General features: G+C 38.4%; 5 protein-coding genes and 1 long non-coding RNA gene across 8 annotated transcripts; 1 reads left to right on the top strand and 5 right to left on the bottom strand.

The window, feature by feature from the left end:
* Positions 1-3,241: 3,241 nt before the first annotated feature.
* LOC121743289 (nicalin-1-like) lies at positions 3,242-8,365 on the top strand. Of its 2 annotated transcripts, XM_042136549.1 has the most exons (14): positions 3,242-3,529; positions 3,915-4,081; positions 4,332-4,435; positions 4,512-4,578; positions 5,101-5,193; positions 5,265-5,429; positions 5,502-5,642; positions 5,706-5,783; positions 6,530-6,642; positions 6,744-6,804; positions 6,904-7,071; positions 7,410-7,511; positions 7,792-7,881; positions 8,050-8,365. In XM_042136549.1, the coding sequence occupies exons 1-14, from the start codon at positions 3,253-3,255 to the stop codon at positions 8,110-8,112; spliced, it is 1,689 nt and encodes a 562-aa protein (XP_041992483.1). In that variant the 5' UTR covers positions 3,242-3,252; the 3' UTR covers positions 8,113-8,365. The 2 variants fall into 2 exon arrangements, with proteins under 2 accessions (XP_041992483.1, XP_041992487.1); XM_042136553.1 differs by lacking the exon at positions 6,904-7,071.
* Positions 8,366-8,515: 150 nt separating this feature from the next.
* LOC121743301 (mRNA-decapping enzyme-like protein) lies at positions 8,516-11,893 on the bottom strand. 2 transcript variants are annotated; one of them, XM_042136573.1, is made up of 8 exons: positions 11,697-11,893; positions 11,558-11,598; positions 11,350-11,399; positions 10,911-11,055; positions 10,093-10,149; positions 9,809-9,896; positions 8,892-9,359; positions 8,516-8,773 (listed from the first exon to the last, which is right to left on the bottom strand). In XM_042136573.1, the coding sequence occupies exons 1-8, from the start codon at positions 11,853-11,855 to the stop codon at positions 8,714-8,716; spliced, it is 1,068 nt and encodes a 355-aa protein (XP_041992507.1). In that variant the 5' UTR covers positions 11,856-11,893; the 3' UTR covers positions 8,516-8,713. The 2 variants fall into 2 exon arrangements, with proteins under 2 accessions (XP_041992507.1, XP_041992500.1); XM_042136566.1 differs by having other exon boundaries at positions 9,773-9,896; positions 11,697-11,892.
* A 15,563-nt stretch (positions 11,894-27,456) lies between these two features.
* On the bottom strand, positions 27,457-29,681 carry LOC121796280. The gene is made up of 6 exons (XR_006049731.1): positions 29,338-29,681; positions 28,898-29,009; positions 28,702-28,748; positions 28,237-28,261; positions 28,070-28,162; positions 27,457-27,670 (listed from the first exon to the last, which is right to left on the bottom strand). It is a non-coding gene; the product is annotated as an uncharacterized LOC121796280 (long non-coding RNA).
* Positions 29,682-31,028: 1,347 nt separating this feature from the next.
* LOC121799226 (serine/threonine-protein phosphatase 7 long form homolog) lies at positions 31,029-31,963 on the bottom strand. The gene is made up of 4 exons (XM_042198580.1): positions 31,702-31,963; positions 31,317-31,590; positions 31,162-31,249; positions 31,029-31,061 (listed from the first exon to the last, which is right to left on the bottom strand). Exons 1-4 carry the CDS (start codon positions 31,961-31,963, stop codon positions 31,029-31,031), a joined length of 657 nt encoding a protein of 218 aa, XP_042054514.1.
* A 7,629-nt stretch (positions 31,964-39,592) lies between these two features.
* LOC121796275 (capsanthin/capsorubin synthase, chromoplastic-like) lies at positions 39,593-41,405 on the bottom strand. The gene has a single exon (XM_042195085.1). It carries the CDS (start codon positions 41,229-41,231, stop codon positions 39,747-39,749), a length of 1,485 nt encoding a protein of 494 aa, XP_042051019.1. The 5' UTR covers positions 41,232-41,405; the 3' UTR covers positions 39,593-39,746.
* A 4,052-nt stretch (positions 41,406-45,457) lies between these two features.
* Positions 45,458-49,560, bottom strand: LOC121743279 (vesicle-associated membrane protein 714-like). Its single transcript, XM_042136538.1, has 4 exons — positions 49,175-49,560; positions 48,647-48,837; positions 46,127-46,290; positions 45,458-45,965 (listed from the first exon to the last, which is right to left on the bottom strand). Exons 1-4 carry the CDS (start codon positions 49,395-49,397, stop codon positions 45,872-45,874), a joined length of 672 nt encoding a protein of 223 aa, XP_041992472.1. The 5' UTR covers positions 49,398-49,560; the 3' UTR covers positions 45,458-45,871.
* Between the last annotated feature and the right edge of the window lie 1,532 nt (positions 49,561-51,092).

The raw sequence follows: 51,092 nt of genomic DNA, 5'->3' as shown, positions 1-51,092 counted from the left end.
GATTAATTATTGACTATTAGATTGCCAAATCTCATGGTGAGGATTTTGTCTGGATTTTGTATCGAGATGATATTTGTATTGATCATTTTCCTCGTGCAGGAAGCGAAGAGAATGTGTATATTTAGTATTTACAGTGGAAAATCTTAATAAGGTCGCATAATAATAAATTAAATAATTAGCTTTCGGCCTTAATATATAAATTTATAACAGAATTAGTCGGATTTCTTATAAAGCAGGCAGGTTAGATAAACAAAAAAATAAATAAATATTGCTCTCTCACAAACACACCAGACATATATAGACTATTTAGGACTCGACTAAAGTCTCAATTTGATCCTTAACATATTGCGTTTTTTTTATTTTGGTCTAAAATATTACTCCCTCCGTCCCCTAATAGGAGTCGTTGTTTGACCGGACACGAGTTTTAAGAAATGTAAAGAAAAGTTGGTTGAAAAAGTTAGTGGAATGTGGGACCAACTTTTTTTATATTGGTTTTATAATAAAATGTGAGTGGAGTGAGTTAGTGGAATATGGAACCTACTACCATTTATGGTAAAAATAAAGAGTGACTCTTAATGGGGGACGGCCCAAAAAGGAAATTAGCGACTCTTATTCGGGGACGGAGGGAGTATCTTTTGAATTATTCGCTCCCTCACATTTGAAATCGGATCACATTTGGTCCATTTTGGAGGGTTCCGTCAAATTTTTTACGGTTTTAATTACCGGGTCACAAATCCGTCACTAACCGGGAGAAACTGATCCGTCAGTAATCCGTCACAAATTCGTCACTAATCCGTCACTAATCCATCACAAATCCATCACTAATCCCTCACTACGTACACATGCATAAAATTAGTATTTGTTAAGTATATAAATATAGGTATTTACTTTATTAGACTTTATAATTAAATGAAAGTGTAAGTAATTGTGTACTTATAGAAAAAGAGCCAAATTTTATTAGGCTACATATAGAAACATGTAAATACGTGTCCGTCGATTTTCAACAATAAAACGTAGAAGTACTACTTTTTGGTACCACTTAATATTCTATATTTTAGTTAGTTAATATATTACTATTTAATTATCATTATTCTAATAATAGTACTTTCATGCCTCAATTTCCTCCTAATTTAGGTAACTTACACGTAAATGACTAAAATGACAGATTAGTGACGGATTAGTGACGGATTTGTGACCCGATAAAAAATTTGACTAACCGTCCAAAATGGACCAAATGTGATCCGATTTCAAATGTGAGAGACCGAATAATTCAAAAGATAATGTTTTGGGCCAAAATCAAAAAAACGCAATAGGTTAAAATAGGTTAACGATCAAATTGAGACTTCAGTGTTTAGAGCATGAATAACGCTTGGGGCCGGGCCGCATCTCGCGAGTCCCGGCCCGTCCCGCGCGTTGGAGGAGGAGGCGGCACGGCCTGGGCCGGTCCCCGTGCAGCGATTGCGGCCTGGGACGGCGTTATTCGGGAGCCGGGCCGCATCCACGAGTCCCGGCCCAGCGTTACAAGCTTCTCGGGCAAGGCCGCAACCGATTTTTTTTTTAAATTCAAAATTTTTTTATAAATACTACTCCATTTTCATACACATTCAACTTCACATTCAACTTCAAATCTCTTCTTATAATTCCAAAAAATGCCTCATCGTCAAAGAATATTCGAAGATCAATTGACCCGGGTGTTAGGTGAGGCGTTGCCTGCAATCCAAGAAGAAATGAACAACGAAGTTGAACGCTTCCAAGCTTGGAACGAAGAACAAACCCGGGTACCACGTTCCCGGATGTATTTTCACCGGGACCGTGAAGCAGCTGCGTTGCGGCTTTTCACGGATTATTTCTCAAGAGATCCGCGATGGAGTGATCAGATGTTCCGTCGCCGGTTTCAGATGCGGAGGCCTTTGTTCCTACGCATTGTCAACGCAGTTGTATCTCGTGACATGTATTTCGGCCAAACTACCGATGCTGTGGGCCGGCAAAGTATATCGACGTTGCAGAAATGCAAGTCTGCCGTTCGTCAACTCGCTTACGGAACTACATCAGATATGTTCGATGAGTATCTCCATGTAAGCGAGCCTACTGGACGGGAGTGTCTCGTGAGATTCTGTCGGGCAGTCATCGAAGAATTCAAGGATACGTACTTGAGAAAGCCAACGACCGACGACGTTAGGAAGTTGGTCGACATGCACGAGCGGGTCCACGGCTTCTCGGGGATGCTTGGAAGCATCGACTGTATGCACTGGCAGTGGAAGAATTGTCCAACGGCTTGGAGAGGACAATACACTAGCGAGCACAAGGGCACACATCCGACGATTGTCTTGTAGGCCGTTGCCGACCAACGATTGTGGATCTGGCATGCCTACTTTGGTGTCGCGGGGTCCAACAACGACCTCAATGTGTTAAACGAGTCTCCATTGTTCAACGACTTGTGTGCCGGGCGAGCACCGAACATAGAGTTCACGGCCAACCAACGTCGGTATAGTATGAGGTACTATCTGGCAGACGGGATCTACCCTCGATGGCCCGTGTTCGTGAAGACTATCACAGCTCCGACAACCGATCGGAGGGCAATGTTTGCCCGAAGGCAAGAGGCGGCTCGGAAAGATGTCGAGCGTGCATTCGGAGTCCTCCAAGCGCGGTGGGCTATCGTGAAGGGAGCGGCCCGTGGTTGGCAGCGGTCACACATCGCCGACATCATGTATGCATGTATCATAATGCATAACATGATCGTTGAGGACGAGCAAGATAACGTCACATCGTGGAGCGACGATTCGCTCGCCAGCACCGGGAGTGACTACGTTGTCACCGAGCCGCCCGTGCAGGGCCTTCTTCCCGACATCCGCAATGTCATGGCCCGTTCAGCTGCGATGCGCCCAGAGGAACAACACACTCGCCTCCAAGCCGATCTAATCGAAGAAATTTGGACTCGCACCAACGTTTTCCAGCATTGACGTTATGTTTTTATGTATTTTATTTTCAGTTTTAAAATTTATATGTTGTAATTTTGCAGTATTCGGAGAAATTAAATTTTCCGTGTTATAAATTTCCGGCGTTTTTTTATTTTATGTTTAAAATAGGTTGGGGTTGTGAATAGTGTCATTTATTAGTTGCGGCCTGTAGGGTTAGAGGCTTCTCAGGCCAGGCCGCAACTGTAGAGGAATGATGACGTGGAGGGGACTTGGGGCCGGAACTTGGGACGGGTTATTTATGCTCTTAGGACTCCACGCTCCAAAACCTCTACCAATGGCGAAATCGGCGTGGGTGGACCCGGTATACTCGTCGACAATTACGCTACTGATTATAGTCATGACTTGCGTCGAGCTCTGTGACGCCGTCGCCGTCGTAGACGTCTACCGCCTCGTCCAGTACGATCTGGCCGGCGTGCCGTTTGGATCCAGACTAGCCGCCCTCAATCACCACGCCGCATCTTCTCTCTTCTCCTCATCCTCAGCAGCTTCCGATTTCTCCCGCACCGTCCTAATACTCCCCCTCCGCGATTTGAATCTCACTTTCATCAGAGGTCGCTAATTGCTTCATTTCCTGCTTTCTACTTGTTTTTTACTCGATGCTCCAAGTTATGGAATTCAGAGCTATTGTTATCGGTGAAGTTATGCGCTTGTCTGTTTTGGATAGTTAAGTTGACTGAATACTTGAACAATCAAGAGGGAAAGGCAGCTCGTTTCTTTGTGTTTTCCAGAAAATCTAGAGATTCTAGGCGTTATTTATGAATAAAGTCGTGGTTCAGTTGAATTCATTTTGTTTTCTGACTTTACTAAATCTACTTAAATTCTTCAATTCCTAAATGACAGTGTGCTTTAGTATTGGTTGTGATAAGCTCATCACAAATCCTCACCAACAATTTATATCATATTACCTATTCCTTTGTTGGTACCATATCATTGCAGAATATATAGAGGAGAAGAAGCCATTAGGTGGTTTATTGCTTCTACTCCCCCAGGTATTCAATCCACAGAGCATAGATGGCGAGGATGAAGCAGGTTATGATTCTTCAGCAGGCATCAACAAAGTGTTGCTTGAACTTGAACGGTTGCTTATACATGCAAACATCCCTGTGAGTGAAATAGATTATTTCCTTGAAAAGCTATGCTAAGCTATAAAAAGCTGATATTTAATGTACTTATGAACCCTGTGTTTATATGAAAAGGCGATGGACATTGTCTATCTTATGCTTAGCTTCTGGCTAACATGTTCATAGCTTATTCGTTACAGTACTTGATTCTATAATTGGATAAATTAATTTATAATTTTCAGCAATTAACTGTTAGTGTTTGTTACCGGATTATAATTTTCCTACTTTTCAGTATCCTGTGTACTTCGGTTTTGAGGATGACCATGTCAATGCTGTCCTAGCTGATGTCAAGAAGAATGATGCTACTGGTCAGCTGGCGACTGCCACAACTGGCGGGTTAGTTGATATATTTGTTTGGGAATCTTTTTCAACTAATCAATTTGTAGCTGATTCCATCATAAACATGTTTCAGATACAAGCTTGTTGTTGCTGCTCCTGAACCTAAGAAAATTGTGTCTCCAACTATATCAAATATTCAGGTTCTAGTTTTGGTTTCTATTTTCTACTGTGATATCTACGATATGTGAATTTGGTGGCTAGTTCGATGTATCTTTGAGCTCCACATCTATGACTTGATTAGCATATAAACTAGGGAACCCTAACTTAACCAAAACCATGGTCAAAGGTAAAATGTTGACTATCATTTATATGTCATTCCACACTTTCATGTGGAACCGATATGGGATTCATAAATCCCACCATTCATCTTTTGAACTGGACAGCACGCATTGGGTGGAAAACCCAAAGCAAGGCCCACCATTCATTTGTTTCCCCTTGGGCTCACATCCCCCGTGGTCACACCTTCGGGTAGGATTCACATCTATCCATCCAATGTTACATACCAAAATGGACAACCCATGCCAAAAGACTAGCTTATCAGGAGAGAGAGAGTTCATTTGGTCTATAAACCCTACATTTGTTTTCTTGCACAAGCGCTGTGGGACAGCACTGGAGTCCGTAACAGACTTCAACTTATTTGTAAGCTTTATTCATGTTTTCAGGGTTGGCTGCCAGGATTGAGAGCTGAGGGAGATTCAACTCAACTTCCTACCATAGCTGTAGTGGCATCATATGATGCATTTGGGGCTGCACCAGTAAATCTCTTTCCTACTTACATCTAATTATTGTTGGCCTGGCATCTTATTACGCATCTCATTGCTAACAGGGATTATCTGTGGGAAGTGATAGCAATGGAAGTGGTGTTGTGGCACTCCTAGAAATAGCTAGACTGTTCTCAATTTTATATTCAAATCCTAAGACAAGAGGAAGGTATAATTTACTCTTTGTGCTGACATCTGGAGGACCCTATAACTACAATGGGACTCATAAGGTGCTTATTCTTTCAAAGGACTTATACACTGGGATCATTGTTATATATTCTGACATTTTACCTCTGTTATAGTGGCTTCATAGTTTGGATCAACGCTTGCGTGAGACGATTGATTATTCCATTTGCTTGAATAGCATTGGTTCCATCCGCGATGAGTTATATATCCATGTGTCCAAGCCTCCAGAGAATGTCTACATTAAACAAATCTTTGAGGTAAATCCCTAAGAAAAAGACAGGATTGTCTTCAGACAGCTGTTTACAAATGGACTGTTGCAGGGTTTCTCTAGCGTGTCTAAAGAACTTGGGCTTAAAGTTGGGCTGAAGCACAAGAAGATTAATATTTCCAATCCTCGGGTAGGTAACATCAGATCCGAAATGCGAGATTTTAAATTTGCTTAATTCTTGTTCTTTTGTTGCACCATAGAATTTCATAAATGGTGTAGTTCCTCACCATTTCAAAGGTACTGAAAATGTTATAAGACTGTTATATGTGCATTATATTTTACTAGCCTTTCATTTATTAGGACAATGATCTAAAAATTACTACCTCCGTCCAAAAAAATAGATAAAGTTGTAGTAAATGACAAGGGTTTTAATGCACAATTGGTAAAGTAAGAGAGAGGGAGGGAAATGTGGTGGAAGTAATGTTAGTGGATTGTGGGGTCCACATTTAGAATGATGTGTAAAGTTAGTATTGGTTTAAAACTTTCCATTTTTAGAATTAGTCTAATTTTGGTGGATAACCCAATATAGTAAAATTGGTCTATTTTTTGTAGACGGAGGTAGTAGTTTATAGGAGTATTTTAATATAAAGTATGATTCTTCTTTTTGTCATGGCTGCTTGAGGATTCCTGAAATTGTGGTATGGCTGGTCATATCACTTGTGCCTTTAGAACTCTTTATGTTTTTAGGAATAGTGGGTCTATGTTAGTTATTTTGTGCTATCTTATGAGTTAAATTGATATGTTTCAGCCAGTAGTATTACACTAGAGGCTCGTCTTCATCTGTAAAAGACAGAAATATTTCTCTGATCTGTTTCATTGTTTTTCTCTATTCATCAATTTTGAGGTTTTATATGCTCAAGATGTATATGACTCTAGGTTGCATGGGAGCATGAACAATTTTCAAGACTGAGAGTAACTGCAGCAACACTGTCTGAGCTTTCTGTCGCACCTGATTTTTTAGAAAGTGTTGGAAGTCTGTCAGATAGCAGGTTGTAACTCAAGGAATGAGACACTTATTTTTCTTTTGAATTTGAAACTCTTTTCTTTCTTGTATGAATCATTCTTTAGTCAACCCTTGTCACCTCTGCAGGCAATTTGTTGATGAATATTCAATAACCAGAAGTGCAAAATTAGTTGCTGAAACTCTTGCTGTAAGACCTCAGGGCCAGTATTTTCTAAAATTTCATTTTAACATGGAGGTGATTATATTATATTATTAGTTTTCTAACAAAAGTTTCTCTCATAAAAAGAGGCATATTTATGGCCAAGAGGGAAAAAACATTGATATATTTGCAGATGATAGTAGCTTATCTGTAAATCCTTCTTATATACGTTCATGGTTACAATTCTTGTCAACAACACCTCGGGTGGCTCCATTTCTTTCCAAGAATGATCCTCTTATCATGGCACTGAAAAAGGTATCTCTATATAATCTAATTTAAGCCCACTCCTTGTCAAATATACAGGAGCTGTATTTTCTATTATTCCTGTACTATCTGGAATGAGATTCATATTCACGAGGTATTCAGGCCTAGTGATTAGCTAATGTTTCTAGTTAGATTTGTTTCAATAGGTAATCAGAACTAGTGGTATATAGTTCTTCTACTTCAAAGAGCAGTTCATTGTTACATTGTTCCTTCCCAGATTGTAGTTTGTACTTTGTTGGTATTGTGTCCTTTGTAATAGGAAATGATCTCACGTGATCAATATTTTGAGTTTCTCTCACTTCTTTACTGGTCAAAATTTTCACTGATAGGAACTGGAAGATCACACTGCTGATGTGAGAGTGCAAAATGAAGTACTTGATGGGATGTTTACTTTTTATGACTCAACAAGCGGCAGATTACACATCTATCAGGTGCAAATCTAAAATTCTGAATTCTGATTTGATCTGCCGTATTGAGCATCAATATTAAAAAAAAATCCTACGGCCAAGTTGGAAATTTGTTCTCTAGATTCTTTTTCTTCTATTCTCTTTAGGCTATGTCATCGATCCTAGATTGATTGTTAATGCCAGCAAAAGAACATTTGATGCCATCTATGTGTCCCTAATTTGATATAAGTCCATTGTATTTTTCCTTGCATAGAATTAATCCTTCAATGAAATCTACAGACCCTAACCACTCTCCTTGTTGCAGGTCGCAAGTGTGACATTTGACTTACTTCTGCTTCTGGTTCTCGGGTCTTATCTTATTACTCTATTCAGTTTTTTGGTTATAACTACAAGGGTAGGCCACCCTCTTCATTCTCCACCCAAATTTTATGAAATCTATATAGTGGAAGACATCTGATACAAAAAGGAAGGGCTCAAATCTGACATGACTTTAATAATAAGAAATATGAGGCTTCTGTGTCTTAAATTTGGAATCTTGATTTGATTTCATATATTTCCACAGGGTCTAGATGATCTGATAAGCCTATTTCGTCGCCCCACCTCCCGCAGAGTCAAGACAGCCTAACTCTCAGAGCACTTGGTTAGATTCATTAATGCTGCATCATATAGATCTCGGATGGGAGCTGCAGTGCTCAATCCCATGGTTGGCATCTTTGGTCAATTCAGCCCTCCCTTCATACCTTAAGAGGGGATAGACTAATGTAGAAAAAATTTTGTTTACAGCATCATACTTAACAGAGCTCACCACGTAATTGTATGCTGAGTATATTTTGTTTAGACTAGTTTGATGTTGATGGAGCTGATAATTTTCCTGCTTATTCTTCTTTTCAGAATTTTTAAGTGAATTGACTTTAACCCATTACAAGCACCAAATTATCTCTCTGTCTTACAAATATTCCAGTTTTATGGCTTCAACTCAACATAAGCGAAATTGATTTCCAGTGCTAAGAAAGGTAATAACCATAATGTGAAAATGAAACAATATACTATTGAGGAAGTGACGAAATATAAATCAACTATGAGTTAATGCAAACTCTATACAAGGATTGTATAGGAACATTTATGGTTCGTAGAAAACTACATAATGAACAATGACTTGTACAATTTCCACCTACTGAGGATTAAGGCAGGATATGGAAACTTGACCACCAACCTCTGATGACTTATCACGATTGTTGGTTTGCACTAAGCATTGCTCGGTAAACCATGTCAATGAATTGATTGTCCTACGAGTAAAATTATAAGACCATGAGCGTAAGAATAATACCAATGTTAATTTTATAACAATGCAAAAATCACATATTTTGATGCGCAGTTTAAGATTTTACGAATTGTAATGCATACCTGAACAAGCAATTGAAGTGCATCCCGAACTTTTTCTCTGCTGATAGGTGGCCCATAATTTGGCGTAGGAGCAGTTGGAGTGAGTGATGGTGGGGGTGTTGGTGGCGGAAATGGCTGAAGTAATGGTGCACCATATGGTCTCTGTAGATTTCCTGGAGTATTTAATGGAGGTGCCGTTGGAATTGCTGATGATACGGGTGGTAAAGCCAGTCCAGCAGAGGAAGGAGGAGGCCCAAAAAAAGTCGATGGTTTCACAAGATCAGCTGAACGCTGTGCTGTGGTACGTTCTGTGTTTTCAAGAATGGACATTTTAGGGGTAGAAGCAGATAAATTAGATGGTGGTTGAGCAGTTGTCAAAGTTGGCAGAGAAACAATCTGTGGATGGGATGCAGGAATAACAGTTGCAGAGGGGTTGAAAGGCTGTCCAGACATTGTTGTATTTGGAGCAGCTCCTATGTTCAAAGCATTCTGCAAATTTAATAATTCCCACATTCAAATTTATCCCAATATGTTTCACAACATGAATCAATTCAATAGCCATTGGATAAACAATTACTAAGACAGAAACAAATAAATAATTAGAGCATTAGTCTCTACATTAAATGCAGACTTAACTCTATTTTCATATCACTGCAGAGTGATTCTTGATCCTAAGTTAGGTTGACCAAAGAAAGCACAATATTCTAAAGTGAAATTGGAAATCCCAGCAGCAATGTATTTCACCTTTCCCTAACTCAACTACACCACATTGATAAGTTTATGGATACTAACAAAAGGAAAATATGTATAAAATGCTTACTCATCAAGCCTAACCTTCTATGTAATACTCAAAAGTCAAAACTCAGCAAACATCTCGAATTTAAAAGGACAAAAAAACGTACACTGAAGAAGTTCATAAAAGAAGGATCATCAGAAACCTCTGTTGCATTAGCAATGGAAGATGTTGGTTCTAGGGGCCCATCCATTACTGCCAGTGTTGGAACTGCTTCTAGTTCTTCAAATTCACTGAGAAGATAATAAGTAGAATTAAGGAGGGATTTTAAGCATAGAAATCCACTGTATTTGTTAGTTGAAATTAATAAGCTAAACCTAACAGCAGTCAGACTGATCATGATGTAGCCAAGGTATAACTCAAATCTCATAATATCAGCTTAGTGAACTTCACGTCAATGAGAATTAAATAGCTATAAACTAGAATTACCTTTTCACAGAAGATACTTTGGACTTTGTAGGCACCTTAGAATATGCATTAAGTATCCTAGAAAAAGGAAACAGGGCATTAACATGATGAAGCAGACATAGATAAGAAAAAGAAGTATCAAGCCTACGCTATAAATGATTACAAAAAGAGCACTGGACGGTCTGAAAAGGGAAAGATGTGAAGGAAAGGTTAATTAGTTGCTTTAGCAATGTTCATTTGATGCATGCTTTGTTTTATTATCAAATCTAAACGATGGAAAGGTCATCCTAAGCACTGGGCAACATGAGCCCAGATAACTTTGTAGTTTTTCCTGACAAAACAAAATGCAGCAACACTACAATGTATTTCTCATGCAAATGAATAAACAAAATGCAAACCTTCCACGGTAAAGAGCCAACAAAATTTTGAAATGACATCTTCCAATAAGATGTTCCTAAATCAATACCTCGTCTAATACTTTCTCATTTTGTCCATGTAAATTACTTAACTATCCAAACAACTGTAGGCAGAATAACTAAATAAGCTATTGTTTCAATACCATTAAGAAAGTACACGCATGAACGCATGAGACTTAGTGCCACTGAACTCCAAGTTAGTGATGAGACATTATCACAAGACAATTCATAATCACCATATAACTACAAACAAACAATTAGATAGATTTCCAAGACAACCACATAGCACCTCCCGTAATATAAGTAATTAAGTATATAACCTGATTAAACCTTTACAAATTAGCACTTTGACCACACTCTCTGATGGACCTACACACTAACAGGTGCAAACAAAAACAACAGTAAAAATATTTGACCCCACACCTGCTAAATAGATTTGCAACCTCTTCACATTCCCGGGCATTGTAAAACCATATCCCATTAACTTCTTGGGAAGCATTTCGGTATAAGAGATATGGAACCTGGACTTCATACTCAAAATCTCCCAAGAGATTCTCCACCAGATTATCTGCTTGAAACAGCAAATACACCTTAAATATCCAAAGATAGCAATGGCATGCTCAAAACAATTGCATATTTTATTAAAGATTATTTAGGAGAACTGTATAGGACCAGTGAAATTGAGAGCTCTAATAAAGAAAAGCCAAACGGTCATGCCAAAGAGATTAGGGTCTATATTTATAGTAGTCCAATTTATTATTCATCCAAAAAGTTGGCAATATATAAGCATACAAATCTAAAAGCAAGGTTAAAGATAATTTTTGGAGTAATTAAATAGAATGAAAGGAAATGAGTGACTAACCAGTATTTCGGCGGTTCATTACTATAAACTGGAACCTTGGCTGGGTATTCCTGAACAAAGAAAAACCTCAGATATCAGATCACGAAATAAATTCACAAAATTCCCCAGCCAACATCGAAAAAACATATGAAATCAATCTACCGGAAATGAAATGATAAAAAGGATGGAAGAAGTAGAGAAAAGAGGAGTAAAGCAATGAAAGCCTGACCTTTTGACGACAAAAAGCGAGCCTTCCACATCCTTGCGACTCTGCCAACCAATATCCACAATCAACAAAATTAACAACACAAGAATCACCAGATTGAACAACTGAATTGCTGTTGGAGTGATGTGTTGAGACAGCGTACCCATTGGCTAGTGTCGATGTTGAATTCGTAGAAGGTGACGTGGGCAGCGGTGATGAGAATCTCCTCAACGAATGGATCGATCCGCTGCAGCACCGTGAGATTGAGGACTTTGGTGGTCTTCTCGTCGAGATTGGGCATCAATTTCCCGTTCTGCGACATCGTTTCAGGCTCTATCTGTAGAGAGAGAGCCCCTAAATGAAATCAATTTTAAGCACAACACAAAATAGTTTATGTCTGCCTTAGGGGCATATTAGTCATTCGTCACATTATTCATTCCCTGTAAATCCTACAATTTTATACAAATTGTGAGTGATAAATTAGGGCAGTATTAATTTTATACAAATTGTGAGTCAAATAAATTAGGGCTCATCTACCAAAAAGAGTTAAGGTGAAATTTGACATTTAACAAGAATTGGATGAAAAAAATGGCAAAATAGATAATTAATGAGGACTAGTGAGAGTACAATAACACTAATAATAATCCTTCTGTGGATTATAATCCAAAACCTCATAAATTTATAGAGAAAAAAAATCCTTACTACTAGTATTTCAGTTCATTGATATCTAAATTAATGGCACAACTTATACAATCTAGATTGTGACTAAACGAAAGAGATTCCAATCTTATACTCCTAATATGTAGAAAAAATAGTGAAACTAGTATCAGTGGATTATGGAATCTACCTCCTAAAATCTAAAAATTCAAAAGTTCATATTTTTAAAGGACAACCTAAAATAAAAATAGTTTCTTAGTATTTAATAATGAAATGGCTAGGTCCTTGGACCAATGTAGGTATCTAAAATCACCACAATCTATAGATTCTAAGAGCATCTCCAATAAGCACGGACGTCAAATAGCCATCAAAAAACCTTCACACTGCCACATCATCAGCACTACAATTCTCCTGCCACATCATCAGCACTACAATTCTCCTGCCACATCAGCTTGCCACATCAACTGGACATCAAATAGCCCTCACATAGCCTTCACACTACCTATCCACATCACTAATAACAATTATATAATTTAATTTACACTTGTATCAACATACGGAATTTAATTTACGAGACAAATACGGAAAATTCGAATAATAATATTAAAATTTAAAAAGTACATCACTTTTAAAAAAAAGTACAATAATATAAAAAAAGTACAAAAATTAAAAAGTACATTAATTTAAAAAAGTAAAACAAAATCACTCATCGCCGCCGTCCTCGTCTCCGTCGTCGCCCAGCGCTTCTTCACCGTTGTCGCCGCCGCCTCCGTCGCCACCTACGCCGCGGCTATTCCCGCCGGTGTCCCTCCTCATCGCCTCCAATTCTTCACGCTGGCTCTGGAGCAATACACGAAGAAAATCCTTCACCTCGGGGTCCACTGCCGCTTGGAAGTCGGCTAAGGTCTTCACCATTTGAGCGCGCGTTTGTTGGCGCGCGAAGAATTTGAGCTCCTCGGTAGACCTGCCGAGGGGGGATGCCGAATGGACGTCCTGGGAACTCGGGGTGCCCCCCTCGCAACCTGCTGCGCCCGCCTTTGCCCAACCGGGCGAGGTCGGCGACCGAACGACCGAGGAGTCGGGACCTCCTGGGCCGTCTCAGGGAGGTCTGACGAACCACCGCTGCTGCCGCTATAATCTCCGGTATAGTTCAGTCTCTGCCTCTTCGGCCAGCCAGCGTCGACGCCTGCTCGGAATTTCTCCGACTCGTTGAGCACAACGTAGCAGTTCCAGTAGGTGAACTCATAGTACCTCTTATCCGGATCGGGGTAGGCTCTCTCCGCAATCCTCCTGCAGTCTTCCTCTGTTTGGCCACTGGTCTGCATGAGGAGGGCGTTGGCGTACAAACCCGAAAATCGAGAGACGCCAGCCCTGATTCGGTCCCAGCACTTCCGGACCTCCTCCCCGGTGCACGGTCTCCCTTCAGGGCAAAATGCCCTGTAGGCTGCGGCTATCTTGGCCCACAAGTTGACGATCCTCTGGTTGTTCGAAACCAGAGGATCGTCGCAGACACTCACCCACGCCTTGGCAACCGCAACGTTCTCCGCGTCTGTCCACTTCCTCCGGCCCCGGATTTCGGCTTGGGGCTGCGACGACTCGCCGACCTTATTCGCCTTGCCCTTCTTCTTACCCCGCCCTACTCCCTGGCTTTGAATGAGAGTTTCCGAAACCTCGTTAATATCAAAACCCAAGTCCGCTAAGGAGAAGGTCTCCGTATACTGTGCATCCGTTGGGGTCGATGTGTGCGAAGAACCGGTGGAAAAATCAAAAGTCGGCCGATAAGCGTTGTCCCCCCCGTGAGTCCCCTGCGTCGGGGGAATCATCTGTTGCGCCGGTGGCTGCATGCCGGGTGCCCACCCCGGCATCATCTGCATAGGGGCCTGCATGCCGGGTGCCCACCCCGGAATCATATGCTGCCACGGGTACATGTTGTAGTACCCGCTCATCGGAGGCCAACCACCTCCCCCAGGAGCCGGGGAAGTATGGGACCCTGCCCCGGGAGTCGGGGGCGTCTGAGACCCTACACCGGGAGGCGGGGGAGTCTGAGACCATCCCCCGGGATTAACTGGAGTACCTTCGTAGTTGTTCTCCATTGCTCGTTATTGATCTTGTACAGAAAGTAAGGTAGAGAGAGAGTACTCGTTAAAACAAGTGGTGCGAATGAAAATGAGGTTCAACGCGCGTATATATAGTGTTTTCGAAAAACAAAAACAAAAAAAAATTTAAATCCGACGCCGGTTTGGCGCCGATCCGGGACGCACAATGGCGCCCGTGAGGATCGGCGTCGGAACCGGCGTCAGCGCGGGAATCGGCATGGCGACGCCGATTTTGACGCCGATTTCGCCGACGCCGGTTCCAATGGTTCGGCGTCAAACCGGCGTGGGCGAAAAATCGGCGTCGCGGTGGTGACGCCGGTTATTGGAGATGCTCTAAACCATTTCCACATAAATAGAATAAAATACTAGGCCTCAAGAACAACGTACATGACTCTTCAATGGCGAGAGGGATTGTGATATGTTTGTGTCATAGCTGTTGAAAAAAAACAGATTCTCATATGAAAACAACATAAAAAGAGAGCAGGTTCAAAATTCTACAAGCTGTTGGCAAATGAGATTCTTATTCCTCATATGTAAACAACATAAATATAAAACAGTCTAGACAAAGGCTCCGGTGATTCTTATTTCTCGGTTGCCTTGCCTTTATTTCTGCCACTACTGCTCGTTTCAATCAGGCAACAGATCATGGAATCTATGTCGTCTCCAAAAATGCTATATGCCTCGATCACCTGCAGATAGCTGAACCCCATAGACAGCAGCAGCTGCATGCTGCCATTCAGAACTGAACCGGCCGGCTCCTGGTCATGTCCTCCTTCCTGTCTGGAGTCGCTTCCTGATGATCCTGACAAGTCAGCAAGGTTTACATGTTCAGCTTCTAGCAAAGAATTCAATGATTGTCTTAGGCTTCTCAGTAGTAATGTAGAGAAAATCGGGTTTATAGGGTAGTTTACCTTTAAAATAACGTAAATGTACTCATTTTGTTATCTCTTCCATATATGGGAAAAACGCCACCCACATTGGCGTGTTTATAAGTGAAGACGCCACCCGCATTGGCGTTTTACAATTTAGATCCGTATGTCGTCATATTTTATGTAAGTATAGGTAATTTAAAACACGCCAACGGAGTTGGCGTGTTACGGAAAAAACGCCACAGCCGTCTGCGTGTTTTATGCCTAAAAACGCCACAGAAGTAGGCGTGTTTATACCTAAAGATGCCCATGGAGTTGGCGTGTCCACCATAAAGACGCCTATCCCGTCGGCATGTTTGGCTTGAACAAGATATCGGTGGGAACTCTCCCATAATCGCGAACCCTAATCACTTTCCCTCCCCCAAATGTGAAAACCCTCCCCAAGGCGAAAACTCCTTAAGGAAACCTTTGCTCGGGTCGACCCGGTGGTGGATTTGAGCGTGAAGATTTCGATTTTGGCTCATTCTTCCAAACATTAGTTTTCCTATTCGGTTAGTATATCTAATTTTTGAATCATTCTTCCAAACATTAGTCTATCAATATTTACCGAATTGTTATGATAGCATATATTGTAGTGTAATTAATATAATTATTTGATGGATTGTTATGGTATTATATGTTGTAGTGTAATTAATAGAAATATTTTGATCAATTGTTGTGGTATTATATGTTGTAGTATATCTAATTTTTTACCAATATTTGATAGATTGTTATGATAGTATATATTGTAGTGTACTTAATAGACATATTTTGACCAATTTTTGGCTCACTCTACATAATGATGAATGTAAAAATAAAACATATTTATTTGTGTTTTACATTATTGCATTTAGTATGACATGGTGTGTCAATTTATATTGGGGGGAAAGATAATTCCCGGACCAGTTATTTCATATGATCCTCCTTTTGCAAAAGGATTCATTATGTTGGATGAAAGTATTTCCTACGATAAGCTTGTGGAAACAATTTGTGAAAGGATGAAGATAAGCATATTTGAAAACAAAGTTCAAATAGTACGGAAACGTAATATATTCTAGGGATCTTCAGTCACGTTTATAGGTATTCTACTAGAAGAAGTATGCATGCCACTAATGTTTAGTGAGAGTATGACTACAGGAGGTCAAATTGAATTATATGTTGAGTATTCGGCAATTACTCAACAAAATAGTCATCATGTCATAAGTTATGATGTTGGTACGTCTACGAGAGGCCAAGAACCATGTTTCGCTGCAACACAAGATTTTGATGTTGGAGGCGTGCATTTAGGGGACAGTGACAATTGTGATGTGGTTGAGGACATAATAAGTCCTGATAAAGCCGACTTTCTTGATCCACAATCACCTTATGATTCTGAAGATGTCTACCCGGATAGTCATGATAAAGCCGAGCAACATTGAGAAAGCATGATGAACACTGACAAATTAGAGTGTTTAGCACTACTCATACTTTCATGGGGGATCGTAATTATAATGGGCACGCTAATCTTTCATCGGGTATGATAGCGTTGAGTGTTCGATATCAGATAGAAAACGATCCTTGCTACAAGGTAAAAACAATTGTGGCGGATATTGAAAATAGATTTCATGTGAAAGTTAGTTACAAGAAAGTATGGTATGCTCGGAGGACAGCTATTGAGCTTGTATATGGTGGATGGGAGTGGTCATTCAAAGTTTTACCAGCTTATTTGAATGAATTGCAAAGACAAAATCCTGACACAATTGTAAAATGGTTGCATGATGACAGATTAAGCAACGATATGAACAAGGTTTTCAAGTACATATTTTGGGCTTTTGGTCCAGCTGTGGAGGCTTTTCAACTATGCAAACCAGTTTTAACGGTTGATGGAACTCATCTACGTGGACGATGTCGAGGTAAAATTCTTATTGCCGTTGGATTTGATGCTAATAAGAAATGTTTGCCTATTGCATATGCCATTGTTGATGAGGAAACCAAAGAAAGTTGGAATTGGTTTATGGAACGTATTATACTTCATGTAGCCAAGCATGAAATATGTGTAATATCTGATAGGCATGTGGGAATCATAGATGCAATGAATTCTCCCATATAGAAAGAAGAACCCATAGGTTATCACAGATTTTGCTTGGTACATGTTAGAAAGAATGTGCTGCATAATCACAAAGGTATCATGGTCAAAAGACTTGTTTGGAAAATGGGTATTGCTACCAAAAAACGCAAGTTTAAGAACAAACGCCGTTTACTTCGAGACGTCAACAACGAGGCTTTGCAGTACCTTGATGCCGTTGAGTTAGAAAAATGAAATTTGGCGTATGACAAACACAAAAGATGGGGTGGGGTGACCACTAATATGGTAGAATCTTACAACAATGTGTTGAGAGGCGCAAGACAACTCCCAATTAAAGCTTGCATTGATATGATATTTTGGAGGACAATAGAATGGTTCAATGAGCGGTCAATTGCATCAACACAGTGTGTCACACCACTTACCCCGTGGGCGCATGAAAAGGTGTGGAAAAATGATGTAAAAGGTCAATTACATAATGTGAGAGCACCAAACACAATTACAGGGCTTTATGTGGTTCGAACTAAACGTCGAATTGGTGGAAAGGGTGGTAATAAGTGGAAGGTCAAGTACTTGGAGTCGAACTGCAAATGTCAAAAGTGGCAGATGTAGAGACTTCCATGTTCACATGCAGCGACAGTTGCGCAGTTTAGAAACGAAAACATGTTGTCACTTGTTAACCCCGCATACCACAGAAGTGTTTGGGTACACCAATATTCTACGGTGTTCAATCCACTCAGACACCAAGATTATTGGGACGTGCCTGAATGGACTTTGCAGTGTTCACGAACTCAGTTAATGCCTCGAAGTCGCGGTCGATACCGTACAACTAGGATTCCTAATCAGATGGATGTCTGTGAAGCTGACCAGCCACGAGCCCGACGGCGTTGTAAACATTTCCGTCAACCAGGTCATGACAGGCACAACTGCCCGACTTCTTGATTGTTTGGACTTATGCATTGTGTAATATTTGGACTTATGTATTGAGTAATATTTGGACTTATGTATTGAGTAATATTTACACTTATGTATTGAGTACTATTTGCATGTATTTTATTGTGATGGTGGATCGGGTGAGTAATATTATAAAAAGTGAGTTCACCCGACCGGGTGTTTTTGGCTTATCAAACACCCGATCGGGTGAACTCACTGGACTCCAACTTGTTCATTATGCTTTTTCACCCACCTAAAGTATAAAACGCCAACCTAGTTGGCGTTTTTAGTAGAAACGCCAACCTAGTTGGCGTTTTTAGTAGAAACGCCAACCGGGTTGGCGAGTCAATACAGACAGTGCATCCGTCGTGGAAAAAAATGGGCGAATCATGCAAACTGTAACACGCCGACGGGACTGGCGTGTTTTATAAAAAACACCAACTGGGTCGGCGAGTCAATGTGCATCCGTCGTGGGAAAAAATGGGCGAATCATGCAAACTGTAACACGCCTACGTGACTGGCATGTTTCTTAAAAACGTCAACTAGGTTGGCGTTTTTAGTAGAAACGCCAACCGGGTCGGCGAGTCAATACAGACGGTGCATCCGTCGTGGAAAAAAATGGGCGAATCATGCAAACTGTAACACGCCTACGTGACTGGCGTGATTCTTAAAAACGCCAACTTAGTCAGACTGTTTGCATGAAATTGCATTGCAGGCTTTCATTTTTCCAGCCAATTATCTTACTAATCACCCCGCTTATTCAAACTGTTGCAATCATTCCCACATCAAAAATATACATAAGTATAAAAAAAGGAGTTATAAAATTATCAATATAAAGAGTGCAACTCCATGAACAAACACGAATTTCAATTGCATCAACAAATATAAATAGTTGGGGTTTAGTTTAATCGTCTCGCCGTTTCCGCATAAACAGGCCCCGTATCCCCTTCCCGATTTTGGAAGTAGGGAGTCTAGAGGGAGGAGTATCTTGAACAACAACGTTCTGTAGATCCACCCCAAAAAACTCATCTCGCACAGGCGACCGCGGTGGAGAAGCGTGGACATCACTGAGGCCAATATCTTCTCCTGTACCATCGGTGTGGCTGACAGAATGACGACCTCGAACTGCAGATCTAGGTATAGGTGGATGCACAAAATCGTCATCGGAGTCATCTACCAACTGAGCATCCAAGCGTCTCCACCTACAATTTTCAAAGTTAATTACATATCATCATATGAATTTAAATAATTAATAGTTTTTTCAATTTACTGCGAAGTTATGAGAAGATGCCGTTTCATGGAAGCCCTCTTCAGCATGCACGCCAAGTTTGGTTAAATACACCACACTTATTTGGCGAAACCAATTCATATATTCATCGGTTGCAATAGGCTCAGTAGAATACTCCAGATCAGTCCACACCAAGTTGTGCATATTGTCCCACTCCTGTATATGATGGGCGTGGTAATCAACCTAATTCCGGCTAGATTTTCCATGGTGATCCTGTTTCGTAAAATCACTACCGTGGAACCGGTTGAGGAGCGGGATATACGGTTGGACAATCCCAAATTGTCGCAACACTCGTTGTGGCAAGTGTGGCTCAACCATATTCCAGCAAATAAGAGTTGTTATCGACATCCATATAAGACGACCGTTAACACAACATTCCGGCAAGCTCCGCAGGACATAAGGCCTCCAAATAAACTACATGTGAAACAAATTTATTCAAAATAAATTCAATAAAAAACAACAAACAAAAAATAATTTAAGTTATATAAATTACTTGGTTGGGCTGCATTCTGGAGAACTGATCTCGGAAGTTCTCAATGCAATGCTCGGGTGCTTTTACATATGACGCCAGACCATTCCATATAAAAAATTTAAATTATGAGCGAATAACACAGAAATTGATGAAAATTGTGCTTAAAAATGAATTAGTGAACAACTTACGCGAATGCACATGGTGCATAGTCTATATGCTCGGGATTTAGCATCCTCGGTCTAATATTTGAGATTCTCTCCCAAGCCCACAGCTGTAACAAAGTTAAAGCTCCCCCGACATCGGTCCTCCTAGTAACGACAGCTTCACATAAATTGTGGTACAAGCAAGCAAGCATCGCACCACCCCAGCTATAGGTAGAACACCGTTCTACATCCATGAAAAATTGCACGTAGAAGAACGGAATTTTATTTTCGGAGGCGTTCGGGATCATCAGACCACCAAGTAATAGCAGGCAATAAATACGAGCACGCTGAACATATATGTAGTGGTCGTGATCATCACCCAGCTCAATCCTCAATTGATTTGATAAGCTTGTCTGCTTCCAAACCATTTCTTTCAACTCAGATGCGTCTGGTACAAATCCTAGATAATCCAGACACAGTTGCTTCCAATATCCCATATCCTTCGTGGGGATGTAACCCGTCACAGCTTCTTTGTTAACTTTGAGGCCCCATAAGACCTCCACGTCTTCCAATGTCACAGTCGCTTCACCGACTGGAAAGTGAAACGTGTGAGTCTCTGGCCTCCAACGTTCAATCAATGCGGTGATAAGATGGTGGCCAATGTCCTTTGGTTGACCACACCTCAATATACCGCCGAACCCCATCTGGTCCACTACTGCCAAAACATGGGAATGTATGGGAACATCCCAAATGATTCCTTCATATCTTCGACAGCGTACGTCTTCTGATGGAACTCCTGCCCATATATTATTAGAGACGTGTTGTCTCTGAAGATACAATACCGAAGGATCCGCAGGACGACATAAGAGCCGACGACGAGAAGTTGAAGATGAAGCCATAATTTACCTACACAACATTCACAATTTAAATTAAACAATAAACAAACCTAAACAATTTCAATAATTAGATACAATTTAATCCAATATCACAAAATGGAACACCAATATCAAATAATACACAATACACAAATTCACCTACACAACATTGCACAAAATCATAACACAATTCACCTACACAACATTAACAATTCAAACTAAACAATATACATCAACCTAACAATTTCAATAATTTGTCACTAGGGTTTAGGTTTATAAGCCAAATAAAACCCAAATAAACCAAAACCCACATAAACCAAATCAATTTGCCCAATTTTTAAGCTATAACAACACTAGGGTTTAGGTTTATAATCAAATTTATACTCTAACTAAACACCAATATCTCAACTATCTCAACAATACACAAATTCACTTAAACCCAAACAATGCAACATCAATTTACAACCCAAATAAACCTAAATAACAACGGTATTCAATTACTCTAATATTGTAAAAATTAAGCATACTAACCGGAAAGTTTATCAAATACGGGGAAGAATAGCACCGATTGATGGAGGGAGGGCCAAATCACCGATTTCGGGGAGGAGAGGTTGAGATAATCACGATTTGGGGAGGAGAAGATGAAAACCCGGACGAAAATTTGATGTGTGTGCTGTGTGTTTCGCGTTTTGGGGAGAAAGACTGATATAGGTTTTCTGACTAAACACGCCGATACGGTTGGCGTGTCTAATTAAAAACGCCAGTTCCGTAGGCGTGTCTAATGAAAAACGCCAGTAGGGAAGCCGTGTTTAACTTGAACCACGTCAGCGGTGAAGGCGTTTTTATATTAAACACGCCAACCTTCTTGGCGTGTTTTAACAAATACTGTATTTCAATACAATACGCCGACATACGGATCTAAATTGTAAAACGCCAATGCGAGTGGCGTCTTCACTTATAAACACGTCAATGTGGGTGGCGTTTTTCCCATATATGGACCCCATAGACAGCAGCAGCTGCATGCTGCCATTCAGAACTGAACCGGCCTGCCCCTGGTCATGCCCTCCTTCCTGTCTGGCGTCGCTTCCTGATGATCCTAACAAGTCAGCAAGGTTTACATGTTCAGCTTCTAGCAAAGAATTCAATAATTGTCTTAGGCTTCTCAGTAGTAATGTAAGCACTCACTTGCTGCAGAAGACGAGGGCTAGAGTACTCACTTGCTGCAAAGAATTCAATAATTGTCTTAGGCTTCTCAGTAGTAATGTAAGCACTCACTTGCTGCAGAAGACGAGGGCTCAGCTGCAGAAGTTGAGGACTCCATAGGACCTACTTGTTGCTTGAACTTTTCATCGGCTAGATATTCTGCCCTTGAAGCTTCCATCACCATGCGTTCAATTTCTTTCTCAGTCAGCTCAAGGTCCGAGTAGAAGCGCCCCTCAGCAAGAAGTGCCTACCAAATGGAACAAATCTATGAGTACTATAAGTTTTGGAGTAAGGTGATTATTCCATACTTTAGAGATGTTAGTATATGCTACTTACATTATCTATTTGTTGATCCTGTTGAGCTTTGATTGCTGCTTTTACCTTACCCTTATCAATGTCCATCTGTCAAATTAACACCAACTTTGGACATGGCATATGAAGGAATGTTCATAAACAGATACACTTACCCCTTGAAGGGAGCTAAATCCAAGCCCAACACCAATGGTCAGCCTACGTGGATCAACAACAGAGTTGTAGTGATTTCCGTGGTGGTAGCTTTGCGAGGCGTGTCAGTATTGTAATTTCCATGGAATATATTGATAGGTTCTGCATCACATAAATAGTGATTTAATTAGCAGACTGACAAGAGAAGGGATTGGGATTTCATTATAACATAGAAAATCCGACTCAATAATCATCATATGCAAATACAACACCTGTGCTGCAAGAATGTATATGTATAGGCCAGTTGTACATTTCTGATAGAACCTGAATCTCCACATTATTTCCATAGACCCGCAAAAGAAGAAAAACCAACCCTAAATTATGAAGAATCACACCCACTCAAGCTCAGGTCCTTCCTCTTTTGCCCTGTTCGTTCTCGTTAGAGTTGAGTCGAAAAATTATTAATATATACACAAGAAACAAAATAACTTGGTTCCTTATCATTTCAAATAATAACATAAAAAGCAAGTTCCTTCTCGATAGAGACTCATGTAATCCCTATGTTCTAGCAACTTGCTCATGATTAAAAAACAAAGGACAAGTAGGGATTTTGTTAAGTAAAATTGTCTGTATTCAAGGGTTTTTAGAGGTAACTTCAAATTTTAGAATAACAAACCAACACATCATTCCTCTTTTTCCTTTCCTTGCCTTTTCATGGTTTTCTGTTGCGCATCTAAGGCCTGTCTTCCTCCATTGTCTCAACCAGTTTTTGTAAATAAAAAAATGGAAGTTACTGTTAATAAAAAATAGTACTATACAAAATTAATTTTGAGTGGCAGAACCTAGGCCCCGATTCACTTTTTTCCCAGTCACACACCCTCAACTCTACTAGCACTTCCCACACCCCCACCGATCACCTCCTGACCTCCTCCCAGCTCCCCTCTGCACAGGCACCGCAAATTATAGCCTATCAGCCACCTGTTAGACAAAATGTCCTCGCGTGACGCCATCAGGTACATAAATGAAAAAGGGATAAGTTAAGTGAAATGACGTCGTTTTAAGGCTCAAAATACGATGTTGTTTCACTGCATGTCGTTCATGCCACATCGAATTCTCGGTGTGTCAAGTCAGCTTAAATTTCACCCAATTCGGATAGATGGGACAGTTGCGAATTTTCCAAACTTCGTGATTTGTCATTCAGACCAAACTTCATAATTTTACAAGAAATTTCCCATTTAGATTTTTATTATTGCTGAGTGAATATTAGGACTTGGAACTTAACTTTTCCGGGGTATTTCTTTTTTACTTCTAGGCCATATTTAACATTTCATAAGGGTACTGGATTTTTTTTTTCCTGCTTTGGGAGAGACGCATGAGGGTCAAGCGTCTCCCGTTATTGAAACGCATGACGGTCATGCGTTTTTTGTGTAAGACGAAACATATTTAACAAATTTTGTTTGATCCATTTGAGAAAAAATATCTTGACGAAACTTAAGGGTAAGGGCTCTAATGTGAAAGGCATGGTATGGGCATTGGGTGTCACAACTCAAATACGTAAATACATGCGAAGGCGACGTGCACTACGAGAGGAAAGTATTGTTACGATACAAGAGCTCAACAAAGCCAAAAAAGAAAACTGGTCTCTTTGTTACGATGATGATCTGAGATGGGGGGTGACCTCAACAAACATGTCAGAGAGCTACAACAAAGTGTTGAAAGGTATAAGAGAGTTGTCAATTAGAGCTTTGGTTGATCTGACATTTTAGAGAACAGTGCAATGGTGGACAGATAGAAAGACAGAAATACAACATACCGAAGGTCGGTTAACCCCGTGAGCGAGGGACAAACTTGCTGCGAATGATGCGAATGGACAAGTACATTACTGTTCAGACAAGAGAACTAGGCCATTACCAAATTCTAAGGCGTCCACGTTTAGAAAATGGACAGGCAAAGGACAATAACAGACAAGAGGTCGAGTTTAGAGATTCAAAGTGCACTTGTGGGACGTGGCAGATGTGGAGAGTTCTTAGTTCACATGTTTGCGCCGTTGTTAGAGATAGAGGTAAACACTATGTTTGAACTCATTGATAAACACAACCACAAAGCTATATGGGAAGCACAGTACTCTGGTGGCCCATTCCACGCACCAAGACACGAAGACTATTGGGCTAAACCTGAATAGAAATTGTGTATCTCCCCTGAGCAGTTGTTTCCTCGAAAGCGCGGACGAGGCAGAACAAGGAGGATTCCTAATCAAATGGATGTCTGCGAGGAAGATGAACCGAGAGCTCCCCGCAAGTGCAGGAATTGCGGCGTAGAGGGGCATGACCGATGAAATTTCTCAGTCGGTCGTGTTATGTAGGATCCTCCCACTTCTTGCAGTGTTGGTATTTTTCTTTTCAATCTTTGATTTTCAGAAATTTAATTTACCTTTATTTGTTGGTTCGTGTAAAGAGAAATCATACTCTTTCTGTTGTAACAAGACTTGTTGGTGAAGACAGTTTTTACTGCGGTTGGATAAAAAACATGTTGCTGCCTTACCAGACCTTTTTTATGTAATGGTTTTCTCATTTTAGGATGGGATGATTGAGTAATTGAGCTTTGAGTACACTATTATTTTGTCTTATACTATATTCTCACATTTGGTAGATAGGATTCTCAAAAATTATATTTTAACTCACATTATTTTTATACTCAAGCATTGTTAGTGATCTATCTATACAAACCATCATTATATGTATATTATGTGAAAAGTTAGAATTTTGGAAATTAAACACTAATTAGTTATTTCGCATTCACGGCCACCTAATCCATGGCTCCATGCATATAAACACTAATTAATTAATACACATGATTATTGATTAATGAATAAAAGTTTCCAATTCCAGTAGTACCATTTTTTAATCGAAACAAATTTTTAGTCAATTTAGTACAAAAAATTAGAAACAGATACAGAAAAATTATGATAAGCAAAATAAATGTGATTTTCTCTCGTAAACAGAAGCATTGAGATTTCATACATATTCAATACTCAATTGAATCTCTATAAAGAATTGCAATTAAATTCTCAATCCAACCCGCGTGACTGGTCGAAAACACTGGACTATAATATATCAACTAGTATTAACACCCGAGCTATGCACGGGACATAAGAGTTTCAAATAATGAATATAAAATATAATAAATATATAGAAAATAAGAATTAAAAGAAATATGGAGATTTAAAAAAATAGAAATGTACTTATCTTGTCTCATTCAAAATGAAGAATTTACTACTCCCCAGTGAATGAAACATTTATGCAATTTTAATTTATAATCTAAGTGAAGTAAAACCAATAAAATTAATTACAAAAATAAGATGTGTGACTAATGATCAAATAGTATGAATTAATTAGAATAAGATATAGTACAAATCAAGAAAATATGCGTGAGTAAAGATGTTTATTGAAAGTGCTATGCAAGTCATTAATCCAAATAAAAGGTAAATTAATATATAAATTTAATAGCTTAATTTATAAAAATTAATTTGAAAAAAATATATGAAATATTAAACATATCCACATTAAATATATGAATAATTTAAATCATATAAATTTAAAACTTCTTTGAGAAGTCAAGTTAGAAAATTTGTATTATCCAATAATCACATTTTAGTTGACTGTTTATTTCTTTCTTTTAATTTCAGATCATAGTATAACTTGATATACATTTCCAAAGACTAAATGAATTTTTTATATTGGAAAGAATAAATTTCTTACTTCCCCCCACATATACGTATAAAAAGTAAATTACTACTATCACTTAAAATAACGATAATATTTTATGCATCTTGTTTGTTTTGAATAATGTGAGAATTTACACTACTCTTTATATTAAAAAGTATTGCAATAAATGATTAAATCTCAATTTTAACCTAAATAAATGGAAGTCAAACTAAACTCTCTAGCACAATTCCAATTTAACTCAAATATAAGGCTAATTAATATATAAATTTAATAACATAATTATAAAAAAAAATTTAATGGTAGTGCACTATTTAAATGTGTTTTAACACTTCTTTAAGAAGTTAGCATTTTATTGGACTATTATTTGTCAAATTATTTTTGCCTTAAAAAATTATTTTTGAATAGAAGACACCTCATCTTTCTATTTTCCCTCCAAAAAGGGTATTACGAACTTTTCATCAAACTTGCACTTTAGATTAGTATAGATTTAATGTGTTCAAAACAATGCTAGTCACTGAAACAAACTAATGTGTTCAAAACAATGCTAGTCACTGAACAATGCTACTTATACGACGATGGAGTGTATTTCGACGGTTCAACCCACTTATTCTTCCTGGTTGACAATCTCTTGTACACTTTGCTCATGTACTTCCCAACCCCGCCGTGTGATGAACCCTTCGCAACTGGTCGAGATTGGACATGGATGTTCTGAACAACCTCTTCTTCCTCACACTACTAGAAAAATGATGTTTCATCACATTTGAAAATGTCAAGATAAATATACTCATATTACAGTTTACCTATAGTCACACGTGTAGCAAGTGTGATATTTGCAGATGTAATATTAGGTTAAATGTAAGCATAAAACTTATATTACCACACTTAAAAATGACACACAAAGCAACATGTAATCACATTCAAAACTGTGACAAAACGTCATCTTAACTTACACTGTTATATTAAATGAAAATTTACAGAATGCCTCCTATAATTGTTTATATTTACAACCCCCCCCCAGTTAATTATACGTTATTTAACCTACAAGTTTTTATAGTATTTTATATTCTCATCATTCAAATATTTATACAATTATATTTTCACTTTGCAACATAAAAAATTCATAATAAGCTATTAATAATAATCCAGCAAAAAAAATGTATATACAATGCCAAATTTAAATATACAAAAATCCCCAAGTATCTAATGATTTTACACTTCTGAAACTACAAAAACGATACTACTAAAATTTGTAAAAGTCCTAATCTATTCAAAAGAGACAAACATAGTTGCAGGTGCATTGCTTATCTCTTTCAAGAGTAGGCATCTTATATCTGTCAAAAAAGGAAAACAAAAAAAAAATTTATTAGCACTCCAAATAATACATATTCTAAGTTATATATGAAATAAATATAAAGGGAAACAACCGCACACTGTATATTATTCCATGACATAATGACTTTCCCCATCATAATACAAATTTGTATAAGGATGCAATGGTGATTCTCAACTACATCATGCTTATCACTAGATGACGAAATATTGTCTTAATGAATACCTGGGCATTCGTTGGAGACACGATCAAGAACATATAGTATGACAAATATCTACTCAACATTAATCTTAACAGAACAAAATTACAAGTTAAACCTATTTCTTTAATCCCTAACCTATTTCACAAAACATCAAGGCTCTTAATTTCATAAAAACATAGAGAAGCATCGAATTAGAACCTTTTGGGCGCAATCTACTCTGGTCAGCAATATGATTCTCGGGTGGACAACATCTGCTCCATTAAAAATCTCTGCAACCTTCTCATATTGGGGCTGCATAGATTCTATATTATGTCACAAACCAGTATTGCCATTCGAAAGAAAAACAGATTCAAAACCCAACATACCTTGTATTTTCTACAAGGTGGGCACCTGCGAAATAAATAGGCGTAAGCACATTATGCGTGTAAACTTATGCAACTATGCTTTTACAATGTTTGTGACTGAAATGAATACCTACACAAACATGTACTATATACACCATGCAGGAAAATACATAGCAAAAACTAGACTGCCATACTATACTTTTAAGGCTAGGAGAATATTAAATTGAATGAGGTTGATGCATAAAAAGTTGGGAAGTTATGCACCATTTAGATCAAGAAATACACATATTTGGACTGGGAATACTCAAATTAAAATAGTAAAACAAAACTCTACAAATAAAATAGTAATATTGACACCTATTACTCGTTCAACTAATAACAACTCGTTCGAGAAATTGATCATGTAACAAAATTCTAAATATGGCCGAAAGTCACATTTTTATCACAACTAGCAAGTTGTGTAAAATATATTTCAAACACACATACCTTCAAACTTGATAGAATTTTGTTATTTCATTGGCCTCGACAATTGCCTATCACATAATAAGCAAATCAATCAAACAATCCATCATACAAACTTAACATTCCATTCCAACCTTACCAAGGTAAAATATAGTATAACATCACACCCATGATTAATAATCCAACAATTAATGAACAAAAGTAAGAGGTAAAGAAGTACCTCTATTTCCAACCGCTCTTCCTCAAGCTCGACCCTCTTGCATATGTTTCCAGCAGCCCTTCATCAAGCTCCAATACTCCATCTTAGTTAAAAAAGATGTTCAATTTTTCATCTAGTCAAATTTTGAACATTTAGAAACACGACATAACCTATCCATTTGACGAAGCAAAAAAAAAAAGATGCACTCATCCATCAAAATTGGCGTTATATAGACACACAATTTCCAGGAAGAAGGTTTAAATGTATTCAATTATGCTCAATCCACAGACATTAATCGAACATTGAAAGCTTAACATATAATAGGACATATAACTATTAAGAAATTCAAGATACCCAATAAACAAATAAAAGCACACAAATCCTTCGGAATTGACTACACACTAATTAGAAAATCCAAGGAATAAGAGATATAAATATTTCTTGAATTACAAAATTTGAACCTGGAACTTTTCAGTTACAAAATTATGTCCTCAAAAAAGCCGAAGGTGTTTCGCTGCAACAAATCCTGCTATCAGTGGAAAAGCAATCTCTTGCTCGAATTAAGAGGATGAGGGGAAGGATACTAGATTGGGGGAGGAATTAAAATTGGGAAAGGGAGGAACTTGAGTTTAGGGAGAATTGAAACCCTATGAGAGGGAAACGTGAGTGAGGGGGGGGGGGAGGAACATGAGTTTTGGGAGAATTGAAACATACGAGAGGAAAACACGATTTGGCGGCACTGCGCGGCGGGGTCGTGGGATTTGGGAGAATTGAGAGGGAAACGTGATTTTGGTGAGGGGGAGTGAAATAGTCAAATAATTTTGGATGGATTGGTAAATAGTGATTTCTCCTTTTACGCTGTTTTACTTTTTCTGTAAACAGTGTTCTTATATTCAATTATTCAAATATAGGTAACAAGATTATTTTTGTTATAAAATTTTAATATTACACTTTAGACAAGTGTAAGTAAATGCATCTCATTGTGGCATTTATTTTACCGTGTAATATCAGTATTTGATAGAAGTGTGATAAAAGATTGGTGTATTGATAGATTATATATAATCACATCTTTTCTAAAATGTAATAAAATAAGAGTGATAATAGGCAATTTTTCTAGTGGTGTCATTTTCCTCTTCTCTTTCATCATTTTCTTCTTCTCCTTCATCATCATCATCTTCTTCTTCAGCTTGTACATGCGGCACACACTGATAATTTTGGAAGAATGAATCGACTGATGCTTGGGCTCCACTCTATTGCGGCACATCTTGGCTTTGTGAATAGGGGCGACGATTCCAATCAGGCTCAGGTTGGCTTGGAGAATACAGGGGACGACCCCACTGTGATTGAGACTCATGCGTCGGATATAAAGACCAATGAGGTGGGTCATGCTCTGGATTCATCGGCTCTGGTACTACATAATCAGGATGCGGCTGCGACATCCTAAACTGTTTTGTGAAACCATGTCCACTAGTCCGAACACCAGTCACTCCACGACGTGGTGGGATTACTTGTGGTTGATAAGGCATGGCCACATCTTGGTGTTGGGAAGCAGGGTACTCCATGACATCGGCGTGGTTCGTAGACTGAAGGACGTGCCTAGCAATTTCTCGAATCTGTTGCATTTTTAGGTCTATTTCTTCTTCAGTAGTTAAATGTCAAATCTGCTGAAAACCCTCAACCTAGATAAAAAAATCATACAAATATCAATACGAAACAATCTATAACACATGAAAGCATATAGTTTAATATAACAAACTTACAAGTAATCTCATCGAAGAAACCGACTCATTCATCCCAGTAGTTGACCATACCCCAGGTTGAGTCAGGTACGTCACTGTAATCCTATTATACCAAGCCATATACCCCGGACTAATATGAATGTTCATGGACATCATTGCGGCATCTTCGGTTGTCTGGAACCTTTCATACCTCATGTCCCACTCCCCAATGTAGAACTGATGCGTGTTTTCTCAATTGTTACCCTTCTTACCACGCCGATCATTTTTGCCCAAATGATCGACATTTTTTAGCATCCTATCTACAAATTGATGAATATCCTGGTACTGATTAAACTGTCGGCGCACTCGTCCAGCCTCATGTGCCTCGACATAGGACCAACACACCAAGTAAGTGTCGCACAAGGAGCATCCATTCACATCACTGCAATAGTCAGACAGTATGCAATCTGCATATGGCGTCCATAAAAACTACAAACCAGCAGTGCAAACGCCAAATTAACTTCATAATAAATTCATAAATTAAGTCAACATTAAAATAATATTCACCTGGTCAGATCTAATCAAGGATATTTGATCACAGTAATGCTCAACCAAAAATCTAGGAGCATTTCCTATTTGCGTAGTTCCTTTCCACCTATAAATAAAATTGATGTAAAAAAATAACCTAAGATACATAAACAAATAAATATTTAAATATATACCTGGCGCCACATGGCGTATATGACTTGTGCACGAGCGCTCCTATGAACGACAACCTCAATGTGGGCATTCTTTCCCACGCCCATAGCTGCAGAAGCATCATAGGCCCGCCCAACTCTTTCCTCTTATCCATGGAAGACTCGCGCAGATAATGACACAGGTACGACAAAGCCGCACTTCCCCAACTAATATTTTGCACCTCGTTTGGATCCTCAAATGCATTCAACCACATAAAAGGAACCTTACACCCCGTGGTGTCTGGTAGAATGAGTCCTCCTAACAAAATTAGGGCATGGATATGTGCCCTTTAGATGTATACATATGTAGATAGGTCATCACCCAAAGGTATCCTCGTTTGGTTGATCAGAGCGGTCATCAGCAAACCACCTTGCTTTGTCTCTATGTTTGTATCTGGTATCCATCCCAACAAATCTCGACACTTGGTAGGCCAATCAGTATATCCGACATGATGGTCACGGCATGTGAAAACGCGACCGTCCGCTCTCAAGCCCCAAATGGCTTGCATATCTTCTAAGGTCACCGTCGCCTCTCCAATCGGTAGATGGAAAGTGTGCATCTTCGGCCTCCAACGCTCAATCAAATCCATGATAAGCTCATTGTCGACCTTCATCGACTTCCCACAATCCATCACGCCTTTGAAACCAAATATGTCAAGCCAATACCTCACATTGTTATGAATGTCCACCTCCCATGTCTTACTTTCCGTCCGTCGAACTTTGAAAAGTTGTGTTGTGCCATCTTTCAGTAGTTTATTTGAAATGTGTTTTAGGCTACTGCCAATATTTTTCATCTGGAATTACCATCCAGCACATCAAAGGGCAAATTAATCAAACAATTTATGCATCTCTGTGTCAGGATGTCTCATCATTGCTCTTAGAGCATCCACAATAGCGCCTAGCGCACCGCCTAGCCGAGCGCCGGCGCTAGGCGGTGCGCTAGGAGAACTATTGCAGCCGCCTAGCCGATTTCGCGGAAAAAAACCGCCTAGCGCTCGGCGGTTCCGCCTAGCGCGAATTTTTAATTTTTTTTATTACGAAACACTATATATACGCGACTTGCCTGTCATTTTCATTCGCACCACTTGTATTAACGAGTACTCTCTCTATCTATATTTCTGTACAAGATCAACAACGGTAAATGGATCTCAACAACGAGCCTACTTCAAGGAGTAGCGGATCTCAAACTCCCCCGATCCCCGTGGGAGGTGGATGGAGTCAGATGCACCCGAGTCAGATGCACCCATACTACAACATGTACCCGTGGCAGCAGATGATGCCCGGGATACCAGTGGGGGGAGTCTGCCGGGGGAGTTTCCGGCGATGTCGGGGTGGGCACCCAGTGTCCAGATGCCGGGGTGGGCACCCGGAATGCAGATGATGCCCGGGGGGATACCGGCGACACAGGGGACGCCGGGGGACGTCTATCGCCCCAGTGTTGATTTTTCGACTGGTTCGTCGCACACATCGACGCCAACGGAGGCTGCGCCTCCGGCCCAGTTTGACACTTTCTCCTTCGATGACTTGGGGATAGATCTTTCCGGTATTCCGGATGCTCCCGTTCAAACGGGGGACGCAGGGCGGGGTCGGGGCGCCCCAAAGAAGAAAGGCAAGGGGAAAAGGGTCGGCGAGTCCTCGCAGCCGGGTGAGGACGACAACGCGGTACGGAGAAAGTGGACGGACGCGGAGAACGTCGCGCTGTCCAAGGCGTGGGTGAGTGTTTGCGACGATCCTCTCGTTTCGAACAACCAGAGGATCGTCAACTTGTGGGGAAAGATAGCAGTAGAGCTAAGTGGCCCTCGGTTCATCCGTTTTTACTGTTGCCTTGGTCCTTTGAAGAATGGGTGGAAGCAGTATTGCAGATCAATCATTTTCCTTGATGCATGCTTCTTATGCGGTATGTATAGCGGTCAAGTGTTCATAGCTATGGGGATTGACCCGAATAATCGGTGGTGGCCTATTGCTTGGGCTGTGTGTGAGGCCGAGAGTTATCAGCAATGGAAATGGTTCCTGGATCTACTGCAAGTGGACCTTGATATAGCTACAAATTCTCCTCGCTATGTCTTCATGTCAGGACAACAGAAGGTAATTACACTAGGGTTTATGTTTTTTATCATCTTGTTCATCACTGATCATATTTAACTTTCTACCTTCAGGGTCTGGAAAACGTCTTAGGGGAAAACTTTCCACAAAGCGAGCATCGTGTCTGTCTCCAACACATGTATAATAACTTCAAGAAGAAGTTCACTGGTGAGACGGAAAAGAACAAAATGTGGGCAATTGCAGCTTCGACCACTAAAGAGCAATACTTGCAGGGCATGGATGACATGAAAGTCTATAACCTGCCCGCATACTAGTATCTACTTGGTGTTGCACCGAAAGAGCAGTGGGTAATAGCTTATTTCTCCGACCACACTAAGTGTGATATACTTCTTAACAACATATGTGAGACATTCAATTTGATGATTGCTAAGTCCCGTGAGAAGGCTATAATATCCATGCTAGAGGAGATGAGAACTGATCAAATGCAGCGGATCGAGTACCGTTGACAATGGATAAGGACGTATGATTACCTGATCCCACCAGTCTTTAATGAAACCATTAAGGAGGAGTCCGAACATGTCTCTTCTTGGCGAGCAATATGGAATGGTGCCGAATCATTTCAGGTGCCGGGTCCCATCGGTCAATTTGTAGTAAATTTGAGACAGAAAAAATGCTCTTGCAGATTGTGGCAAATTAGGGGCATCCCGTGTGTGCATGCTATTGCGTGCATAATCAAAGACAATCAGGAGGTCGCCGATTATGTGGCCCCATGTTACTCGAGGGAGAGAATGGTTAAACTCTACGAGAATGTGTTGTACCCAGTCAACGGAATGGAGAATTGGCCTCGAAGTATGGAGGTGACATTTGACATGCAGCCGCCTTGGACAAAAAGGCAGTGTGGTAGGCCAAGGAAGAATAGAACAGAAGCTCCGACAGTACGAGTACATGTGAATGGTGCTGAAGTACAGCGGCGCCACATCAACATCAGATGCGGTCGCTGTGGCCAGACTGGACACAACAGACGCACCTATCAAAATGATCCACAACAACCTCGACCTGCTGCTGCCACTCGAAATGAGGTAGGTACCTTTATTTGAGTTTCTTTATTGTTTAGTTAAGCGAAATTTCTGTCACCCTAAGCTTATATGGTTTTGTTATTTGTTTTGGGCACCTCTATTGGTTCATTTGCAATCGAACCCGCAGCCGGACTAGCCGAACCCACTGCCCTACTCGCAGCCGAACCAGCCACAGGATCCTCGGCCTTCAGGCCATAGAAATGCAAGAAAGAAGACGGCTGCTTCAACATCTGTTCCACAACCCGCCGTTCAAGAAGAAGCACGGCACCAAGGTGCGAAAGGAAGAAAGATTAAGCTCAATTTAAATGCTAACCATGCACATCTTTTGCCTAGAACTATGTTTTGTCTGTAACCATCTTTGCCTTGAACCATGCTTTTGTTTTGTCTGTGGCCATCTTTTGCCTAGAATCATGTTTTAGTCAATCAAAACTATGTAGGTTTATGCTATATGAATCTGCTTGTTTAAATTATATAGAGCAGATTGAATTTGATTAATCATTTCGATGTTAAGCACGATAATTAAGAATATTAGTTGCATTTATTTTGTGAAAAATGTGATCTATGAAGTTTGCCAATATTTTAAGCATCTAACATTTCATTAAATATGTCATTATAAACAAGGTCTCTTATTTTATAATAGAAATATTATTTTTTGTATAATTATAATTTATGTGTTGAAATTAACAACAGATCCCTATAATTATCGAAATTAAATATATCTATATAAATTTTGAACTATAAAGGATTAATTGGAGTAATGATGTAAATCAAATAATGTTAATTCAACTCCAAGATTTCTCCTACTTTTATATTAAAATCATCTATTAATTAATCATTATGTTTGATTATTATATATTAGTTGATAGATGTACAAGTGAATGCATACAATGAGCTAAACCAAATTTGGGTCTGATTCAAACTGTTCTTTGCCAAGACAATGTCCAAATTCTTTTATCTTACCCCCATTATCTTCGTCTTTGAAATAGCTTCGTGTGGGTATCTTGTACGCCTCAATCGGAACTCGGATGAAAAGGTTATAGCCATTTGATGAAAGCTGCGCGGAGCAGTGCGAACCCGACGAAAAACGTCCAACAAAACGCCCGGGTCCAGTAGAAATGCCCGGGTTGGCATCGTTTTCGCCCGGGTTGGCACCATTTCGCCCGGGTCAGGCGTTTTCTCGGAAATTGCCGAATTTTAGTTTTCAAATAGGTTTCTGGAGCAGTTTTTGAGGAGATTCAGACATTCCAGACGAGAAAAGTAGAGAGGAAAAGAGAGAAAGAGAGGAGGAAGAAGAGAAGGAAGAAATTCCGGCTAATAATCCGACGAACCATCTTCGAATCTCCATTCCACTCAACGAGAGCATGCTTCCTATAGTTTTCATTGTGATTTCGACCATGTTTTAGTCTATCAAAACTATGTAGGTTTATGTTTGGAACATGTCTTTCAGTATGGATATCAACTATTTTGAATGTCCCAACCAACCAACCACATATTTAATCGACAAAAAAGAAAAAAAACAGTTAGATTTGATTTGTTTTTGTGAACCTTGTTCGATATTTTTCGATTGTCTGTGTACCTCGTATGATATTATTTGATTGTATGTGCACCTCATTTGATATTATTTAAATGTATGTATATCGGATTGTTTGTATACCTCGTATGATATTATTTCGTTGTATGTGTACCTCGTTTGATATTATTTAATTGTCTGTACATCAGTTGATATTATTTGTGTACCACCTAGTTTGATATTTTGTTTAGATTTAAACACAGAGTTTGATATTTGATATATTTGTAAGGCCAAGATTTTAATGTTACCAAGAAACAACAAACAACCACCTACACTAAATATGGAGTATACATAAATAGACGTATGCCCTCCGGAGTTGAAAGCATTTTTGCGAGATTGAGAAATCCAAATCATCCAAACAAATGGGGTGATTGTAAGTGCAACAAGTGTACGAAGAAGGCACCAAAAAAACCGACAGCGAAAATACAAAATCGGAGTTGATGGCAACTGCAACGAAAGATGAGATATGCACTGGTGATTTAGGCGACGACAACGACAATCCATTCATCATGAAATAAGTATGTTTTATTTGTGATGTTCAATGTACTGTGTTATGTATGCTTTTCGCATTTACTACTTTGTGTGTTTTAACATTCCGATGTTTTGGAAAGCAGAATTTACTACTCAAACCACGAAGAGTAATGAAACAAAAACCCACTCTAAATTGCAAATTGGACTAACATTTCATTAAAAACATAGAATACAACAAGGAACAACCCAATGTCGTCTATCACTGCGTACTTATTTAGACTAACCAAAATTGCCAAAGTTGAAAAAATGAAAGAAAAACAGCAAAAGATGACAACAACTATGTCTTTCATAACACTGTTATCTTTGCGAAACTGCTCTTTTCCATTGTCTCTTAAATTGCAGCTTTTTTTTCTTCGTTGTTCGGCAAATTTCTTGCGTAATCCCCAGTAATATGGTAGCACCAGCGGCAAAATGAGACCCACCATTCTTCCCTTTCTTCTCGCAAACAAAATACAACATTCCGTGCGACTGCCTCCTCGAATCCGTGACGATTTTAAGGGCTGCTCTTTCACGGCATAAACAATTCACGTATTCAAAGCGCAACCAGTGACATCCGTTTGTAGAAGTGGTCGACATGCTGAAAATTTTTTGAAGAGAAGAGAGGATAAAGAATGGAGGGAAAATGAAAATGTGTGAGAAAGAGAGAGATGAATGAATAAATAGAGGAGGTAATTCTCTTTCTCTTAGGTAATATAAGCCTGCAAAAGTATGTCAATTCACCCAAAAAGATGACCTAATTACAGCAGGCACAAGTCTTCTCTCATACGTAATTGACCGAATTGCCCTTTGATGTGCCGGAGGGTAATTCCGGATGAAAAATATTGGCAGTAGCACAAAAGTACTTGTTTTGATATTAAGTCATTGTTGATGGACTTAAAAAGATATTATGAATTGTTATGGACTAAATTTGCTCATTTAGAATAGTTGGTGTATCAAAAAAGATGTTCCCTCTTCGCTATATAAGTAAAAGGGTGGATGAAAAGGGGCCAAAGTCAGATCCCGCCCCGCATGTTACTAGTATCGACAGTGGAACAAGAAACTTTTTTTCTACTTTGTACTTCCTTCATCCTACTCCCTCCGTTCCCATAATAGTGGAGTCATTTCCCTTTTTTAATAATAGTCAACACTTTTCTTCTCACTTACTTTTCCATCTCTCTTACTCCTACTTTATTCTCTCTACGTTTTCCTCTCTTCTACTTTATTATCTTTTTATTTAATACATTACACACCTCTTTCTTAACCTTCGTGCCGAAAAGAAATGTCTCCACTACTATGGAAGGGATATCATAAGCGAGTCACTTCTTTTGACACAAGATTTATAGCTTATTTATAGTGGGAACATCCCCAAAAAGGAAATGTGACTCTCACGGAGGGAGTATTTGTTTCTTAGAATTTTTTTAGATATGGAGTGGAATAGTATTTTTTGTTATGACTAGAATTAGGACTCTTAGTTTTATCTATATAAATAGAGTTTCTCTCTAATGGTAAATTGACCCATGAATTATATAGAGAAATTAGTGATTTGGTATTGTTGCCATCCGGAAGGGATCAGCTAAGGCATTTCTTAAGACATTTGCTGATACATCAATAATAAATTGACATGTGTATACTCTTTGAAAAAATAAAAATAAATTAAATCCTATGTGACATCTCATCCTCCTCTCGCTCACACACTCTGCTGAATTCAACATTCATTCCATCTTCCCCTACAACTCCCTATGCATCTTCCTCACAAACTCTTGGCGAATTGAACTTCATTTTGACATCTTCCCCACAAATTTCTCTAAAACTCCAGCTGAGCCGGCAGTGCACCAGCGGCGGGGAGGCAAGTTGCAGTCCAAGCGTCCAACTTCTCGAGAGCAGACCGAAACTTAGGGGTTATGATAGATCGAGGAGGAAGTCGTCGTTGGTGGCGGCGACGAGGGCGAGCCTCTCCGAGGACAACGGACGGGCGGAGGATTGCACGGGGATTCCCGGTGTGATGAAGGGTGCCGAAAGAAGAATTTGAGCAACCAGTTCAGGCGGCGGTGGGGAGAGCGGCTGCTATTTGGTGGAGATTGAATCGGCAAGACGAATTGTAGGTGATTCGAGAAGTGGTGGTGGACTGGAGGAGGTTATCGGCAGGGAGAAGTAGGGGAAAACGTTAGTTTGGAAGGGGGGTGAGAGAGAGGCAGAGGTAGTGCTTTGACTTTTTACCGCGGCAATATGATGTTCAAAAGGTAGAGAGTTGTGGGGAAGATGAAATGAATGTTGAATTCAGCAGAGTGTGTGAGTGAGAGGAGGAAGAGATGTCACGTAGGATTTAATTTATTTTTCATTTTTTCAAAGAGTATACACATGTCAATTTATTATTGGTGTAACAACAAATGTCTTAAGAAATGTCTTAGCTGATCCCTTTCGGTTTCCTCCATGTAGATATATATCATATTATTAAACTGTATAAAAGATTTTTGCAATAATAACTTTTATATTTGTAATTGTCTGTATTTTTTAAGATAAAAATAAAATTACTCTACAGTCTACCTAAGTAATTTATGTTTCAACATATCTTCATTTCTTCAAAATTATTGACAACTCTAATTCTCTAAAGGGAGTTGATTCTAAAACTTATATTCAAATTCAAATTCAAATTCAAATTCAATTACAATTACAATTACAATTACAAACCAGCCGACCACTTCGATAAAATTGCGGGATTGTATATTTGTATCTTAATCCATACTAAAATAAATTACACCTAAACCAACATTAAAAAATGATTAACAAGAGATTTTAACTCATACTGTTAAAAATGATTACGCCTAAACCAGCCAACATTAAAAAATGCCTCCTTTGTCTAATGCACCACCAACTCCAACATATACTCCGCTCATACCTAGTATCAAGCATGTACTAAGAGCTAGTTTCATAACACTGTTTTTGCATACTTAACTTTACCTAATTTTGCAAGTTGTAAAATTCAACAGGTATACCTATGGAGATTATTGAACTTGCCTTGTTATTTATCTATCCAATTTCTATTTTATGGTTCCACTCCTCAATGACAAAACTCGCTTAGCAATTAAATTAACACTATTTTCACAGAACAAAACAAATTGTAAATTTCACACAACAAAATTCCGACCTTCTTGCAAGCATATATCACAAAACATTAGTATTAATTCAAAAAACAAAAAACAAGTATAACCATAAGAGTTAAATGGCCTCAAGGGCCAAATTTCCAACCATTTTAGCCATGGGAACAGGGCATTTTGTGACCATATCCAACTTAGTAGGAGCTGAAGCATGTCCAAAGAGTGACAACCCCAACATAACAAGATCACCAAGAGAGAGTCTTGAGGAAAGAAAACCATGCCACAAGTGTGGATCAAGCTCAAAGAAAGCATCAAAAAAGCTTCTAGTCCCATTCAAATCAAGCTTCAACAATGTCTCCATCCCAAAATTGTAGAACTCCCTCTGACACCTCCTCTCCAGAGGCCACAGCCCATCCCAAGCCCTCTGATAAAGGGCAGTTCCTCGGATCATCCTGGTGGAGCCGAGGCACTCAGCAATGGCCCTCGCAACCAGAGGGGCGAGCACCATTGTCTGAGCAACCGTGTAGCCAGTTGCAGGATGCACAACCCCGGAGTTGCCCCCAATTGCCATCACACTCTGGGGCATCCGCGGGAGGGGCCCTCCCATCGGGATCAAGCACTTCTCATCCTCAATCACAGCCCTCACACGTATCCCCAACTGCCTCAGCCTCGCCACCATCCTACTCTTCACCTCTGCATACGACAGCACCGGCCTGCTCACCAGCGACGTCTCCTCAAGAAACACCAACTTGGAATCAAAAGGCATCACATACAAGAAAGTCGGGAATTTTGAATTGCTAGCGCGTAGCTGCGGCTCGTTTCCAAGATGAGAGTCCCTCCAATCCATCAACACCATCTTGTCCAAATCAAAGGGGTGTTCGTCAACCTCAGCCAAGACGCCATGAGCAATCTGAAACCCGGGATTCCTCGGCTTGTCATACTCGGTAAAAGTACTACCAAAACCACTAGCATCAACAATCAAACTAGCCCTCAATTCAGTGCCATCGTCACACAAAACTGACGACTCAAACTCCTCGTGATTCACCTGCCAAACCTTAGCTGTGTGGAATCTCACACCATGTGTTGCACAATCAGACAACAACCTCAATTTCAAGTCTTTCCTATTGACTCTACCATAAGCACGGTCCAAATACTTGGTTTTTCGATCATCGATATGAACACAAGTCATAGGCCATTTTGCATCCAAACAATCCTCTAATCCCAAGCTCTCAAACTCATCAACCCACACACCGTAATTGTTTGGCCACATGGAAAGAGGGGAAGGGTCGAGGCAGCATACCTTGATCCCGCGGCGGGAAACTTGCTCGGCTAGGCGGAGACCGGCCGGACCGGCGCCGATGACGATGAGATCGAACTGAGCGCGATCAGCTTGGTTGAACCAGGGAATGTCGAAATCCAAAGACTCCGGTTTTGATTTAGGCTCCAAATCAAGAAAGCTGTTGAATTTGCTGCTTTGAGCGATTTGGCGATCTTTTATGCGAATGGTGTGAGGAATTGGATGCCAAGTTGGAGTCTTTGCTGGAAATAAACATGGGTTTGAAGTGGAGAGCAAAGGAGATGGGGTGAGCTTGAGAAGAGACGCCATTACAGAGAGAAAGGGAGATGGGTGTCAGTGCGAATGAAACAATTTCTTGCCTAAACAGCAATAGAATCACAAGAATGAATGCTGCCAAAATGAACAGAAAGGATCCCAGAAATTGACTAAAATTTTGGTTAAAATGGATGCTTTTGAAAACAAAGTTAGGCTATCCAACCAATTAGTGGGCATCTTCTATACACCAACCCCCATTTAACTTATTACAATAAACTTTGTATACTTCGTAGGTATTCAGTGAGCAAATGATGTAGCGATTAGGATCTCAAGTTTTTTATTCTGTGACTATAAGTAAATTACATAGCATACAAGGTTATTTGTAATCTTTTTTTTTTAAACTAAAACACCCAACTTTAAAGAATCGTTTGCATTGTTGCCGTTTTCTTTTTCTTTTCAATATTGAAGAGTAGTTACTCGAATTCAATTCAATTTGGGGAAATGAAATTGAAAATTGTTAGTCTCCATAGATACTTGGGAATTGTATACAATTTTGTAATCTACTCATTTAATATTTATATTTATGCGACATGTATGACTTTTTTATATGAGTGATGCTTAATGGGCACATTATGGCCAGCCATAATATTAAAAATTTATTAAAATTTTGTATAGTTAATGCCAAATTGTTGAAATTTATGCAACTAGAGAGTAACAATTTTTTAAAAATTAATATACCCTCAAATATAAAATAGTTATGTAGAATATTTATTTAGTAGTAGTATCTATTTGTATCCGACCAATAATATGACAATTTGTACTTCAAAATCCCTTCTCCATATTTTATTTGATGAGAAAATTAATAGATCCAACTCTAAGCCATGGTGAAAAAAAAAACTTTCTCCTAATCATTTCCCAATGTCGGCATTTGAAAAACATTGAACCATACACTTGAAGTTAGTCCAGAGTCTTTGTCCCAGTGGCAAGTAGCTTAGACATTGTTGTATGAGGTGCCGAGTTCGAGCCCTCTTGATATCATTTGTAATTTCCTCCTTTATATAGGAGTTCACCTTCACTTGTTTAAACTAATTTAAATTAGTATAAAATAACTTGGAATAAAATACATATAAATATAACAATATATTGATACAAACACAATTCAATTTTAATTATACTACAGATTAATTTATGGTTTAGTTATAGTGAATAATATAATTATAACCAAAACACATACTATAATATAATATTAATAATTAGTCAAAATAATTCAGATTTTGATTATTTATTAAATTTTATAATTATTCTTCAATATAAAGTATATTTAACCTTGGTATTATATCACAACACACTCACTACTAAGGAAATGTAATGCCACGTGGTATACCCAAAAAGTAATTTTACTTAAACCATTTACATAATTTTTGAGCATGTGTCTCACAAAATTTTTGCAGTAGCTTCATATATGACGTTGTTATGTAGAAAAGCAAAAAAAAAAAAAATTGAATTTGAGTTTGAAGTATGCTTGGAGAAATTTTCTACATTAAAAATAAAATTTGGTGTAAGGTTAGAGATGATCTAAGTTTAAAAATATAATAAATATATAAGTTATAATTTTATATGTTCAAAAAAACTCACAAGATATAAATTGAAGTCTGGACAAATTTTAAAATATTTTAAAAATAAATAAATTGTAGGAGTATGAAATAATATGATTAATAATTTTATAAGTGTGAGACATTATATTTATAAATATTAGAGTGAAGGTCAAAACTGGTCCTGAACATATGCCCATTTTATGATTTCGGTCATGTACTTTATCTTTTGAATTTTTTGCATCCTGAACATTTCAACTCGAATCACAATTGGTCGTACACTAACAATTCCGTCAATTTTTAAACGGTTTAACCTAATTTTGACCGATTTTGATGGTTTTAACGGTCACATTCGGGTTAAAACCGTTTAAAAATTGACGGAATTGTTAGTGTAGGACCAATTGTGATCCGAGTTGAAATGTTCAGGATGCAAAAATTCAAAAGATAAAGTATAGGACCGAAATCATAAAATGAGCATATGTTCAGGATCAATTTTGGCCTTTACTCTAAATATTATAAGTGTGACACAATAAACTTCTACAAAACTGCAAGGAAGTCTTATTGTTATAAACAAATTCTCAATTTGAGTACTTTCTGTCCCACAAAATTAAACAATCTTTTCTTTTTAATTCGTCTCTAAAGAGGTGGGATTCAAATAATTCAATCTCCACTAACGATACTTTAATTATTTTTTTTTCTTTTTACCTCTCTATCCTATCTATTACTTTACCAATTGTGCATTGAAATTCGTGTCCAACCAAAAGTGCATACTCTTGTGGGGTATGTAAGGGGGAGTATTATATAAACAAATTTTCTTTTGTTTTTCAATTTACTATTCTTTGTTGAATTATGCTACAATCAATTTGAAATTAAGTTAACTGAATTAATCCCAAATGATAATTACGAAAAATTATTTTATAATTTTAATCAATTTTAACTATACTACTACTACTACTATTTAATTCTAATAACAGAATTTATCGTAATTAAAGACATGCAGTAATAATGAAAATTTCAGCAGCAATAATTATTTAATCTGCCCATAATTAGATAAATACTGTTAATTATTAACTAAAATTTTAATTTTAACTAATTCTTGGTTCAAAATACATTTATTCATAATAAAATAAGTTAGAAATATTATAATTAATACAATTATTATTTTAATATTTTCAAAGAAGATTAGTTCAATATTAAAAATATAATATCATATTTTGATATTATCAATTAATTATGTATATATATGCATAATATTATTTCATATATAAAAATAATTATTAATTATATGTATACTGATTAGTGTATACATTGTAGTATTATGTCACTGTATACTATAAGTATATTCTACCATACATTCAAATATTGTTTTGTTTATATTCATTTATTAAGTTATAAAAAAATGGTCAAAATGAATTTTGATTTTAAAGCAAATTAGTGGAGTATAAAATTAATGTCCTTAATTTTTTTACCAATTCTATCTTTCTTTCACTCGATTATTTTTTTCATTATTCTCTTATTAAGTCAATCGATATTCATTTAAATTTTATAATTAATTTAATAATAATGAAATTTAATAAATTTTATATTTAATTGAATAATTTGATATTCAAATGGTAGATCCATATCCATACATAGTTGAAATAATTAGATGTTTTATTAATTTTATATTGAACTGATAATTTCAGTTAACCTTAAAGTTGTTTGGAAAAGTAATTTTTTTAAAAAAAATTAAAAATACTATTATTAAGATTATATAATAAAGTATAATATAAATAGAAATAAAGGAGTAGTAGTAGTAGTAAAAAAAGTAGAGTAACAAATTACGTCTAAAAAAATAATGAAATAAGTGAATTAAAAAGAAGTTACAATTAAAGAGAAAGGGTAATATTGCCAACTGAATTAAGCATTAAATGAGATAATTATTTTATTAATATCTAAAAACACCTATATTTATTGAAGCCAACACATTATGACCACATAGACTTATCCTTTTTATATTTCTCATTCACTGCATCGACTGGAATTTGGAGTCTCTATGATCTATGGATTTTTTAAAATTAAATAGTACTATATTTTAATATTATAACTTTCAAAATTTATTATTATATTGGTGATATTCAAAAAAATTAATTTCATATGATATTTGTAATTATTTATAAATTTATTGGTATCTAACTTTTAGTTCAATAATATCTGGTCAGACAATTGATTTAATCGGCCCAAACAATTGAACCGTAGAGCGATAGCATTGTTGATTTGCTTACCAAACCGATTTTTAAAAAGTTGTTTAAAACTATAGGAATAGATTTATCCGCTATGAATTTTAAAATAGATGTTGCATTAAATAAACAAGAGAAGATATAATAAAGACGCCGCACTATCCATTAAAACCTCATGAGGCTCAACTAGACGAATAGTCAATTCAAATTTAGTGTATGATCTGATGATGATAAGAGTAAGTATTCAAAAATACATAAACATGATACAAATGCAAAGGCCTACCTACTAATGTAAACCATTCGATTGTCTTACTGAATGCTATAGTTCCGAAACCTCAGTGTTTTGCTTGATCGCTTTACAAAACAAAAAGTCAAAGAAGTGCAAACATGCACTTGTCCATCTTCATATATAGCTGAAATTAAACATTAGCTGCATATAAAACTCAGACCCTATAAAATTATTTGCACATACAATTGAAAGCCTTATATTTCAAACGTTAAAACACATGCATAGCTGATTACCCAATTATGAAGCTCCGCTAAGATGAATTTCAACAAGTTCAGTTCCACCATATTCACAAACATGTAGACCTTTTACACTTCATTACGTTCTCTCTTATTTTATAAATACACGCAGCTGAAACGGAAAGAAAAAGGCCAACATTTTATGTAGACACGTGAAAGAGGAAGCAAACTGCATCACTGATATTACCATGCTTGTGCATCACACCACTTTACAGCCACGGCAGCAGAAATCAATTAAAATTATCTGGAAACGGCAGTTTCCATTTGCATTCCGACAGAAGCAATCATAAGGCACCTGGAGTTTTTGCTGTCACGGTTTGGATGTCAAACAGGAGCACCCAATGTAGAACACAACTGTTCATTTTGATCGGCAAGAAGGTAAAGTGATGCCTCCACATGCAACCGCAATTATGAAGTATAGAAGCAGAACAATCAAACACGTCAGCAAGGCCCTGAAGCACACAAGATTTTGAGTCAATAGCCATTGGCCAAAGAGTTCAACGATCAATGATACATTTCCAATTTGCTTTTAAACAATTTAACAATTCAGTCTGCACCTAAAACCTAAAAAAGAAGAATCTAAATTTTTCAGATGATGGCACCGCAAACTTACAATAGCTTGGCATTCTTCATCCATAGAGCTCTACGAAGGCGCTTTGATTGTTTCCTGAAGTGGAATGCACTATCTTGCATGGTTGCTGTTTTGTCAACAAGAAGTTCAATCTTGTCACCTCTCTCTAGAATCTTCTCAATGTTGTCCACTGTGATTGTACGTACCTGAACCAAAATTAAGGTGTGATGTAAAGAAGTGCAAGAACAAGGATGGGGAAGACTGACGTACGGAACAGAACTAGAAGCATATAAGAATATATCTGTGTCGAACTGGCACATAGTATCCAGTGTTGTTAGGGTCGCGGGGCGAGCCGGGGCGATGAGGTCAAATCCGGGGCGCGGGGCGTTGGGTCGAGCGGGTCGAGAGACCCACGAATCGGGGCGTACCATTAGCCTAATTATGTTATATCTATACTTTTAATACAGGTTAATGAAATTCATTACCTGAAAATGACTTTTTGGTGTGAAGTACAATTTTTTAGATTATTTATTATTTATGTAGTACTAATATTTAAAGATAGTTAATCAATATAATGAATATTTTAACTGTAAAAAGACTAAAATGTTTACTGTTCTAACTTGGGAGTGGGTAACAAAAAGAATTATGAGTAATAAATTAATTGCACTAACTATTGCATGAGAATCGATACAGGTTACTATTCTCTAACTTGAGTGGGTGAAAAAGAATTAATAATGTAGTTAGTGGAAAGACAAGTGTAAAAAAAAATCAATTAATTAATGTAGAGAAAACATCGAAAAGTGGGTCGTAGAGATGAAGAGGCTGAGAAAACAATTAATTATTAGAAAAGAGGAAAAGGTAGGTTAAAGTAATGAATGCCTCGATTCTCTACCCATAAGAGCTCATCTCCATTTTCAAAACCCATAAAAAATTAGTCAACAAAGCAGGGAAAACCACTTCGGCTCCAGTCGCCGCCCCCCCGCCCCGTCGCCCCAACGGCGCCCCATGTATCTCGCTCGGCTCACCCATGTCGGGGCGAAGCCGGCCTCGACCTGAGCGCCCCGCGCTCCGGGCGCTCTCGGGTCGCGTTTTTGACAACACTGATAGTATCGAACTGGGTTCACAAAATTAAGGTGCCATGAGAAGAAGTGCAATAACACGGATGAGGAAGATAAGCATGCAGAACTTGAAGCATATAAGAGCTCTCAGGATTCATACGTATATAAATAGAAGCATAATGGAACTTCTCTGAATTCATATATCACTCCTAGAATCCTAGATCACAAACTATTAATATTGGATGACCATAGGAAAAATGCAAACATGGTATAGAAAAAAAATTGGGTTATCATTTAGACTAGATAAGTATAGAAGATTAGAAGCTAAAGTTCAAATAGCTTGGACATCTGTTTATGTATATTTGACAAGTATTTAGAAATTTTGTGGATCTACCTTGACTTCTCCAGCTAATTGTTCTGGATGAACTAACACTTATTTCCCATTAAGAACTTAAGGGAATGAAATCATTTTGCATGGACAACAGACATCTATAGAATTTATACATTCATCCACGAACTATCCAGAAAATGATCGATGAAGAAACATAAAAAATTGGAGACAAAAGTGTAAAAAGAAACAAAAACCAATGGTGTTGCTAAACAACTATTAGAAATGGGCCACTCACACCTTAAAAGGCCTTATAAGGGAGAGAATTATCCATGCTTATACAGATGAATTAGGGTCATCACCAAGTCGATGTGGGACAAGATTTAAGAGTTTTAACACGCCCCTCAAGTGTGGGTCGGAATGACACATCAGACTTCTATGGTAGGCAAGAGAAGAGATAAAGAGATAATCAATCATCGAATTGGGCCCGCTCTGATACCATATTAGAAATGAGTCACTCATCCCTTAAAAGGCCTTATAAGAGAGAGGGTTATCCATACTTATATAGACGAGCTAGGATCATCACCAAGTCGATGTGGGACAAGATTTAAGAGTTTTATTAACATCTTTTCACATATAGGCACAAGTACATTTTTTTGCAGAAAAGAAGGAAAAATTGTACTCCATCACAAATATTGTTCTTCCCTAACTGTTTTTACAGCTACCAATATAAATTACTTACTGATTCTATTTTTTGCAGTACAAGATCAAAAAAATCAAATCCATAGTTGGGAAGGAATTAGCAGCAAAGCTACTATCTTTTGAAGCAATTTTATCAATCCAAAAACATCGTAATACCATCACCCATTTTTCTCCATACCAGATAGTAGAAATAAGGGCACATAATCATAATTGACTTGAAACAAGGACAACTGGAATGTCCAAGTCAAAATGGAACACACTTCAGGACATATCTATCAGAATATACTAGGAGTAGACATATGAATCAAAACCTAAACCTGAATCCAACGCAGTTAACATTCATAACAAAAATGCAGCTGGCTTTTCTACAACATATTCAAAACACACAAACACCTCATTTACATGGAAATTCAATAACGAAATACAGATACAGAATCTTTGCATATTTTCTTTTATTTATGAAGATAAACTTGCCTCACTAACTTCTGCTCTAACACGGTTGAGCGTATCCGCACTCGGATTACTGGAGAAAAACTCCATTTGCTGGTGCAACACTCTTGAGAATTCATCATTCATAGCATATGCAGGCGCATAAGGAGCCACTCTCCCATAATTCTTCATAAACCTCATGTGAATATCCTCCAAATATGAGAACGGAATCCTTCCTGGATCAAAGCATTACAATAAGCAACCACCTCTCAAATTAACACATAATTATAGATGCACATAAACCTCCTCACTACTCCATCGCATAGTTAAAATTCAACTAATTCAACGCATCAATTTCATTGCCCAGTATCTATATACAGAAAATCACATAGCCCTGTGCAAATCTACAATACGTCAAGACCTAGTGTAGTTCACAAAATTCAGCATCTACAAAACCTTAAAATCGATATGGAAGCCTAATTCACGACTTTGGCAGGGCCAGCGGCGCATTTAACTATGAACCAAAAAATTAAAACAAAAAAAAAATCACTCGATTTAGAAACAGAGGCTTACTCCCGAAGGTGTCGTTGGCCATACAGAGAAACGTGATGCCATCAGAGTGGAGGATGTGGAAGATGTAGCGATCCTGAGAGAAGCACAGTCGCGACTCGGCCGTATCGGTCTCGCTGAGCTTCTCGAGTATTCGCCGCACCACAGCACCAGTGTTCCCCGTCACAGCGCTGAACTCTGCCAGCACCGTCGTCCCACGAGCTACCACGCCATACAGAATCGCCATCGCCAAATTCCGACGGAACTCTTAAGTTACGCGTTACTTTACTGATTGCTGCGCTCCGACGCAGAAGCAATGAGGATTTCGATCGAGTCAAAAGAGGAACAAGGTGCGGAGGGTTTTGATACAGTTACAGAGGGCTGTGACGGAGAAATTTTGTTATTTTGTTATTTAGATTTAAGATTTTAACCACATTGATTTATGCCATATTTGTAATAAAAAAATAATCACTTAAATAAATTCTTAAGCCCAATACAATAGTATTGGACAATACTTTGAGGGGCCTCAGTGAAAAGCCCAACAATTATATTTATTAGCAATACGAACTTTCATTTCCAGTATAATTTGTGAAAAGGTAATTCAAATTTAATGAAGTACATGTAGTTTTAATATATACAATATATAATTAAAATATGTAAATATATATTGTCGTTATATACCGGATATGTGGTATATATCGGATGTTTGGTACATACCTCATTTTCGGTATACACCGTGATGTGGATCCAAGTAGTGTGAGATCCATTTCCCAAGGAAACCCCAATTGTAGATGTTTGATCTAATATTTTTGTGATGTAGATTTTCAATTTCTCAGGTAAACAAAAGATATAAAGTAGATCCAACAAAAATATATTGAATCTAAACCAAAAAGAAAGAAGATCAAACAATGGATAACGTGGAAATAGGGATAAATGTCATTGATGGAATAAGCTAAGGCACTTACACCATGCTAACAAGCATCCATGGTTAAACCTTCAAGGAATCCACAAGCCTCAAAGTATGCATCTACTTGATCCATGCTTGAACTAGCAATTGATGGAAATTTCGTACTTGAACTAGCAATTGATGGGAAAAGCAACCTAGAAAACTAGGAATTAGATACAAACCCTCAAAGGGGAAAAACAAAGCTCACAAGCTACAAATTCAATGTTCAACCAATGAATAAAAAGGAAAACGGTGATATTTATAGTTTAAGCCCAAAATTCAAGGAAATGGCCCACAAAATCTAAGTCCGGGTGAATCGTCCGGTCGGGCGAATTGTAAGGCTCAAAACGCCCGTTCGGGCGAACTTTCTGCATCAACTCGCCAAAATCGGACCAAACGCCCGACTGAGCGTTTTTCATGGCTCAATTCGTCCCGCCCTGCGTTTTCTCTGGACTCGCCCTCTCTTCTGCGCGGCTTTAGTAAATCGGTCATAACTCTCTCCATCGGACTCCGATTGAGGCATGCAAGGTAAGCAAAGACAAATCTACCGTGGACAAGTCCAAAGGGGTGAGAGGATTGAAACCATATACAACTTCAAAAGGAGATAAGGAAGTAGTAGAATGCATGGTCCTATTATAAGCAAACTCGGCAATGGGTAAGCATTCATCCTAAGAAGTTTTATTCTCAAAAACAAGGGCACGAAGGGGAGCACCTAAGGACCGGTTAACTACTTCCGTTTGACCATCCGTTTGGGGGTGGGCGGTAGTAGAAAAGAGAAGTTTAGTGACCAACATAGCCCAAAGAGTCTTCCAAAAGAAGCTCAAAATTTTGACATCCCTATCACTCACAATTGTCTTTGGAATTCCATGTAGTTTAACTACCTCCCTAAAGAACAAATTGGCAATGAACTTAGCATCATTTGTCTTCCTACATGGAATAAAATGATCCATCTTGGCTACCACCACAAAAATGCTATCATTCTTCCTAGAAGACATG

Source organism: Salvia splendens, chromosome 1, assembly GCF_004379255.2.
Source record: "Salvia splendens isolate huo1 chromosome 1, SspV2, whole genome shotgun sequence".
Classification (NCBI taxonomy): domain Eukaryota; kingdom Viridiplantae; phylum Streptophyta; class Magnoliopsida; order Lamiales; family Lamiaceae; genus Salvia; species Salvia splendens.
This window is presented reverse-complemented; position numbering and strand designations above follow the sequence as displayed.

Excerpts from the sequence above, each read along its gene's own strand:
- LOC121743289 (XM_042136549.1), top strand. The coding sequence starts at position 3,253 with ATGGCGAAATCGGCGTGGGTGGACCCGGTATACTCGTCGACAATTACG. Across the intron at positions 4,436-4,511 it reads GCGACTGCCACAACTGGCGG|ATACAAGCTTGTTGTTGCTG; the intron begins GTTAGTTGATAT and ends AACATGTTTCAG. Across the intron at positions 7,072-7,409 it reads TTATCATGGCACTGAAAAAG|GAACTGGAAGATCACACTGC; the intron begins GTATCTCTATAT and ends TTTCACTGATAG.
- LOC121743301 (XM_042136566.1), bottom strand. The coding sequence starts at position 11,855 with ATGTCGCAGAACGGGAAATTGATGCCCAATCTCGACGAGAAGACCACC. Across the intron at positions 11,056-11,349 it reads AATGAACCGCCGAAATACTG|ATAATCTGGTGGAGAATCTC; the intron begins GTTAGTCACTCA and ends TGTTTCAAGCAG. Across the intron at positions 8,774-8,891 it reads CACTTCAATTGCTTGTTCAG|GACAATCAATTCATTGACAT; the intron begins GTATGCATTACA and ends TTTTACTCGTAG.
- LOC121799226 (XM_042198580.1), bottom strand. The coding sequence starts at position 31,963 with ATGGATTGTGGGAAGTCGATGAAGGTCGACAATGAGCTTATCATGGAT. Across the intron at positions 31,591-31,701 it reads AAACATAGAGACAAAGCAAG|GAGGACTCATTCTACCAGAC; the intron begins GTGGTTTGCTGA and ends TAATTTTGTTAG. Across the intron at positions 31,250-31,316 it reads TATACGCCATGTGGCGCCAG|GTGGAAAGGAACTACGCAAA; the intron begins GTATATATTTAA and ends TTTTATTTATAG.
- LOC121796275 (XM_042195085.1), bottom strand. The coding sequence starts at position 41,231 with ATGGCGTCTCTTCTCAAGCTCACCCCATCTCCTTTGCTCTCCACTTCA.
- LOC121743279 (XM_042136538.1), bottom strand. The coding sequence starts at position 49,397 with ATGGCGATTCTGTATGGCGTGGTAGCTCGTGGGACGACGGTGCTGGCA. Across the intron at positions 48,838-49,174 it reads GGCCAACGACACCTTCGGGA|GAAGGATTCCGTTCTCATAT; the intron begins GTAAGCCTCTGT and ends GCTTTGATCCAG. Across the intron at positions 45,966-46,126 it reads ATGAAGAATGCCAAGCTATT|GGCCTTGCTGACGTGTTTGA; the intron begins GTAAGTTTGCGG and ends TGTGTGCTTCAG.